Source organism: Ovis canadensis, chromosome 12 (assembly GCF_042477335.2).
Source record: "Ovis canadensis isolate MfBH-ARS-UI-01 breed Bighorn chromosome 12, ARS-UI_OviCan_v2, whole genome shotgun sequence".
NCBI classification, from domain to species: domain Eukaryota; kingdom Metazoa; phylum Chordata; class Mammalia; order Artiodactyla; family Bovidae; genus Ovis; species Ovis canadensis.
The window spans coordinates 14190826-14260918 of record NC_091256.1 but is presented as its reverse complement, the minus strand read 5'-3'; the positions used below and the strand labels follow the sequence as shown (position 1 = coordinate 14260918).

Below are 70093 nucleotides of genomic sequence, written 5' to 3'. Positions count from 1 at the left end.
CCAGGTGTGGCTCGAGGAGTGGGAGGGAGCCAGGCCGACAGCAGGGGTCAGCGGGGGTCAGGAGCCAGAAGCAATCCGGACGGGCCCCGGTGTGGGGCCCCTCCTGGAGGAGTGAGGAGGAAGTGGGGGGGGGGTTATACTCACAATCGCTTTTACTTTGGGGGGAGCCCATGACCAGAATGGTGAAGACTGCCAGAGCCTCCCAGGAACACACCCCGTCTGCGTGAGGGAGCAGATAAGCCTGATCAGCTCAGACATACCTGGGTGATCAGTTAGGTGCAGGCCCCTACATCTGCATGAGCAAGCATGTCTGGTCAAAGCACATCTGGCTGTGTCGGGTCCGAACGGGTGAAAACAGACCTGAGAGGCCAGGCGGTGAAGATAAGTCTATCTGCGTGAACAGGTGTGGCCAGCTACAATACCTGAACACACCAGGCTGCCCCAGAGCAGACCCGAGTGCCAAACCACCTGGCAAGAGAGACCTATCTGGGCAGCCAGCTTCTGCACGTGACAGCCCGGCCTCACAGCTGGGCATCTGGCAGTGCCCACTGTGGCAAGGGGAAGGGGGGCACTGGGACGGTCGGGACCCCAGGCCCGCTGTTGGCCGCGGCGAGCTGGCCCCTGGCTACTCGGGGGTGGTAATACTACACTGCGTTTCTTCCCCAGGATCCCCTCCATTTATGAACTCACGACTCCGCTCTTAGTTAAACAGCTGGTGACTGAACCTGACCCAGTGTTTACTCCTGGAGAGAGGGCAAAAGAGCAGGCATCACCTAGGGCAGCCTGACGCCGCAGCCAGCTGGGTGCGGGGGGAGGGCCAGGGAGGGAGGCCCTGCTGTCTTTTCTTGGGTCGTTGTTGTTCAGCAGCTCAGTTGTGTCCGACTCTTTGCGACCCCATGGGCTGCAGCACGCCAGGCCTCCCTGTCCACCACCAACTACCAGAGTTTACTCAAACTCATGTCCATTGAGTTGGTGATGCCATCCAACCATCTCATCCTCTGTCGTCCCGTTCTCCTCCCGCCTTCCATCTTGCCCAGCATCAGGGTCTTTTCCAGTGAGTCAGTTCTTCGCATCAGGGAGCCCAAGTATTGGAGCTTCAGCATCAGTCCTTCCCATGAATATCTGCTTGGGCACCGGAGGGTCTTTCAGGCCACAGGTGTGCCCCTGGGCAGCCATCTCCCGCCTCCTCCTGGCTCGGGCTGGGAGGGACAGAAAGGGGACTCTGTCCCCAGGGACTGTCCCTAGGAGGGTGAGAGTCGAGTAGATAAGGGACCTCAGCCAGAAGCTGTTAGAAACCCAAACCTCTCCCTCGAGATAAGAAGGCCCCCCGGATCCTGCCCTGGACCCAGTGGGTGGGAGGCTTCCGGGGGAAGGAGCCTCCCTGCGGGAAAGCAGCCAACCTGCTTTTCTCTGGAAGGGGATGGGAAGAGGAAAGGGGGGCTGGCGAGCCTCTCAGAGGAATGAAAGCGGATGGCTCCTCAGCAACAGGGCTGGGCCACCTTCCTGCAAAGGACTCAGACCTGAGACTGAGAATCCAGGAATTTGGTGATTTCCCTGCATTAGGCACTGGAACTCCCCCTGGCACGATTAGCCATAAACCTTGAAACCGAAAACACTCAAAGGGTGAAGAATCTGTCTGCAATGCAGGAGACCCGGGTTCGATCCCTGGGTTGGGAAGATCCCCTGGAGAAGGGAATGGCTACCAACTCCAGCATTCTTGCTTGGAGAATCCCATGAACAGAGGAGCCTGGCGGGCTACAGTCCATGGGGTTGTAAAAGAGTCAGACATGACTGAGCAACTTCACTTTTGCTTTCTTCCACTTTCACTTTCTTTCGAAACCCGATGTAATTGCCAGGTTCTTCCAGAAAGAAGAGCTGAGGGATCTCTCTTACTAGCCGGGCCTGGAGGAGAAGCCCTAGAAACAGCGCTTCAAAGGGCAGGGAGGGGGCCGAGGTGGTGGGGAGGCTTCTGAAGAAAGGAAAAGTAGGGACAGGGTTAGCAGCCAGTGTGTACTCCTGATGGGAACTTGCTTTACAGGCGCCTGTTATGTGTCAGGCACCCTGTGCAGATCAGAATTAATGCTCGTGATGACAGTAAGTGGACATTATTATCCCACTTTACAGATGAGGAAACCGAGGCTTATAAGTGGTCAAGTGACTTTGCTGGTCCCTAGTGAGTGAAAGCGTTAGCCTCTCAGTCATGTCCAGCTCTTCACAATCCCATGAACTGTAGCCCCTCAGGCTCCTCTGTCCACGGAACTCTCCAGGCAAGAATATTGCAGGGGGTAGCCATTCCCTTCTCCAGGGGATCTTCCCAATCCAAGGATGGAACCTGGGTTGCTTGCATTGCAGGCAGATTCTTTACTGTCTGAGCCACCAGGGAAGGTCCCCAGTGAGAGGCAGGGCTGAATACAAATCCAGGTCTGAGTCCAGAGCCCATGTGTCTTCTGCAATGCTACATTGCTCAAACCAGGCTGCAGACGCCCTCCAGACACCAGAGCCCAGCTTAGGGCAGGTCAAGCCAGGGGAGGGAGTCCCAGCCACAACCTCAGGGTGCCCACACTCAGAGGTCATGCTCCCAGCAGCCCCCAGAGACCGCCCATCAGAGGCAGCACCACTCAAGAGAAGAACACAGGCTCTAGCCTTAGAAAAATCTGGATTCACATACCACTCACTGGGCTTCCCTCATAGCTCAGCAGGTAAAGAATCTGCCTGCAACACAGGAGACGCATGTTTGATCCCTGGGTCAGGAAGATCTCCTGGAAAAGGAAATAGCAACCCACTCCAGTATTCTTGCCTAAAAGAGGAGCCTGGTGGGCTACAGTCGAAAGGGTCAGAGAGAATTGGACACAACTGAGTGACTGATCACTGCTCATTAGCTTCTGTGCCCTTGGGCAAAATGTTTAACTTCCCTGAGCCTAAATTTGCTCATCTGTGAAGAGGACATACACACGTCTACCTCATAGAGCTATTTGAGAATTAAATGAAATATTGCATATAAAGAGTCTAGCCCATGGTAGGCGCTTAGTAAATGATGGTTCCAGGCAGCGTGGCCTGCTGGGGCCTGTGATCATGTATCACACAGGGCTCTATGCTCAGAGGGGCCCACACATAGGAGGCTCCATGCTTGGTTTAAAGCTTTATTGTTGCCTTCTTGAAATTTTGAATACTTTTCAAACCAGGGGCCCAGCATTTTTGTGTCTTATTGGGTCCCCCAAGTTATCTATTGAATCCTGCTTATTGGTCTGGGTTCAGTTCTTTTGACTCCCGCTGTCTGGAAGAAGCTGTCCTTTCATCATTTCATGGTTTTCCAGGCTCGGGAAGTGTTTATTGCTGACAAGCAATCAGGGAGAGCAGACAGAGCCTCGTCTCACTTCGGCGGCCAGCACCTCCAGCGGGGCAGGAGAGGATCCCCCTCTTTCTCATCCTGAAGAGACTTGTGAGCCCGGGCTCCTGGTGGTCAACGTGGCTTCCCAGATGCCAGCAGCCCCTTTAGGAATAAAGCTCTGTGAGGTTGGGAGCCTCCAACTCCGCGACCCTCTTCCTCCAGGGCAAGCCTGCATGTCTCCAGAGCGTTGGGGGAGAGGGCTGCTGGCCGGGGCCGAGGTAGAGCTCTGGTCATGGGCAGGGCAGCCTCCAGACACCGCAGGTCCCAGGCCTGGACCCCAAGGCGGGGCCAGAGGCCGCCCTCCCGGAGGCCAGAAGCCGGAGGCTTCTGCCTCTGGCTGTGTCTGCCCCTGAGCTGTTTTTAGACTCTAGTTCCCAGAGGCCCAGCTGTTTGCTAGACTGGCAGTCAGGGCCCACCTCCCGAACTCTGAGAAGCATCAGGGAAAGAGGGGAAAGAGAAACTAACAGGCTGGAAAGCTGTCTGTCTTCCTCCATTCACTCTCGCAGCCTACCTCACTACTAGGTCCAGGAGCCTTTGACAAGGACACTGGAGTCGGGAGAGGGAAGGTGAGGAAGACAGTGGGAGAGGAGGCTGGGGTGCAGCTGTGGAGCCAGGGAGAGGAGTCTTAAGCCCACTCAAAGACTGTGAAACATCAGCCTTAGAAGGCACCTTTGAGAAACTGAGGTCAGAGAGGGAAAGGCACCCAAGGTCACACAGCAAGGACTGGCACCTGGGTCTCCTAAGGCCCAGCTGGGGTTCTTTCCATCACATCATTTGACTTCAGATTCAGAGAAAAATCGGGGTAGTGAGGGAAAAAGAGACAGCCCCCCATCTTCTGTATGTATCGCATGTATCCACACACAAACACCAGTTCCTCCTGGAGACTGGTACAGGGAGCTGCTAGGCCTTCTTCAGGTACACAGGACATCAGGGTAAGGAGGTATGTGCCCTCTGGCCTTACCATTGGCGTGGCCTCTGGAATCTGAGAGTTTGGGGAGATGTGATCTGCTCTGTGTCTCCCAGGACCCTTCTCCAGTGGCTGATCTGACATGGCTGCTGCCTTTCTGAGTCCTCAGGCTGAGATCTTAGGGCCTCTTCATGGGAAGGAGGGACCTGGAAAGTTTCCCCTTCAGTGTGGATTTTAAAGGTAACATTAATTGCTAATATATATGAAACACCTTATATGCCAGCTCCATTCTAAGGGGTTTTCAGGTATCAGTTCATCATCTAATACTTACACAACCCTATGGAGACAGATACCAGCATTGTCCCTATCTTAAAGTTGAACAGGGCTTCCCTGGTGCTCCAGTAGTTAAGGAAATGCCTTCCAATGCAGGAGACACAGGTTGGATCCCTGGTCGGGGAACTAAGATCCCACACGCCACAGGGCAACCAAGCCCCCACACTGTAGCTCCCAGCCCATGTGCTCCAGAGCCTGCACGCCACAGCTAGAGACAAGGCCATGCAAGCAGTGAAAGATCCCACATGCCGCAGTGCAGCCAAGTGAATAAAGCTGAGGAACCTGAAGCACAGAGAGGCTGAGTAACTGGCCCGTGGTCACACAGCCAGGAGACAGTAAAGCAGGGGCTTGGACCTAGGCATCCTGGACGCAGTAGCCAGCGCCCCTCCTCCACTCCCTAAATGACTGCTACCTCTGGGCCCCTGATTCAGAGCTCCTGGCAGTGTGACACCTGCTCAATCCCCATCCAATAGGGTTTTAGTTGGCAAAAGCTATGTGTGTCTCTACTTCCGTACACATGTACCCTGTGATTCAGCGTCTCCTCCCACACCTGAATACCAGACAAGCAGCAGATGGTGTGTGCGCTGAGCTGGGGAAGAGGGCGTGACCTCTTTGAGCGGCCCGCTAGAGGCTGACCTCCTGGTTGGAGGGGGCTGTGTGTCTCTGTGCAGCCACCCTTCCCTGCCCCTCAGGACACCCCTCAGTGGCCTGTGCTGCCACCTCCTGGCCACAAAGGGTTAAGACAGGCCCTGTGGGTGCTTTTCAGGCTTCTTCCCTGCCGAGGCATCTCCCAGGGTCATGAGACTATGCTGCTGGTTCCCAGATAAATATCTTTTTTGTTATTCCAGATTTTTCTGGCATCATTGAGATGTAACTGATATGTAACATTGTATAAATTTTTAAAGAAATATTGGATTATTTTTACTGAATCATTATAATAGCTTGAAACACAATCTAGAAATTCTTATCAACAGCAGCTTATTTCCCGCTCCCCCCCTCCCCGCCGCACTTTTAACTTGAAGTGTAGTTGATTTATAATGTTTCAGGTATACAATACAGTGACTCATATATATATATATATATATGTATATATATATACACATTGTAAGTTTAAAGCATGGATTCATGCTGATTTGATACATACACACACATTTTGGAATGATTACCACAGCCCCTTCAGTTATCACATTCATTGCTTCACATAGTTAACTTTTTTTTGGTGGTGAGAACTCTCTGCCCAAATCTTAATCTCTTCTGAGACCCAGGTCTGTGTATGCTGATGTACCCCAACACCCTGTGACTCCCCTAAATTCAGAGCTGGCACTCCTGACTCAGTCTTCCCGCCACACTGCATCACCTCGCCACCAAAGCAGCAGAGATCAGGGCCAAAACGAGGGCCTGGAGGAGAACAAGACCGCGACCCCGAGCCGCTGGTGACCGCCAGGGTTCAGACCCAGGCCAGGGCGGCGGTGACACCCGGGGGCCCCCTGGAGGGCTCCACGTCAGTGAGGGGGTTTGCAGAAGTCAGACTTCCAAAATAGACAGCTAAGGGACTGTGAGGCCATCTGGGGTGGCTGCACAAAAGCTTCGTAGCTGAGGAGAGGTGGGAAGGTGAGTGGATGCTGCGGGTCCCTGGAGCAGCAAGAACGAGGGTCCCTGGGAGAGGCGGGAGAGGAAGACAGAGCAGGCCCCCGCTTCCAGCCTCCCTGAGGGACGGAAGGAGAAATAGAGCAAGGGACAAAGAAGGCGCGGTCAGACGGAAGAGCTGAAGCCTGAGTGCTTTACAGACAGATTTGCGTCTCAGAACAGGAACCGGGTCGGGAAGGCCCTGCTGCCTGTTTTTGTGCTGCCTGCAAGCTAAGGGTGCTTTGACATTTTCAGATAGTTTAAAAGCTTCAAAACAGAATAATATTTCATGATACCTGAAAATTATGTGACATTCAAATCTCAGTGTCTATAGTTTTTACTGCGACACAACCACGAGCTCATTCTCTCACGTATCACATCACAGCAGAGGGGTCGGGATGGACCACAGGGCCCGCGAAGCTTGAAATATTTACACTGTGGCTCTTCACAGAAAGCCTGTGGACCCCTGCCTTAGAGAAAAGGGGCCGTGGGCCACAGGCTCTGCCCCTCTTGGAGAGAAGCTGCCTGAGGGGAGTGGCCGAGGGGCAGAAGGAGGGGGCGGTCTCTCAGGAGGCCTCTGCAGAGGCAGCTGCCCTGATTCTCCTGCGACGGGGTCTAGACCCCTCCACATACCCTCTGGCCTGGGACCCCTTGCTTCACCATTGTGAACTCGTGGGCTGGTGCAGTTCCACAACCTCTAAGCCTTAGGATCTCCGTCTGTGAGATGCGGATGATAAGGAAGACCTTGAAGGGCTGCTGAGAATTCTCTAAGATGACGGAGTGAACAGCCTAGTGCACGGTGGCTTTCAGAAGACCTTGAGGTACGCAGCTCCGCTTGCAGCGGGGCTACATCAGCGCATGCACCTCCCAGCTGCGTCCACTAGAGGGCAGGAAGGGCTTGCTGGCGGTTTGCAGGCTGTCAGATGGAGTCTGCAGGTTTCCGGCCTGGGGAGCGGTGCCCGCCTTGCTGTTTACAACCCTGGCCTTTGATCAGCTCCTGTTCTCCCTACAGCCTGCTGAGGGCCAGACTGCTGCAGAGCTTTCCACTGAGGGTGGGCCAGGCTTCCTTCTTGCCCTTTCTCTGTCCCTCAGAGGCAGGCCAGACTGACGCCAGATCAGTGGGTAAATGCCCCTTCTCCAGCCTATTGTACATCTCCTCTCATCATCTCCCAGTGACCCTGGATGCAGGCAGAGCCGTGGAATAATACCCCTCATTCCGCTGAGGGAACTGAAGCTCAGAGAGGCTAGGTGACTCGCTCAAAGTCCCATAGCCGATCAGCAGGCTGGCAGACTGTAGCTCTCATATCTTCTGGTGCCAGGTGTGGGTCTTGCCCTGCCAGAGGGCTGGGCTTAACCGCCACACTCTCCACGAGGCTCCACCTTCAGCACTTTCTTCCAGTGTCTCTGTCCCTGCCCCCGCCCCGGCTCGTGGAACACCAAAGCACAGCTCCACCCAACAGGACTCGGGATGTTCCAAGCGCTTCCATACACGTGAGCTCATTTTGCCCCAGAACAGGCTCTCCCAGGGTGTCTGAAGGCAACAGTGACTGTTCTGTCATGGAGGCCTTGATGCAGTTCCGAACACAAGAACGGATGGGCACAGACACCCAGGTGTGTCTCGGCGTGAGCAGCGGCAGGGAAGCTGCTGGGCAAAAGTCTTCAAGGAAGACCGCCAGTAGGATGGCCTTTGGGAAGCTGCAGGAAGGAGAAAGAAGAGGCAGGAACACGTGTGGTCATTCGGGATGAGCCTGAGTCCGTTAAGGGCAGAGCGAGAGTCCATGAAGTTAGAGGAGGCTGCTTCACAAGGAGCCTTGAGTGCCAGGCTCAGGGAGGAGGACGTGGACGTGGCCATGGGGAGAGAGCAGGCCTCTGGGGGAGCGTGTGATAGGGAGCAATGGTGTCCTAGAAAGGTTGGTATGAAAGTGATAAGGAGACTGGGTGCCTTGGGAAGAAAGCAGAAGAGGATGTTTCTGTGGTCCCGCTTAAGGTGACTGTGGATGAATTTGAAGACATCAAGTAGAAATGCTCTGTGGATGCACACAGTGAGACATTAGAAGAGAACCAGAGCTCAAGATGCAGAAAAGGAAGGAATCAGCCACGTGGATGTGCTCTCCAAAGCTATGAGAGGGGGTCCAGTTGCCAGGTGAGCAGCTGGAGAGAGGCTGTGGATAGGGAAGAAGAGACGGTCCAGGGGAAGTGTGCACTGGGCCCCCCATCCCATCCCAGGGTGACAGTGTGCACTGAGCCCCCCATCTCATCCCATCCCAGGGTGAAAGTGTGCACTGGGCCCCCCATCCCATCCCAGGGGGGAGTGTGCACTGGGCCCCCCATCCCATCTCATCCCAGGGGGAAGTGTGCACTGGGGCCCACATCCCATCCCAAGGGGGAGTGTGCACTGGGCCCCCCATCCCATCCCCAAGGCCCCTGCGTGGAGCATAGGGCCCTCCTCTAGCAACCCCGACTGCGTGTTGGAGGGAGGACGTTTGTGCTAAGTCAGGCCCATCAGAGAACCCCAACACTTTTGATGGATCTGATGGACAAAAAAGCTGCCTGCACCAGTGCATGAACAAGGAGGCAGGCTCTGGCCCCGGGGGAGAGAGCCTCAGGCTGAGGCAGGCGAGACAGGGAGGGAGGGAGACCTCGCTGGGCGCAGCCCTGCGGAGCTCCCCCAACCCTGCCTAAGCCACTGGTGAGCAAATAACTGCCCTTTGTTTTGTGGGGTGGGGTTGTCTGTTTCCTGCAAATGGAATATTCCTAAACCATGGCGAGGAAGAAGGAAACCCTGAAGAAAGTCACTTTTTGGTAATTGAGGGAGAAGATGTCAAAGTGGAGATAACCCCTCATCCAAGGTAAGGAGCAGCGGCTGTGCTTTGCTGGAGCAGACGTGAAGAGATACCCCACGCCCAAGGTAAGAGAAACCCAAGTAAGACGGTGGGTATTGCAAGAGGGCATCAGAGGGCAGACACACTGAAACCATACTCACAGAAAACTAGTCAATCTAATCACACTAGGACCACAGCCTTGTCTAACTCAATGAAACTAAGCCATGCCTGTGGGGCAACCCAAGACGGGCGGGTCATGGTGAAGAGGTCTGACAGAATGTGGTCCACTGGAGAAGGGAATGGCAAGCCACTTCAGTATTCTTGCCTTGAGAACCCCATGAACAGTATGAAAAGGCAAAATGATAGGATACTGAAAGAGGAACTCCCCAGGTCAGTAGGTGCCCAATATGCTACTGGAGATTAGTGGAGAAATAACTCCAGAAAGAATGAAGGGATGGAGCCAAAGCAAAACTAATACCCAGTTGTGGATGTGATTGGTGATAGAAGCAAGGTCCGATGCTGTAAAGAGCAATATTGCATAGGAACCTGGAATGTCAGGTCCATGAATCAAGGCAAATTGGAAGTGGTCAAACAAGAGATGGCAAGGGTGAACGTCGACATTCTAGGAATCAGTGAACTAAAATGGACTGGAATGGGTGAATTTAACTCAGATGACCATTATATCTACTACTGCGGGCAGGAATCCCTCAGAAGAAATGGAGTAGCCATCATGGTCAACAAAAGAGTCGGAAATGCAATACTTGGATGCAATCTCAAAAATGACAGAATGATCTCTGTTCGTCTCCAAGGCAAACCATTCAATATCACAGTTATCCAAGGCTATGCCCCAACCAGTGACGCTGAAGAAACTGAAGCTGAATGGTTTTATGAAGACCTACAAGACCTTTTAGAACTAACACCCAAAAAAGATGTCCTTTTCATTATAGGGGACTGGAATGCAAAAGTAGGAAGTCAAGAAACACCTGGAGGAACAGGCAGATTTGGCCTTGGAATGTGGAATGAAGCAGGGAAAAGACTAATAGAGTTTTGCCAAGAAAATGCACTGGCCGTAGCAAACACCCTCTTCCAACAACATAAGAGAAGATTCTACACATGGACATCACCAGATGGTCAATACCGAAATCAGACTGATTATATTCTTTGCAGCCAAAGATGGAGAAGCTCTATACAGTCAACAAAAACAAGACCAGGAGCTGCCTGTGGCTCAGATCATGAACTCTTTATTGCCAAATTCAGACTTAATTGAAGAAAGTAGGGAAAACCACTAGACCATTCAGGTATGACCTAAATCAAATCCCTTATGATTATACAGTGGAAGTGAGAAATAGATTTAAGGGCCTAGATCTGATAGATAGAGTGCTTGATGAACTATGGACAGAGGTTCATGACATTGTACAGGATACAGGGATCAAGACCATCCCCATGGAAAAGAAATGCAAAAAAGCAAAATGGCTGTCTGGGGAGGCCTTACAAATAGCTGTGAAAAGAAGAGAGGCGAAAAGCAAAGGAGAAAAGGAAAGATATAAGCATCTGAATGCAGAATTCCAAAGAATAGCAAGAAGCGATAAGAAAGCCTTCTTCAGCGATCAATGCAAAGAAATAAAGAAAAACAACAGAATGGGAAAGACTAGAGATCTCTTCAAGAAAATTAGAGATACCAAGGGAAACTTTCACGCAAAGATGGGCTCGATAAAGGACAGAAATGGTATGGACCTAACAGAAGCAGAAGATATTAAGAAGAGGTGGCAAGAATACTTGGAAGAACTGTACAAAAAAGATCTTCATGACCCAGATAATCATGATGATGTGATCACTAATCTAGAGCCAGACATCTTGGAATGTGAAGTCAAGTGGGCCTTAGAAAGCATCACTACAAACAAAGCTAGTGGAGGTGATGGAATTCCAATCTTGAAAGATGATGCTGTGAAAGTGCTGCACTCAATATGCCAGCAAATTTGGAAAACTCAGCAGCGGCCACAGGACTGGAAAATGTCCCAGTTTTCATTCCAATCCCAAAGAAAGGCAATGCCAAAGAATGCTCAAACTACCGCACAATTGCACTCATCTCGCATGCTAGTAAAGTAATGCTCAAAATTCTCCAAGCCAGGCTTCAGCAATATGTGAACCGTGAACTCCCTGATGTTCAAGCTGGTTTTAGAAAAGGCAGAGGAACCAGAGATCAAATTGCCAACATCCGCTGAATCATGGAAAAAGCAAGAGAGTTCCAGAAAAATATCTATTTCTGCTTTATTGACTATGCCAAAGCCTTTGACTGTGTGGATCACAATAAACTGTGGAAAATTCTCAAAGAGATGGGAATACCAGACCACCTCACCTGCCTCTTGAGAAATCTGTATGCAGGTCAGGAAGCAACAGTTAGAACTGGACATGGAACAACAGACTGGTTCCAAATAGGAAAAGGAGTCCGTCAAGGCTGTATATTGTCACCCTGCTTATTTAACTTATATGCAGAGTACATCATGAGAAACGCTAGACTGGAAGAAACACAAGCTGGAATCAAGATTGCCGGGAGAAATATCAATCACCTCAGATATGCAGATGACATCACCCTTATGGCAGAAAGTGAAGAGGAGCTAAAAAGCCTCTTGATGAAAGTGAAAGAGGAGAGCAAAAAAGTTGGCTTAAAGCTCAACATTCAGAAAACTAAGATCATGGCATCCGGTCCCATCGCTTCATGGCAAATAGATGGGAAAACAGTGGAAACAGTATCAGACTTTATTTTGGGGGGGCTCCAAAATCACTGCAGAAGGTGACTACAGCCATGAAATTAAAAGACGCTTACTCCTTGGAAGAAAAATTATGACCAACCTAGACAGCGTATTCAAAAGCAGAGACATTACTTTGCCGACTAAGGTCCATCTAGTCAAGGCTATGGTTTTTCCTGTGGTCATGTGTGGATGTGAGAGTTGGACTGTGAAGAAGGCTGAGCGCCGAAGAATTGATGCTTTTGAACTGTGGTGTTGGAGAAGACTCTTGAGAGTCCCTTGGACTGCAAGGAGATCCAACCAGTCCATTCTGAAGGAGATCAGCCCTGGGATTTCTTTGGAAGGAATGATGCTAAAGCTGAAACTCCAGTCCTTTGGCCACCTCATGCGAAGAATTGACTCACTGGAAAAGACTCTGATGCTGGGAGGGGTTGGGGGCAGGAGGAGAAGGGGACGACAGAGGATGAGATGGCTGGATGGCATCACTGACTCGATGGACGTGAGTCTGAGTGAACTCTGGGAGTTGGTGATGGACAGGGAGGCCTGGTGTGCTGCGATTCATGGGGTCGCAAAGAGTAGGACACGACTGAGTGACTGGACTGAACTGAACTGAACTGAACTGATGTCAAAGTGGAAGGGGAAGTGAATAAACAGTGTCACGTGCTGGGAGTGCCGGGTCAAAGGTGTCCTACCAACCGAAGACTGTGCGTGAGGGAAGGAGAGACGCTTCCTGAGTCAAACCCAGACCCGGGCCTCGTGCTTCACAGCTCATCACCTCGAGAGGGGAAGGGCAGCCATCTCTTAGCTGTTCCTGAGGGCTCTTCCCCACCCACAGCTTTGCTGCAGTGCCCCCAGCTCCCAGTCCTTTCCAGAAAGTTCTGGAAACTTTAATCATCATCTCCCTGCCCTCATGCCAAACCTCTACTCATCCAACTTCAACCTCAGACAAGAAAATATCTCATATTTCTTAAACTCCAGACAAAGGAAGGCCACATGGCTCCAAACTCGACCACCCTGGCCCTGGGACAGTTCTTGCTAGCGTCCAGCTCAATTCCTCCCTGTTGAGAAGGACTCATTAGCCGTCCCCCTGAGGAGGGCTGGGTGGGTCTGGAGGTCTGAAGGTGACCCCGGGGCGGGCCGGGGGAGAGGAGGCAGAAGGAGGGTGGCTGCGGAGCATGCCGGCTCCCGCCCGCCCAAAACAGGCCCCTGGCCGCCGTGTCAGGCCAGGCTCTTCCTGAGCGGATTACGACGCGGTCTAAGTGACTGAAGCTGCCAGAACGCTATTGGAATGAGCGGCTTACGAAACGCAGACACCCAGCCCCGGCGTGTCCCAACACAGAGCCGCGAAAGTAAGCAGAGTAATCTCCCGGTGCTAAGCCGCTCCATTGTCCCGCTTCTTGCTAAAACACCTGGCAGTTTCGGCCCCGGAACCCCATCTAGGGCCAGGGGCTTTCTCCCCCTAAGGGTGGCGGAGGCAGCCCTCCGGGAGCCTGAGAGCTGTGCACAGCTGAAAGGTCGGCCTTCGGCCTAGACAGCACAGAGGGGCCTGAGCAAGTGAGCCAGGCTCTCGGGTCAGGCCTGTGGCAGGGCCAGGGTTAGCACTGTGTCTCCTGGCCCCCGGGGAGCGCTCACTCCTCTGCACTCAGGGACTCTCAAGAGTCTTCTCCAGCACCACAGCTCAAAAGCATCAGTTCTTTGGCGCTCAGCCTTCTTTTTAGTCCAACTCTCACATCCGTACAAGACTACCGGAAAAACCACAGCTTTGACTATACAGACTTCTGTCGGCAAAGTGACGTCTCTGCTTTTTTAATACATTGTCTAGGTTTCTTATAGCTATCCTTCCAAGGAGCAAGCATCTTTTAATTTCATGGCTGCAGTCACCATCTGCAGTGATTTTGGAGCCCCAGAAAATAAAAATCTGTCATTGCTTCCACTTTTTCCCCTTCTATTTGCCATGAAGTGATGGGACCAGATGCCATGGTCTCAGGTTTTGAATGCTGACTTTCAAGCCAGCTTCTTCACTCTCCTCTTTCACCTTCATCAAGAGGCTCTTTAGTTCTTCACTTTCTGCCATAAGAGTGATGACATCTGGATATCTGAGACTATTGACATTTCTCCCAGCAATCTTGATTCCAGCTTGTGCTTCTTCCAGCCTGGCATTGCTCATGATATACTCTGCATAGAAGTTAAATAAGCAGGGTGATAATATACAGCCTTGACGTACTCCTTTCCCAATTTTGAACAAGTCCAATGTTCCATGTCCAGTTCTAACTATTGCTTCTTGACCTGCATACAGGTTTCTCAGGAGGCAGGTAAGGTGGTCTGGTATTCTCATCTCTTAAAGAATTTTCCAGTTTATTGTGATCTACACAGTTAAAGGCTTTCACATAGTCAATGAAGCAGAAGTAGATGTTTTTCTGGAATTTCCTTTCCTTTCCCCATGATCCAACAAACATTTAGAATTTGATCTCTGGTTCCTCTGCTTTTTCTAAACCCAGCTTGTACATCTGGACGTTCTTGGTCCACATACTGCTGAAGCCTAATGGAACAGAACGTCACTCAGTCGTGTCCGACTCTTTGTGACCCCATGGACTGTAGCCTACCAGGCTCCTCTGTCCATGGGATTTTCCAGGCAATAGTACTGGAGTGGATTGCCATTTCCTTCTCCAGCGGATCTTCCCGACTCAGGGATTGAACCCGGGTCTCCCGCATTGTAGACAGACGCTTTACCGTCGGAGCCATCAAATCCTTACTTGAAGGATTTTGAGTATAACCTTGCCAGCATGTAAAATGAGTGCAATTGTACGGTGGTTTGAACATTCTTTGGCATCGCCCTTCACCAAGGGCAAGTCACTAAACCTCTCTGTGCTGCGGCCCCCTTATCTATGAAATCAGAATGTTGAGAGTACTTGCCTTGGGACTTCCCTAGTGGTCCAAAGAATCTGCATTGCAGTGCAGGGGAGACGGGTTCAATCCTTGGTTGGAGAACTAAGATCCCACATGCCCACATGCCGCAACCAAGACCCAGCACAGCCAGATAAATAAATAGTTTTTTTCAAAAGAGTCCCTGCCACATAGACTTGTGAGGATTAAATGAGTTTTTCTGTGCTAAGCAGTTAGAACCGGGACTGTTACCACCTCCCCTTCCACCTCGCCTCGCTGCCCCTCTCTGCCTCACACATTTGCTTCAACAGCCAGGCTCTTCTTGGAGAATTGCAAAAACCTCGGGAGCAAATTGTGCTGTTTCTCCTCTTAGTGCCTGGGTCCTTCAAAGAGGCTGTGTCCTCTTCCCGACCTCAGTGTGCCCACCGAGCCTGCTGCTCGTGTTGCTGGCGTGTCTGCCTGATTTCTTGTGTGTCTCCCCAGCTGGACTGAGAGCTCTGCGGGCAGGCCTGGGTCCCTGGTGCCTGGAACTCTGCCCAGCGCATAGCATGCCCTCGAGGGGTATGTGTCGACCAACCGAACGGATGGAGCGCTCGCCCCTAGAGTGCTGGGTGTGGGTCTCCCCTGTAGCGGGGGTGCTTGTGTAGGGGACTTTGTGGTGTCACCATGTCCCAGAGATACCCCTCAACATTTGTCTCACTCCCCTAGGCTGTCTACTATACTGTAATGGGCATCAAAACACAGTGATGGCCCAAGCTAGGGGACGGGCCTGGAACCTTCTGGGGCTACAGACTCACTGCTGGAGAGGACCAGCAGAGAGAGGAGGCCAAGGGGAAGGATAACAGGACCCGAGTGGTGAGACGTCCGCTGTCACCCAGCTCTCCTCGGGTCTTCGGCGATTCGTGGGACCCTGGGACCTGCCCCCGGTGTGCCGCAACAAAGCTCCCTGGTCTGGAGTCAGACCACGGAGACGGTCCCACAGCTCTGCCATGCCGCTGCCCTGAGCCTCATAAAAGGGGGTAATGATACCTATTCCACCTTCCCCGAGGAGTCGTGTGGCTCAGATTCATCCACTCGCCCACTGTTTACCTATCCATCCATCCATCCATTCCATAACTTTGATCAGTATCTTCTATGCCAGGCATGGCCCTGGTCGCAAAGGATAGACCTTTGCTTAAGACATACCTCCGGGGAACTTGGAGAGTTATGAAACAGACAATGAAATCATGAAGTGTGAGTTATGACCGAGAAATAGAGTGCAACAGGCATGAATGAGATGAACAGGGGACAGGCCTCGTTAGGGTCCCCAGGAACCCTGCTCATGTGAGGGTAATAGGTCTGTGGTCCTCACGGGCACAGGCCCCTGACACCCGATGCTGCTTCCTCGCTGCCCTCCCATGCCAAGGACGGGCTCTGCTGCCCTTCAGTGTGGGCATCTTGCACCTTGCACCTCTCAGGACTTAACGTCGTGAAGCTCAAACTCCTGACAGGCCCTTGTGTTTAGACCCAAGTTTAGGGTAGTTCAAGGTGTCTGGGAAGAGAAGGAAAACCATCCGCAATCCCTCACTACCCCTCTGGCAGCTGGGATGGCCTGGCCCCTGAGATTCTCCCTCCTGGACTCATCCAGAAGCAGTCTAGGATTGTTCAAAAGCTCCACCCTGGAGCTGGGTGGCCTGGGTTTGAATCACTCCCCACCTCCTTTACTACTAGCTGGGTGATCTTGGACAAGTTACCTAATCTCTCTGAGCTTCAGCTTTTGCATTTGTAATATCCACACATGTGAGATTACATGATGATACAAAGTGCTTAAAACAGTAATCGCCCAAAACAGGGATCGCACGCAGCGAGCTCTCTGTTTTCTGAGCGCTGCCTCGGCCATCACCATGACGCATTGTGTGCTATTTGTCTACCTGTCCCGAGGTCTTTGAGGGCAGAGACGCTCTGACTTCCCCATTCATCTTGGTATCCCCAGGGCCTGGCACAGGGCCTGACTCAGGGCAGACAGGCCGAAATATCTGTTGAATGATGACCGACTCAGCGGTCAGTGGGAGCGCTGGGACGGGCAGGGTAGAGCCAGGGCTGGGCGGGGGCCCCCGTGCAGGGTTCTGCAGGGAGCTGTCCGAGTCACAGGAGGCGCGTCAGTGGCCCCCTGGTCTGGTGCCATGCTTTTCTCTTCCTGCTCGCAGCTCCCGAGTGCTCTGTGACCGTCTGCTGGGGCGGGAAGGGCAGGTGCTCAGGGAGGTAGAGGGGAGCCAGTCTAGAGTTCACGCTCCCGTCACTAAGCTGCTGGGCCAGGGACAGCTAGAGGGAGTCCACAGGGCCCCGCAGGATGGATGAGGCACCCTGGAGTGGCCATGGCGGGCAGGAAAGAGGGGGCGGTCCTAGTGGCCACCAAGATGAGAAGGGCGCCATCCCCGACAGACAGGACCGTCCGTTAGCAGAGCCTGCCCCGTGCCCTGCCCACGCTGCAGGGGAGCGGGGGCCTGCTCTGCGCCTCTCAGGACTCCCACCCCGGTCCCTCGCGTGCTTCCCGGCCATCACACAGCCTCGCAAACGCTCACAGCCGCGTGGACCTCAGTCTTAAAAGCCCGGCAGAGCCTGGACGGGCAGAGCAGGGGATGCTGACATCACTCAGGAATTCACTCATCTGAGTGGGCTGAGGAGTCCCAGGTGATCAGAAGCGCATTCGAGGGGGGTCCGTGTTCTATCGACGAAAAACTAGTTCTATTACCAGGGGAAGGGCCTGGACTGCTGGATTATGCATGAGGTGGTGCCCTCTCCTCTCTGAACCTGCTCAGAGTTGGGCTGCTTTTCCTTCTCTTAGTCTTTGATCCCTAGAGATGGGACCAGTGAAGATTGAACAGCTGGGGGTGTTGGCTAAGCCCCGCTCGGCTGGAACACCCTGCAGAAATGACGGCGACCTGCTGCAAAGACCCCAGTGGACAGGGACTCTGATAGAGCTTCGTGGGTCGGAAGGAGACAAGAAGGGCGCTGGGAGGGAGCTGGTTGTCCTTCAGGCATCAGGAAGTGGTCTCCCGCGGCTCAGAGACCTCCCTCGAGGTTCTGTTGGCAACTCCTACCTGTTGACTCAGGGATGAAGAACCCTCCTGCAATGCAGGAGGCGCAGGAAACAGGGTTTGTTCCCTGGCTTGGGAAGTTGCCTTAGAGGAGAAAATGGCAGTCCACCCCAGGATCCTTGCTTGGAGAATCTCATGGACAGAGGAGCCCGGCGCAGTGCGGTCCCTAGGGTCGCAAAGAGTCCGCCACAACTGAAACGGCTGAGCATACACGCATGCACATTACGCTGACGACTCCTGCGTCACCTCACACACACACACACACACACACACACATACACACCCCACTCACCATTATGCAAACACATGCACCCTTACACGGTCACAGATGTACACACATACATACAGCCCCACTCGCATACACACCCCCCTTTCCCACCCTTAGCAGATCGTTGACACACATACACACACCACTCTGCCTCCTTCACTGGTCTAGACAATTCCAGACATGCCTGTGAGATTTGAGTTTGCTTCCAGTGGGAAGTAAGGTGATGGCGAATGGCAAGCTTGAGGGGGTGGTGGCTGTGGGTTAGCTGTTTTTTGCTGCTGTTGTTGCTCTGTGCATGGGGAACCTTAGCTCCCTGGCCAGGGGTCGCTGCTGCAGAGGAAGCAGCGCGGAGCCTCAAGCCCTGCACCTCCAGAAGAGTCCCAGCGGCTGTGGTTCTGCCGACGTTGTTTGTGTGACTGTCGTCCAGGCTGTTTGCGCTGGTTTTCCATTCATTTAATCTTGCAAGATGTGTTTCCACATTGGCTGAATGCCTACCATGTGCCAGGCACAATTCGAGGTTCTGGGGATCTCAGTTGGGTTTCCCAAGAGGTTGGTCTCGAGATAAGGGTTTTAAAAGGTAACTTTTAAAAAGCTTTATGGAGGTAACACACATTTAAAGGGAATGTGATTTTTAGTGTATGCAGAGAGCTGTGCAACCGTCACCACAATCAGTTTTAGAACATCTTTGCCATCCCGTAAAGCAACCCTATACCCAGCAGCAGTCACTCCCCTTTTCCTCCTCCCTGCTCCATGGCAGCCTGCGGGGGCGGGGGGGGGGGGGGGGGGCGGTGGGCGGGAGGCGCTCCGCAGAAAGAGACAGGCTGTGGAACTTCCCTCAGCAAAGCCGAGGGGTCCCGAGGAGAGGTGACCTGCTGTCCGCCAACCCAGCCCCTCAGCGAGGGAAAAACAACCACACACGACAGGGCTTCCCTCCAAGCAGCTCCGCTCTATTGCCACCAACTCTTGGTTTATATAGGCAAGCAAGGGTGGGGGGGGTTGCGAGGGGCTTTCTACAGGTGCACCAATCACGTTAAAGGTCAAATCATAATATGCCATAGTTGCACCAATCGTGTTAAAGGTCAAATCGTAATATGCCACAGTTGCACCAATCACGTTAAAGGTCAAATCATAATATGCCATAGTTGCACCAATCATGTTAAAGGTCAAATCGTCATGTGCCTTCATTGTAACAGGCGTCTACGGTGATCACGCACTGTCCACGTGCACGGAAATCAAGAGAGCCAATCAAAAGTTTTGACAAACAACTTAGGCCACGCCCTCATCTCGTCAGCCAGGCGCCATCTTAGTTCTAAACCGCAAAGCCAGCCCTTCTTTTTTAAGGTTTCCCATTTAGGGCCCCACAGCAGCCGGGAATCTACTTTCTGTCTATAGATTTACCTACCCTGGGTATTCAAATGAATGGAATCATGCAGTGTGTGACCCTCTGAAACTGGCTTCCTTCACCTGACATAACGTTTCGAAAGCTCACCCATGTTGCAGCATATGTGGCTTTTTCATCCTTTTTATGGGGAAATATTATTCCATTTTATACACTGGCTGTACAACATTTGCTTGTTTGTTCATCAGTTGACAGACAATTGTTCCTTTTTTTTTGGCTATTGCAAATTATGCTGCTATGGACATTTGTGTACAAATTTTTGTGTAGTCATATGTTTTCAGTTCTATTGAGTACATACCTAGAAGTAGAATTGCTGGGTCAAATGGTAAGTCTATGTTTAACATTTTGAGAAACTGCCAAACTGTTTTCTAAAGCAGCTGTACCATTTTACATCCCCACCAGCAATGCGTGAGCATTCCAACCTGAGATAAGATTTTATTTGGAAAGTGATCCCAGGAAACACCAGTAGGAAACTCGGACGGGAGAAAAAGAAGGGAAAGCGGCCAAGAGAAGACCATTATCAAGCAAACCAAAACTGAAAGTAACCGAAGCGGAAGGCCACTGCAAGTCCGTCTGGGCGTCAGTATAGAATCAGAACCAGCCGTCCCACCTGAGGAGCACGTTGGGGGGTTGCTGATCCCTAACAGCCTTGGCTGAGTACTGCTATGTGTGAATCTCCTGCCAATTCTCTTATGCTTGATGCAGAAGCACGCAAAGCAAGTGCAGCAAGAAGAATCTGTCAGGCAAAGAAATGCAGATGCTGGCAGCTGAAGCCAAGCCACGGTGGTAGGGAAGAGGAAGTGAGCCAGCGCATCAGCAGCAGCTGCTACCCGGGGTGCACCACGGATCCTGCCCTCGTGGGGTTGCCCTCCAGTGAGAGGCGCAGACAGGGCAAGTAGTGTGCAGTCAGGTAGCTCCGTAAGGGCAATAGAGCAGGGAAGGGGACGAAGGGAGGTTAGGAGAGCTGCGTCAGCTCAGGGGGCAGGGCGGCTTCTTGGAGGACTTGAGCTTTCAGCAGACGCCTGAACGAAGCAAGGGACAGGCCATCTGAAGGCCAGTTAGGTGTCTGATGGACGCAGCACTGGGATCTGGGCTCTGGGGTCAGCACGTGCTCAAAGCCCGAGCAGGGAATACTGCTGGTGTCCTGGAGGAACTGGAGAGCTCCGGAGGGAAAAGGGCAAAGAGCAGTGGGAACCCCCAGAAATGCAGCCAGGAGCCAGGCTGGGAAACAACGTTGGAAAGAGGTAAAACAGAGGCCACAAAATGGGTGAGAGCAGGGAAATTTCCTATCAGGTTATACTTCGGTTTCTTGCTATCAAAGCCATTGGATTCTAGAAGTACTGAAAATCCCTAACCCAACATTTAATGAGCCCGTTAGGCTGCCAGACGTGCTAACAGCTCGCCACTGGGCATCCAACCACCCCCTAAACACTCACTCATTCCATTTATTATTGCCAGGCACTGGTCTAGGTGCTGAGCGTGCAGCAGTGAGCATCTGACCTAAGCTCTGCTCTCACCAAGCATACATTCTAACAGGCAAGTAACATATGCAAGTAAAGTATGTCAAATACGTTCTAAACATATGACTCATTAGAAAATGATCACGGCTTTAGACTACAGAAAAAGGAAGGGGACACAGGAGTACAGAGTGTGGGCTGGGGGGTCGGGGCTTAGGTGTTTCAAATAGAAGTGTCTGGATGACTCCTGAAGGGGCTGATAACGCCAGGACAGCGCTCTCAGCCTGGCTGATTCCCCAAGGCTTTGTCCCCACCTCCAGGGAACACATCCAGAAAACCTGCTGCTGGACAGAGAGCACAGCTGGACGTCCCAGGCGGCAAAAGGGCCCCCAGGGTGGAGGACAGAGGTGTGCCCGTCAGCGGGTCGGCACACAGCCTGGTGGGGGGGAGGGGCCAGCCTGGGGGCAGGGCAGGGGGGCGGTGAGTCTGCCTGGGCACAGGGGAATATTGATGAGCTTTCTGGCAAGAAGTGACGGAGCTGGTGGGGATGGTGTAATGAAGACAGATGATCCCAGGCCAGCCCTGCTCATCCTCCTGCTGGAGGAGGGAGGGGGCAGATGTGGGAGAGCTCCCTGCTGTGGTTGGCAGCTGCCCGCCCTCCCTCCTCCTAGCCCCCTGCCCCCACCTTAGTCCTCCTTCCTGCCCCTCCTTGGGATGAGTCCCTTTCCCCTTCTCCACTTCGTTTCTCCCTTGGCCCAGCTCTCTGCAGCTCTCCCACCTCCCTTCTCTCCCTCTTTGCCCCCGTCCACACCCAGGGGTGTCCCCAGCACCCTGGGAACAGCGTGCACTCTCCTCTCTGGGATTTCCTGTCCCTGGGTAGCTCTCTGAGGGGCAGCCTCGCCCCTCCCCATTCCGTCAGCACTCTCCTGAGAGCCCACTGGATGTCAAGCCCTAGCCAAGCTGGCCCGTAGGCCGTGGCTACAGCAGTTCCAGGGAAGAAAGGAGCAGCTTTATTTGTGTGTGTGTCTCTGGTTCTCTCTCTCTTCCTTTCTTTCTCCCTTCCTTCCTCTCTCTCTTTTTCTTTCTTTCTTAAAGTGGAAAAATATGCATAAGATAAAATTTATCATTACAGATCTCTAGGGCACAAACTTGTGCGCCATCACCAGTATTTAGCTACGGGACATTTCATCACCCCGAAAGGACCCCATGCTCATCACCGGTCTCTCAGCCCTCCCCTCAGCCCCTGGCAGCAAGCAATGATTAACCTGCTTTCTGTGTCTATAGATTTGCTATTCTGGCATTCAGACCCTTTTTCTGTCTGAATTCTTTTACTCAGCATGTTTCCAAGGTTCCTCCGTGTTTTAGCGTGTACCAGTACATCATCGTCTCTGGTGGCATAATATTCCACGATATGGTTAGACCACTTGTCTATCTGCTCGCCCATCAGCCGATGGACACTTGGGTTGTCAGGCACTGAATTTTGAAACAAACACCCCCACCCTGAGCCCCACACCACTCTTACCTGTGTGGCATTAAGCAGCCATGTAATGTCTTTGAGTCTTGACGATCTGACCTGTAAAATGGAACTGTAAAAATTTAAACCTCTCATCCCCTTTCAGAGAATAAGAAAAATGAGCTGCTCCTCGAGGTTGAACAACTGGAAACCTGCCTCTCACCTCTATTCTCCTGTACCCACTATCCATTTGGTTTTGAACTGGGGATAAATGTTTAATAAAAAGATCTATTGCCAAGGCCGAGTGGACTGATGTATACTCTCGGGATCTCTGTCATTCATCCATTTCTCTGGTTTTACCGTGCACTATCGTTTCAGATTTTAGCATCTTTGGGGTCAACACACATCCTATAACCAGTGGCTCTATGGCAACTGACTAAAGTGATTGTGTTTATTACAATCAATGGTCCAAGGTTTGTGTAGAATGCAAGGCAGAGGTTGGAGAATATCACTATGAACAATGAGAGAAATTAAAAACTCACACCCTAATGACTTATTTTTGATGTTGGGCTCATGTGAGTTAACCCGTATCCTGGTGTGTGAACGCCCGGCTAAATGTGTTCATTGAGATGGAAATACTGATTTCCTTCAGGTGACATAACGTAGACATCATTGTAAAAGCCATGTGGGCACACCCTGGTGGCACAGACGGCTCTGAAATGCGCGGCCGCCGCGACGCGGTGGCAGAGTGGATGAGAAGATTTATGTGAATGGGCCTTGAGAGCTGAGACACTGCATGGAAGTGTGAAGTGGGGTTATATCACGCTCTCATTTCCCCAAAGGACTGCCTGCCCCCACCCCTGCCCCCCGAACCATCTCCAACATGGGAGAAGCCACATACAGAGACTGTACACGTCTGCCTTCATTGAAATAGGCCAGACATCGTAATTAATGTCCCCGAGCACAGAAGCCTCCCTCTGAAAGAAGGACAGGGAGTGGATGGAAGTCAGTTAGACTAGACATGCGGAATTCCTAGGTGGCTAGCTGAGCACCTCCATCGGGGAACCCGTCTTAGCTCCCCGGGGAAGGAAACTGTGCCTGGTCATCCTCACCCCACTCAAGCTCTGCCTCCTCTAAGCTCTCAGAGCATGAACCAGCAGTCAGGACCTTAGCACTGATGCCCCCGGGACTCTCCCTTACACAGCGGGACTGTGAACCATTTGAGGATGGTGCCTTTTGTAGCTGCTATGGTTTCCCCATGGGTCCAGGGATACAGTAGGAATATAGAGAGGGGTCATGAATCAGAGCAGTGGTTCTCAAAGTGTCCCCCCCGGCCACCTGCATGAACTATCTCCTGCTAGAGCTGGTTACAAATGACATTGCCAGGAAGGCACCCAAGAGATTGTATTTCAGTAGGGAAGGTGGTTGGGGGCCATTAATCTGCATCTTAACAGCGTTCCCAAGTAATCCTATGCTTAGTAAAGTCACTAACACCTTGAATATTCATTGGAAGGACTGATGCTGAAGCTGCAGCTCCAATACTTTGGCCACCTGATGAGAAGGGCTGACTCAGAAAAGACCCTGATGCTGGGAAAGATTGAAGGCAGGAGGAGAAGGGGACAACAGAGGATAAGGTGGTTGAATGGCATCACCAGCTCAATGGACAGGAGTTTGAGCAAGCTCTGGGAGATGGTGATGGACAGGGAAGCCTGGCGTGCTGCAGTTCATGGGGTCGCAAAGAGTCGGACACGACCGAGCGATTGAACACCACCACCAACAATCCTATGCTTAGTAAAGTCAGGAAACCACCCAGACCAAGGATCAAGCTAGGTGATCTGGTAGGCGCTTTCCAGTCTGACAGCCTGTGACATACTTCTCCATCATCCAAGCATTCCGTCTCCACCCACTTGTCATTATGAGCTTCCTGTGTGCCTCGCTCTTGCCTGTGTAGGAGACTGACGCTCAGTCAGGGCTTAGGGGAATAGCCAAAGAGCAGACGAGCATCACTGTCCCTGCTCCCAGCAGAATAGTAGGGAAGGCGAGGTGAGGGTGAGAGGGGGCAGTGGGCTGGGGATGGGGAGACAGCAGGGCGGGAAGGGCTGAGTGAGCAAACAGGAGGGGCACTCAGGCCCTGGCAGCCACTGGGTCACTGCGGTGCCCTGCCCACCCAACCAGCCTGCTGGGAAGGAGGGACGATTGTTGCTTTGATCACCAAGAGGGCTCACCAGGCCACGAGAACAGGCTGTTGAGGTCTAATGTTGATGTCGTAGGATGAGAAGCCAGCCCCCAGGCCTTTGGATGCCCTCATCTGCTCCCCAAAGCTAGTGTCTCTGGGCACACGGATGGCAGGGAGACCCCTGTCCTTGGCCCTCCAGCATGTCTCTGACAGTTCCCCTTTCCTGAGAGGCGCATACCCAGTGTTTAATAACCGTTCCTGTATTATGTATATTACCTCATTGATTCTTTATGCCATCCCTACCATTAATATTAAACCCCTTTCACAGATGAGAAAACTGAGTCAGTCACATATTGCAGAGCTTGCACCAGGTCACTTACTTCTTTCAGCTGGTGAGTGTTTCACTGCTCCCCTAGCACCCGTCTGGGTCCCAGGTGTCCTCTTCTGCGTCCTGCCCACCTTTCTCAGAACAGAGGGCCTGGGACTCAGCCCCTGCAAGGGTGCCTTCAGGGCCCTCACCTCTGGTTCAAGACACTGCCCTTCTGTCGATGCAGCCCCATGGTGGAAACCTCGCCACACTGGTGGCTCAGTTTGAGCTTGCTGTCAGATGAAACCAGGAACTTGATGTTTTTTGCTCCTAACGCCCCCACCCTATTCTTGCAGAATAGGAATGCTGTGCCCAGGGACAGGAGTTTACATTCACTCCTTTGAATGTTTTCACCTACGCTATTTGTGGTTCTGTCTGCCATACCCCCTGTAGACAGACGGACATGCCCGCACACACTCATCTCCTCCAGACAACAAGCACACATTCTGGATAGTCCACTCCTCAATGACCTCTGTTTTCCACTTCTCTTTTGCAGAGTGGAGAAGCAGGGTTAGGCCGTGCTTCTTCCAGCATTCTCTGAGTCACACTGCATACTCAGACAAGACAGCCCCATGCCCAAGACGGGAGGCTCTGCGTCAGAATCCCAGCCTGAGCACTCGGCAGTGTGACCCTAGAAAATTAATCTAGCCTCTGTGCCTCAGCATTTTCCCTGTAAAATGGGGATAGTTAGTATTAGTTGGGGGATTAAATGCAATGTGCGTACATGTGTGCTAAGACGCTTCAGTTGGGTCTCACTCCCTGTGACCCTATGGACTGTAGCCCTCCAGGCTCCTCTGTCCATGGGATTCTCCAGGCAAGAACACTGGAGTGGCCAGCGTTGCCATGCCCTCCTCCAGGAGGTCTTTCTCGACCCAGGGATCAAACCCACATCGCTTATGTCTTCTGCATTGGCGGGCAGGCTCTTTATTATCGCCACCTAGTAATTGGTTAATAAAGGTCTCCTCTCCCTCCTCGCTTCCTCTGGTCTCTCTGGGTCCCCTAATCTGCTTTCTTGCTTCCTCCCATGTCTGCGGGATCACGCTTGCTCTTGGTTACGAAGTGGAACCCAGAATGTCTGTGATGAAAGGGCCTCAGATGCAGTCCAATCCAGCCCCTTTGTTGTCCAGATGAAAAAAACCACAGTCCCTCCTCCCATTTCTCTGTTGCTTCATTTTGTTCCAAAGTGGTTGTGTTTCCAGCACTCCAGTCACCAGCTTCTCTCCAGCACACGTAGCACTCAGAGAGTGCAGTGCAATCAGTGAGCGCCCAGCCTCCTGCTTGCTGAATTTATGGCTCTCCGCTGCCTTGCGGGGTCCTCAGGGGTCTGTGCGGCTCAGGAGTTATGGACGCACAGAGACTGGTTCCGTGCACTTGGCCCAACTTGTCAGTCACCTCCCGGGGTGGGTTGCTTGGAATAAAGATAATAAAATACCAGGGCCAATATGCTGACTACATTTTTATGCTCCCCATTCAAATCCAAAATTTTCCCCATGGGGCCTGCTGGAAAATTTTCAGAGGAAAAAGGCAGAGATCGGTCTAGGATCAGCCAGGGAAGAAGGCCTCCCAGGAGGGTGCGGCGTGTCCAGCGGCTGGATGTTCCTTCTCGGACGGGTCTGCGCCTGTGTAAGCAGGAGGCTGCAGTCACAGAGGGTGGCCGGGGAGAGACTCCAATTTCTTTGAAATCTCCATTAATCTTTCCAAACCAAAGTTAATAGCAACCAGCTTCAACTCAACTCCTACACCCCCTCCCTCCAACCCCAAAATCCCTCTCAGCCCGGTCAAGTGCCTCTGCCGGAGGGAGTGAGTGGCAGCTTGCATGCATATCTGGGGCAGTTTTGTAATAGTGGGATTGGATGGTGTGGGAGCTAGCTTTCTTCCCAAGTGATGAGAAAAATACAATAATTTCTTAAAATAAAGGACATTCTAACACTGAAGGAGAGAAAGAGAAAGGACAAAACGTCAGACTGAAGGACTATCCTTTAGACTGAATCAATTCGGCTTTATTAAAAGATACCCGATTGTCTTTATGTCTGCTCCTTGCAGTAGAGCGAGAATGTCTGGGTCCGGATTCAGAGATTCCGGATTGCATTCGGGGCCGGCCACTGAGACGAGTGTGACTTTAGGTAAATTAACGGGCATGCGTGAACACCAGTGGACTTGCTTTCCCAGGTGGCGCTGGTGGTAAAGAACCCGCCTGCCCATGCAGGAGACATAAGGGGCTCAGGGTCGATCTCTGGGTGGGGAAGGTCCCCTGGAGGTGGGCATGGCAGCCCCCTCCAGTGCTCTTGCTGGAGAACCCCATGGACAGAGGAGCCTGGCGGCTGCAGCCCATGGCATCACGCAGAATCGGACACGACCGAGCTGGTTCAGCACAAGCACACACGGTCTCGCCTTCAGTCTCCTCGCTGTCAAACGACAACATTTACCTCACAGCGGGAGCAGGGAGAGGAGTCGGGAAAGGAAGGCGACGTCTACTGAGCATCAGTGAATAGGCATGGGACACAGGGTGTCATTTGATTCTCTGGGGAAGCTAACGAGGCTGGGGCCATCACGGCCACTTTACAGATGGGCAAACTGAGACTCCTGCATTAGACAATCTGTCTCCAGCCCTCACAGACCCAGGGCTGGCACCCACAGCTGCCTGATTGCAAAGCCACATTCCTTCCAGAGGGCAGGCAGGCAAGGGTAGGTAGAAGCTGGAGTTCCTGCTCTCGGCCTCATCCTCCACTGAGATGAGGAGGCAGTGGAGCTTTGGCAAAGCTTCTTTGGCTAGAGGGTGTGTACCCAGCGTCACAGATCATGCTGCTAAGACGTTGGTCACGAGCTCCTTGTCTCTGCAATATGCTCCTTGGGGGGACAGTCACTGTCCAATTCATGGAAAAGGAATAGATTTTGTTTTCCATTCCTCACCGAATACCTAGGTCTTAGTACAGTGCCTGGCATACAGAGGTACATTTATTTAATAATGCAGAGCATGTCCCCTGCACTGGCTCTGTTGTAGCTTCTGGGGCTTCAGCAGTGACGAAAGCAGGTTAGACACCTGCCCTTCTGACAATTGCATCTAACAGGAGAATCAGCTGGCAAACACAGAAACCAGCAAAGAAAACAGTCTCAGATGGAAATAAATTTCTGAATTTAAAGGAACAGAGTAAAGGGAGAGAGAGTGTCTGTTGCAGTGGGGGATTTTTCTCAAGAGGTAACGTCTGAAAATCTGACTAGAACAAGAGGAAAAGCTCTTCATTGACAAGATAGGGGAGAGGTGTTTCAGACAAAGGGAACAGCAAGTGCAAAACCATGAGGCAGGAGCAAGCTCGGAATGTTGGAGGGAGACAGAAGGAGGCAAGTGTGGGGAGAGCTGTAGGAAGCGAAAGAAGAGGGGTCAGATCGTATAAACCCCCATAAGCCAAGCTAAGAAGCTTGGGTTTTATTCTAATTCCAGTAAGAAGTCTTTGCAAGGTTTTAAGCAGTGGGAGGGATGTGATCTGATTTACGCATTAAAACAATCACTCTGGTGTTTAGACAGAAAGTAGACTCGGGTGGCAAGGAGGGCTGGAAGCAGGCAGAAGGTGCAGCGGTCCAGGGAAAGGGGTGAACCCAGCCCCCACCAGCCTCACGGGACTCAAGCGAACTCAAGCGAACAAGGAGACGGGAGAGGGAACTGGGTTTGGGCGCTGGGTCTTGCCGATGGATTAGATGCACAGGCTGAGGAAAAGAGGAATCAGAGGTATTTTCTAGGCTTTTGGACAGAGTTGATGGTGCTGTTAACTGAGATGGGAAAAATGGAGCAGGAACAGGTTGAGGGCAAGAGGTATAGAAATCAAGAATTCCACTGTGGACTGTTAAATTTGAGATATCTGATAGACATCTGTTATGATTTGAACTGTGTTTCTTCCCCAAAGATAAGCTGAAATCCTAATCCCTTATGCCCATAATCTTATTTGAAAAAAGCATCTTTGCAGATATAAGGTAAGAGGAAGCCACTGGGGTAGCCCTAATATAACTAGTGTTCTTTTAAGAAGAGAAATTTGGGGGACAAACAAGCACAGAGGGAAACACCATGTAAAGACACAGATCTGGAGGGAACATAGCCATGTGACGATGAGCCAGAGACCGGAGTGATGGTGTTACCAGCGGGGCTACTAGAAATCAGAAATGGCAAGGAAGGATCCTCCCCTTAGAGGAAGGAAGGACGCAGGGCCCTGCGACACCTTGATCTTGGACTTCCAGACTCTAGGGCTCTGAGAAAATAGAATTTGGTTATTTAAGCCAACCCGTGTGTGGTGCTTTCTTACAGCAGCCCTAGGAAGTCAACACAGCATCTAAGCGGAGAGGTCGAGTGGGCATCCGGGTATGCACACCCGGAGCTCAGGGGAGAGGCTATGTTCTCAGTCATAGGTCTAGCTGAGTCTGCCTTGAGCGCGAATGAGAGGGAATTGACAGAAAGGAGGCTTCCGAGAGATGAGAGAGTGGCCAGTGGGGTGGGGTGGGGGGTGCGGGGAGGTGTTTCAAGGAGGAAGAGAGCGTTTCAAGGAGGAGAGCCTGGTCAGTTGTGTCAAAGACTGATGATAGAGCAAGTCAGACAGCTTTGTTTGCTCCGGACTCGGGAAGAGAGAGGCTGAAAAAGAAAATGAACGAGGGAGGCTGCATATGACCTTGACAAGAGAGATGTCAGCAGGTGGTGGAGACAGAAGCCAAGCTGGAAAGAGCTGAGGAGAGGATGTACGTTTAAAAGTCTAGAGTGATTACAGAGAACTGCTTTGAATTTTGCTATGAAATAACAAATAAATGGGCCTTTCCTGAAAAAAGGTATAGGGCTCAAGGCACGGTTTTCTTTTAAGGCAGGCATTATTAAGGCATATTCTTGTGTTAGTGAGTGATGAATGGTTCAGAAGAGAGACAGGACAGCCGCTAGGAGCAGAGTCCTGGCAGGAGTGGAGGGGCCAGTGCAATCAGGAGGGAACTGGCCCTGGATGCAAACAGAGCCTTCCCCTCTATTCTAACTGCAGGGACAGCAGAAAACGGGGTCGAGATCATGCCGGCGGGTTGGCAGATTTGGTGGTGGGCAGATGAAGTACTTCTTATTTGTTTGCATTTCTTTGTATTTATTATATTAGTGAATATATTATATATAGGATATATATATCGGAGAAGGCAATGGCACCCCACTCCAGCACTCTTGCCTGGAAAATCCCATGGATGGAGGAGCCTGGTAGGCTGCAGTCCATGGGGTCGCTAGGAGTCGGACACGACTGAGCGACTTCATTTTCACTTTTCACTTTCATGCATTGGAGAAGGAAATGGCAACCCACTCCAGTGTTCTTGCCTGGAGAATCCCAGGGACGGGGAGCCTGGTGGGCTGCCGTCTCTGGGGTCGCACAGAGTCGGACACGACTGAAGCGACTCAACAGCAGCAGGATATATATATAGGAGAGAGGAGAAAGAGGAAGTATGAAACAGTCCTTTGAGAGGAAGAGGAAACGGACACACCTTGGAAATGTACAAGGTTGCTAGACAGAGTGCTCTTTTGAGACTTAAAGTCCTAAGTTTCAGGGCGTCACTGGTGGCCCAGTGGTTAAGACTTCACCTTCCAAGGCAGGAGATGTGGGCTTGACCCCTGGTCAGGCAGCTAAGATCCCTCATGACCTGTGGCCAAAAAACCATAAAACACAAGTAGTATAGTATGAAATTTAATAAGAACTAAAAAAAAAAATAAGTGCTAAGTTTCCACTGAGACCAGTCAATAGGCCAGGTTGTGTGATTTTCTTCAGTAATATTCAACTGCTTGGGTACAGAAGGGTGGGTGGCTAGCTGGATTTAACCAGAGTTTTGGAGTTTGGCGAGTTCCCGAATGGAGAGAGGCAAGGAAAATGAGTGTTTGTAAGAGACAGATCACGTAATGAACCTTGGAATTCAAGCTAGATAAGGAAGAAGCGCTCACATGTAGAGCATGGTGTACAATAGAAAACTTATTTCATGGATTAGGTCGCTATGAGATCAAAGAATAGTTGGAATGGGGGTTCCAAAAAAAAGTTAATTAGAAAGATAGGAGGCATCAGAGACTGAGATGCCTGAAATGAGATTATTGGAGGTGCAGATATCGGTGAGAGCAACCTTTAGTTATGAGAATACAAGTGGATGGAGAAGATAGCAAAAAGGTAGCAAGGGGTGGGGTCTAACCTCTTCATCACCAAAGATGCTGGAGTTTTTGCAGGAGGAAGAAGTAGCTTGGAAGCACCTCCCTGGACCCCGAGATGTGTGAGGTGCAAGAGAAAAAAACACCCTTCACTGTTGCCTTTTCCCTTCATCCTTGCCTGTAGGCGGGGCTGTGGAGGAGGCAGTATCTTCAGAGACATCCAGGTGCCAGTAAAGCAAGACAGGAAGGGACCGCTCAGGGATGGGTTTCAGGATAGAGGGGCTTGGGCTGGTGACAGATTGCACTCCAGGGCATACAGGGAAAAGGCTAGGAAGGCTGGGAAGAGGTGGGAGATGGGATTCAATTCGTAGTTATACAGAGTGGTTTGGGGATTCTGGTCTGGGATTATGGATAACGTGGGAAGCAAGGACTTGTGATAGGAGGCGTGACGGGTGTGTTCTGGCCGTAGCATCATCAGTTAAAGCCACATCCAGTCCAGAGTATTTAGCTGCCAAGTATGAGAAGGAAGGATGAATGAAATGAGCCCTTGTATCCTTGAGATGTCCAGTGCCCTGCCAGGCACATGGCATATTCATTGATTAAACTCCGTGTATTTGATGCGCTGGTGACTGTAACAGGAGAGGGTCATAACCCAGAGCATCGCATACAATAGGTGCTCAGAATCCTGCAGATAGTGATGACCTCTCACTACCTTTGATGCTTAATATGGAACTAGTTTGCATTTTGGCCCTTCTGATAAAAGTCTGTTTCTGCATTCGAGACTCACCAGGGGATAGAGTGTGGTTGTGTTCTGCCTTAATTGGCAAGATGTGGACAGCTGAGGCAAAGGTTGGGATAGGAAGGTGACCCGTCCAAGGGTGGAGTTGCAAGACACCCTGTCCCCCAACCTCTGCCGACTAAAACCCACCACCCTCCTTGCAGGCCCTGCTCTGGAGACACAGAGAAGTTGCAGTCCTTGGTCAGACTGAGGAAGCCACCCCTGCCCTGGGCCTTTGGCATCCCTTCCTTTTCCCTGTAGCTGCTTTTCCCCCAGAATAAATGATTTCTAACTTTTTAACTCTTATTTTTTCTAGCCTTTCAGATTTCGTTTGCCTCCTCTTTGCTTCATTGAAGCCGGGGCTCAATCTCTGTCTTTTCTTCCCCAGAATAATGCTTCCCTCCTGTCCCCACCCCTCCCCCACACCATTAGCTGTGAGTCCAGATCTTTCTCTAAGAGGCCTCTAAGGTTCCCGCTGATGTTATGCCCCAGTGTCTGAGGTGACCTGGCCTAGTCCCCATGTGGCTGAGAGAGCGCCCCTTTGTGCTGGCTGATGAAAGGCTGCCCTGTCCTGTCTAGGACCTCAATACCGGGAAGGTAACAGGAGAAAGCCCACTCCCCTCCTTAGGCTCTGCACCTGCTGCTCTCAACTTTCCTCGGGGGCCACAGGGGGCCCAGGCAGGCAGCTCGCTCACTAAGCCTTAGAAGAGCAACCCTAGGAAGCAGGTGCAGGAGCCCTTCCTGCCCTGTCCTCTCCAGACAGAACGGGGCCTGCAGCAAGGCTGCCCAGACCCCACAGCCTTTCCTCCCCATCACCCCCACTCCATCCCCATCCAGCTCATGCTTCTTGCAGGGATTTGGATTCTTTCAGAACAGTGAGCCTGCTGGGAGGTTGTTCCCCTCTGTGACAGAGAGTTGAACTGCAGAGTTTCTGGGCTGGAAAACAGCTGATCCTGTTAGACATCCTTGCCTTTGGCTGAGGACAGAACAGCGTGCAAACCTTCAGACCACAGTCACTTTCTGAAAGAGACTCTGTGATTTTCCTTGGTAACACATCCTGGTGCTTCAAACTGCAAAAGTCAATTCAGTTCAACCAATGTATACAGAGTGACTTTTAAAACTGTCATTGTTACATTGCTTCACCTATTATCTCATTAAGCTATTTCATTACTCATTTTGGACAGGTAATACCCATACAGGGTACAATATCAGAACTACTAGAGGGTAAACCATGAAAACTGAATTTCCCTACTTACTCCTGTGCCCCACCCACTCAGATCCCCTTCCCAGAACCGACTGTTACCTTGTCTCGTGTATTTTCCTGCAGCTGTTCCACACACATCTAGTCTCACTTCATGTTCACGACAGCCTTCTCAGGTGGCTTCTGTGAATCCCCTTTGGTTCAGAAAGGCTAGGTAAAGTGCACAAAGTGTGTTAGTAGCAGTGACCATTCCACTTGAGTTACGTGTAATTCCAAAGCCCACACAGCTTCTGCTCTAACAGGTTCACATTCAGACAGCTCACTCTTCCCTTCCCTTCCACAGTCATTCACTCAGCAGGGTTGGCTCGAGAGCCTGGGTGTGCAGGGCCCTGTCCTAGGTGCTGAAGACTCTCCCAGACAGCAGGGATCACTTTGGCCTCTCCACTCACCAGGCTCATGGAGGAGCTGGGGAGGTCGAAATTTCACAAACATGGCTTGGCCACAGGATTTGTATATGGCACTTAAGCAGGCCACTCTCTTTCTGAGTCTCAGTTTCCCTATCTGTCTGATGAAGAAAGCTTAACCATCTGATGAACTTGACTCAAGGGTCTGTTGTCAGAATCTAGGGATAATAAATGCAGAAGTTCTTGGGAAGCATACAATCCCAGCACATGGGAAGGAGTCCAGGGTGTTCCTATGGACGGCTTCCCTGTGTGAGGGCCAAGGGTCACTGACAGATGAAGTCAACCGCACAGAACAAGGAGCTGGGATGTGATGAACTGAAACAGGGTTGCCATCATGATGCTCTTCATTTCAGGGTTGTCTTTAGCATGCAAGGTAGGTTGCAACAGACTGTGACTAGAAGTAAAATGTGGGCAGCGGGTGGGGTTGGCCTAGAATAAGAAAAACAACACACAACTGAGTCTCTTCCAAAACATTAGCCTGCAGGCTCTGAGGCTTCCCAGGCCCACGCCGCTCTCTGCATAATGGATATTCACCTGCCTTCGAGGGCATGATACCAGCAGATCAAGTGCCTTCCTACAAGTTCTTTCTGCCAGGATTCTTGGGGTGTCCCTCCCAGCCCATCTTCACCTGGCTATCCCTTTTTCAGCCTGCAGGCCTCCGCTTAGATCCCATTTCCTCAGAGAAGCTTTTTTCCCTGGACTCCCGAGGGTAGATTAAGAGCCCCTGCTATTCACCACCCCCACCCCACCCCCATCTCTCCTGATTAGCTCATATCACCAGTCGTACCCATCTTGTGCACCAGACTGTCAGCTCCAGGGGAGTGGGCACCAAGCCCATCATTTGCCTGTGTATCCCCAACGCCCAGCACAGAGCTTAAGACATGCTAAAGTATCTGTTGAATGAACATCTGAAGTTAGTCCCTCCTACCTCTGGGTTCAAACTTTGTTTCTACCTTGTTAAAGCACTTCTCACACAGTCGGAGTTCTATTTTTTTTTAACACGACTGTCTCATCTGAATCTTGTCCCTTGATATTCCTGGTGCCCAGCTGGCATCATGGCACAGGGGTGTTCCTGCACACCGACTCCTCGCTGAAGGAATGAAGGAGGTAATTCCTGGCAAGGAGCTGCTCTGAACCGCAGGGCATTTCCTTTGCAGACAGTTAAGGAGCAGTCTTCTCAGGTGGGCCCAGGAAATGGGGAACAGGATTAGGGGGGAGCTGATTGGGCTGGAGAGAGGAGAAAGCAGAGAGCCTGAGTGCCATCTCCCCGCTATTACTGCTGCCTTGTGGAGGGTAGGAGATGGCCCCGAGGGAGGAGCCCTGGTCCCCGGAGGGATCCTATCCGAGGGCTCTCGAAGCCCCGTCTCTCATTGGGGTGGGCCTGGCTCGGGGTACCGACCCCGGCTGCCCTCGCCGGTCTCCTTCTGGCGGGGGAGGTGGAAAGAGCTGGGGCGGGGTGCGGGGTGGGGGTGATTGAGACCGCCGCCCTCTGGGCTTCCTCCTCGGTCCCTCAGTCCTTGAAGCACCAGCCAGAGCTGGGATGAGAGGTGGGTGGCTCGGCCCGGGCGGCGGGGGAAGGGCGGCGCGCCAAGCCGCCAGTGTCCTCCGGCGGCTGGAGCCAAGGCCCAGGCTCTCGGCCCCCACGACGCGAGGCGAGCCGGGGCTGTGCGGTGAATGCAAAGAGCCAGGCGAGCGCCCAGCGCCGCGCAGCCGACGGCGTCCTCGGCCGCAGCCCAATGAAAAGAGAGCAGATAATTTATTCTCTAATCCCGGTCCGGGTGCCGGGCGCTGGCGAGTGGCGGGGGCCGGGAGGGAGTTCCCCTCCTCCCCGCCCGCCCCCGCCGGCCGCCCCCTCCCCGCCCCCGCCGGCGCCCGGCGCGCACACACACATTTCCTGACAATTAGCGAGCACACCTTGGCCGCGCGGCCTCCGGCGGCGCCGCAGCTTTTGTCTCCCGCCCGCCGGGCTGCGAGGCGCGGGCGCCCGTGCGCGAAGTTGCGGACCCGCCGCCCCGGAATGCCGGCCGCCGGCTGCGGTCGTAGGGCCCGGAGGGCAGGGTGGGGGGCCCGGCGCGCCGGCCCCGGGGCTGGGGGGCTGCCCCAAAGAGGAGAAAAGACAGGAAAAAGTAAGGCAGCGCTGCCCCCTCTTCCTTTGTTATAACCCTGAGTGTGAGCGCGCGCGGGAGTGCCTGTGCGCGAGTGTGTGCGTGCCGATATGCGCGCGCGTGTGAAAACGCATGCCTGCCTGTGCGGGTCAGGGCCGGCCGGGGGCGGCGGGGCCCGAGGGCGCTGGGCGGCCTGGCGGGGCGGGGGATTGCACCGCGTGCCCGGGTCTTTCTCACTCTGCGCCGAACTCGGGCGAGCGAGCAGGTAGCCGTCCCGCTCTCGCCGGCTTCTCGAAGGACTGAGCTCGGAGTTTGTTCACAGACGAGCGCTGCGCGGGGGAGAAGGGGCGCGCCGGCCTGGGCCCGGCCTGCGGGCATTGGGGGAGTGGAACCTCCTGCAGAACATCTGCCCTGACCGCAGGGGGCGCACCTGGGGGTGTCTCTGGGCTTCGAGCGCGCCGCCGCCGCCGCCACTGGGCCTCCCCGCCCGGGGGTGGGAGATCACGACGGCCCCTGCGAGCCCGGGGAAGGGGCGCGGCTGCGGGGGCGGCTGGTGGGGTTGCGGAGGGCATGGGAGGCGGCGAGACTCAGTCTGTCTAAATGCCAATTCCCCGAAGTTCAGCGCATCGGTTGTCATTTCATACGTTAATGCATATTTATGCTGCGCCGGAATAGGCTTCATAATTAACTCCCGGAGCATCCGCAGAGGTTAAAGGGACCCTGAAGATTTGTGCATTGATTGGGTTCCTCGGCGGTGTGAGTGTGTGTGTGTGTGCGCGCGCTCGTGTGTGCGTGAGCCCCGTGCGAACCCATTGAGAAGAATAATTATTTTTCTCCACTGGAAGCTACAGCAGAGAATAAGACAAGGAGTGAAGAGAGAGAGAGAGAGAGATAGGAGGGGGAGAGAGAGAGAGAAAGACACAAAGGAAGTGAGTGCGAGAGAGGACACGGCTTAGCATCCGAACTGTGAGTACTGAGCGAAAACAAATAGGCAGAAAGTGCTGCAAACCCCTGGGCCGGGTGAGGGCCAAGAGGCTGAGGAGGACCCTCTTCTTGGCCAGGGGTGGGGGTGGGGGTGCGGCGGGGGGGGTTGGCTGAGCGATGAGGGCTTCTTGAGCTTTGGGCGGACCCCAGGTTGCGGGCTCAGGCACTCACCTGAAAGCCGGCGCTGACCAGCCGCGGGCTGCGTCAACCTGCCGCCCCGGGTCCGCAGAAGGGAAGCCCCCCGCTCCGCCCGCATTGTCTTTGTTCCTTTTAAAGGATTTTGCTGCCGGTGGGATTCAGTGGGGAGTGTGAGAGGGAGCTGGAGCCCCGGTTCTGGAGGGAGCCGAGTCTCCCTCTCCCGGCTGGGAGAGACCCGGGTGCCTCCGCGCTTTGCTTTCCCCTCGCTGTAGGGTAGGATGGGGGAAGGGGCTTGTGAACAAGGCCAGGATCAGGACTTTGTGACCCCGGTGCATTTGTTTGGCGCTAAGACATGAAAAGCAGAGGTGTCCGGAACTCTGGGGCAGAAGTCCTCAAGAGCCAGCTCGGTAGGCTGGAGAGGCCATTTCCTTGGGCAGAACCACCAACTCTTGGCCCTGGATCCTTCTCCTGCCTGGGTCCTCAACCTCGCATCCCGAGAGGAGCAGGAACGCCGGGCTGGGTGGGGCCGGGGGAGGCCGCGACGCAAGGGAGAGCGGCTCTCTTTCCTGAGAGAGGGTCCGCGACGGGGTGCTTCTGGGAACCCTGCTGGCCCCCAGCCCCGGCCTCTGCCGAACTGGTCAGGAGAGGGCGCCTGGGGGCTGGAGGGAGAACCCTCCCTTCCTGACGGACATTCCATAGCCGCCTTTCGGAAGCTCTATAGAATCCTGCTCTTCTTTCAGCCCTCGTTAACAGATTCTTCTTCAGGTTTCAATTTACTTTTTGCTGGTGGTTTTTCAATGTATCTTCATCTGCCAGTGAACAACTTAGCCTAACATAAGCAAGCCTGTAAGAAGCTGACTTTAGAGAGAAATTTGGCCCTTTTGAGTCTGATACTGGAGCCCCAGGACCAGAGAACTCGGAAATGATTGTCCTTTAAGAAGCCCCCTTGGGGAGCAGTTTTGGTGGCCTGCAAACCCTGTTTCCAGCTTCCAGGAGGACACAGCTGGGGCTTGGGGCTGGGAACAGCTTCTGTCACTCATTTCCACCTTCCCATCACCCCATGGGGCCTGTCAAAGGAGAGAGAGGAGGAGCTCCCTTACACACACACACACACACACACACACACAGACACAGAGACACACACACACACACACACACACACACACACGGCAGAACTTCCTCCAGGTGGTGCTGGGCACCCTCTGAGACCCAGAACAGCTCACTGGGCCCATACACCTGAAAACACACACACACACAGAATATCCAGCTGAGGCCACTCTCCTAAAGGTATGAAGAGGCAGGACCGACCCTCAAATGGGGGGAAGGCTTAAGTTCAGTTTAACCCCCAAAAGGGAGCGTGAGGACTCTGAGTGGTGAGGAGGAGCAGGGTGGGGCTGCAGGACTGAACGCAGTCGTGTGCGTACACGCCTGGGCCTGTCTCGCCCCTGCACTGCCTGCTCGGGGTCGTGCTCCCTGGACCCAGCGCAGTGCCTGTCCCCTCTTCTGTGCTTGGTGCGAGTGTGCTAAACGTGCACCACAGACCTCCTCCCATCCTTTCTCTCTGCCTGCCTCCTTCTCTGAGAGGTGGTCCACTGCGGTTTGGAAGCGCCTAGCCATGTTCTTTAGGTTGAACCACCGTTGCCTTATGTGAGTTGAGGAAGGCGTGGGAAGAAAGGAGTCAGGGGGGAATAGGGCCTGGGCAAGGCCCTGGACCCTTTCGATGTTCACCAGCTGCTTAGGTCGAAGCGCCTGTGTTTGCCAATGACCTGTTATTGTATTTTTCTTTAACAGCGTTCTGTCTCTCACAAGCCCAGCCTTGGAGCTTATTAGAGATCAGATGCAGGGGCCAGAGGTGTCAAGCCTGTAGGGACCACCCACTGCCCCTCAGCCTCTGCCTGTGTTCTCTACTTCCCTGATTGCACTGTGCTTTTGTTGCCTGAGGCTGTCACCAGCTCTGGCTTCTCCTTGCCCGGGGACCCTGCCACCAGGTGGGGAGCTTCCTGTCTTTGCCCAAGAAGGCTCAGAACTGGGGCTCCTGAGACAACTAGAGGAAGCCTTTGGGAACAAGTTCGTGCCTGACCTCTCTGCTTTCTTGCTCAGTGGAGCAGCACCCGCCTCCCCCCAACCCTTGGGCAGGGGCTCCCAAGTCAGTGACTGAGTGGGAACCGAGCTGGTCACACTTTGAAGTAGAGGCGGAGCTGGGAAACAGGAAATTTGAGCCATGGGGAAAGCTGGGGTAATAACAGGATAGCCATGCTGCTCTAGTAGCAAGCTTGCCGCTGGGCTGGCTCAGGTCTGGAGGGCAAGGCATAGGAGACTGCCAGGTCCATGTGGGCCAGTTCTGGTTCGGGACTGCAGCAGTCCGCTGGCAGCTCCAAACCTGGAGGCCTGTTTGGGACAGAGGCAGAATCAAATCCCTACGCATTCTCTGAAGTACTTTGACCCTCCCAGCCCTGTGGTGGGTGGAGTTCCCCACCCACAACCTGCTCCAGCACAGGGACCCTCCCCCCAGAGAACACAGGCATGAGGGAGCGCCACACACACACCACGCCTGAACCGTGGGACAACCTAGATCTCTTGCCTTTGCTTCCAAACTTCTTCCTTCATTCAACAAATCCGTACTGACATCATTCAGCCAACATCCTTATGGTGAATGAGCTTCCAGTGAACTCTTCTCCACATGGGAGTGACCGCCTCCTGTTCAGTACCTCCATCAGAATTCCTAATGTCCCGATTTGTTGCTACCATGGGGCGAAGAGGCAAGGCTGCTTGGATCCAAACTGCTCCCCCCAAAGTACAACAGTCTATGAACAGTTAGGAGAAGTCAGCTCTGGTGTGGGTTCACTGTCCCGGAATTGATGGGAAGTAAGTTTTGCTCTAACTTACTTCCAGGTGCAAATATTCCTTCCCCACCAGTGTGCTGGTCCTGAGCGCCTGCCTTGCACCTGGTTTGAGAAGTGGTTCTGCACCTTGTGTCTGGCTTCCGCTGGGGGCAGGCAGCACACTGGCCCCGCTGGAGTTCTAGTTTCCTACTCGTTTCTCGGGCGGAGCCCAGTCTGCATCCCATGCCCCTTGCTTTCAGTTCAGCTGGAACCGTCTCCAGCCCCAGGGCCCCAGTGTAGGCTGAGGCTAAGTGTTGCTGTGTGCTCTTGAAGGGAATGGTGGGACTGCTGTGGCCTGTTCCCCCGTGAGACAGGCTTCAGTCTCCAGGCTGGACATCAGCCACATGTGTGGGCATCAGGGGACTCATTACTGGCGAGGGGATGGCACACCTGCAGGGGGGTGTCTGCGCTTGGTCGGTCAGACGGCCCTGAGGGGAAGGGCAAGAGGTCAGGAATACCTCGGGTCCGCTCCCACGAGCCGGGCGTCAGCCAGCAGCCAGTTCCCCCATCGCTCTCTGCTTCCTCCTGTTCTGCCTGTTTCCCACTGCAGCCCTCCACTTTGCTCGTGGTCAGCATTTTTCCTTTTCCTGCCTGCTCCTTTTTTCTCTCTCAGCCTTCTCCTGCCCTCTTTTCTAAGAGCAGAATGCCCACCCAGCTTCTGCAAGCCTCAGTTTCCTTATCTACCAAATGGGAAGAAGAATGATAGCGCTTGCATGAACCAAATGGTTATAATTAACAGGGGCCGAGCGCTTGCATGACACATAGCTTTCACTCAGTATAACACGAGTTCCTTTTCTTTTTTCTCCTACGTTGTTCCTTTTCTTTCACGGTTTCTCTCAGTGTCTCGGTTCTGTCTCTCCCGTTGCTGTCTCCTCCCCTCCTCTGCTCTGTCTCCGACCTCCACTCACTCCCGCTTATTTCCGGCCCCTGCCCTCCTCCTGTCCCAGGCTGTGCTGACAGGAGCAAGGCTGGGGGGCCGGGCGGCAGGCTTGGCTTCTCACTGCAGGCCCAAGAGTGTGTGGAGTCCTGAGGGGCAATGGGAGCCAGCAACAGGAAGGATGGAGCGTCTGTTGGGCCAGAGAAGGTTCCCACATCCTCAGCTCAGCTGAATGGGCATTCTGGGGGCCAGGGTGGGGGGAAGCCCCCACGGGTGTAGGCATGGGGGACCCACAGGGCTCCCCGGTGTTGCTAGTGTCTGTTGACGTTTCTGGGGAGAGCTCAGACTGCAAAGGTGACTGTCTTTTTCCCTGGAGTGGCCTGTCCTGGGGAACAGGACCAAGGAGGCTAGTGGCCTGTGGGGTGGTTTCTGTGTATTTCTCCTTGAGTTTCCTGGGCCCTACCCAGTCTTCACCCTCCCACACAGAGCTTCAGATGGTTCAGAGGCAGCCACAAAGGAGACAGGAATAGAGGGGGGTGTGGTCCTAGCTTGAGAGGGTGAATCCCTGGGGCTCTCAGCAAGTGGTGGTCTTTCAGTGGAAAGCAGGTTCTCAAGCCTGGAGGAAGCAGAAAAGCAGGTGAGGCCTGGTGACCTCTTTCCCTTCCTGCACATTCCAAGGAGCTCTGGACAGGCCAGTACCTGAGACTTGATACCTGTTCTTTCCCCTCCCCCTCCCTCCAATCTTTCTGGCCCCAGAAACACCAGTGGAGAGGGGCTGCCCGCTTCCAGAGCTTACCAGGGGCTTGCCAGGTGGGCTGGGGCTGGCAGGCCCGGGACTCAGCCTGTCCCGTGCCCAAAGTGGGCAAGCCAGCCCTGGGTCCCAGCTGAGGCCCAGGAACCCAAGGGCAGGACCCACCCTGAGTGGGTGTGAGGCTCTCTGAGACAGAAGGCTGCCAGGCAGTGCCAGGGCAGAGGATGTTGGGGGCCCCAGGGAGGAGGGGTGAGCGTAGAGAGGAGCTCGGCTGCAGAGACGGGGAGGGGCAGGCAGGCGGGAGAGGGGCCCCCCAGGGAGCCGCCTCAGGTCTCCTGCCAAAAATTAAACCATAAAAAAGCTGAAGGGGAGCAACAGGGGGAGGACCGAGAGAAAAGAGGTGGGGAGGGAGGGAGGAGACCAAACAGCCCCTCCACACCAATAGCCCGGCGGGGGGGACGTGAGTAATACATGGCTGGTTCAGAGGCAGTGAGATCAAAAGCGAGCAGATACAAGAGGTTTGTGCTTCACCGACCAGACAGCCAGAGGCTCAATGAGACCTTTGTTACCCAGGCCCGAGTCAGGGTTGAAGGAATACCTGACCTCCCGGTCCTGCCCCCATCCTGGCCCCAGCGGGGGCGGCGGCCGGGTCTTCACTCACAAGTCAAGTTGAGCTGGGCACTGCTCAGCGGCCGCGGTGGGCGGGCAGAGGGAGCAGGCCTGCCCCCGGGGGCTGGGCCTGGAGCTTCTGGGGGCAAGTGGAGAGTCAGTGGCTGCTGGAAGCCAGGAAGTGGCTCTGCAGGTATGTGAGGGAGACCTCATCGGACAAGGGGCCCCGGTGGGCCCGCCAGGTGAGCAGCCCCTTGGACCCCAGCCCAGGGCCCAGAGTCTCTTGGGAGGGAGCTGCGGGCACGCCACTTGGCACCCACAGGTGTTTACAGGTCCCAAGTCTGGGGTTTGGGGCCCCGTGGGAGAGGAAGGGCAGGGAAACCAAAGGCTTCTGGGGTTGGGGCCGATGACCCAAGTTCAGGTGAGAGGTTGGCCCCAAGTTTGGGCAAGGCTGGGGTGCACTGTGTGGGGTTGCTGGGGCATGCAGGTGGCCCAGCTGGAGGAGGCCTGCCCTGGCCAGGGTCCTGCAGGAGACAGCCAATGAGTCGGCCCCAAGGCTGGGTGGGAGGCTGCCGTGGGGGTGCCGCCGCTCCCTGCAGACACAGGGCCCGATCTGGTCCTGAGGCCTCTTCCTGTCCTGTTGGGTGTCCCTGAGCGAGGTCAAGGCCAGCTCAAGGATCTGAACCCCTTGGGGCTTCCCTGCAGTCGTGCCCTCCAAGGCTGATGCATGCCTGCAACTGACCCATCACGGGGAAGGGAGTGAAGACACAGTCCTTGGGCTTCGAGAGCATCTTTTCTGGGGTCCTGAGACCTTGGTTCATCTCAGCTGAGCTCTTCACCCTAGTTCTAGAGGTGCCTGGCCAACCACACATCCTTCCAGTGAGAGAGGCAGAGCACCAGGAGCCCTCTCCCCCACCGTTGCCCAGGGACGGCTCTCTCCAAAGCTAGCTGCCCTCGGCTGCAGTTTCGAGGTCAGGCCTTCCCCTGCCTCCACTGAGCTCTGAAGACAGATCCCTTTCCCCAGCTCTGGGGCCACCCAAGAATGGATGCAGTTGCTAGCCACCCGCACTAGTCTAGGAAGTGTGGGCTGACCCCAGCCTTGGGGTTGCTTAAGAAACTTGCTCACTCCTGTAAACCCAGGCCCTCCTCTGCCCTCTCTGCTTCCCATGGCTGGACTAGAAAGGGTTAAGCTTTGTAAGGAGAGAGCCCAGTATGGGACTGGTCCGCAGGCTGCAGTGGCCCGATGAAAGATCCGGCCTTATTCTCTAGAGGAGGAGGTAGTTAAGGACGCTGGGCAGGGGGCTGGAGGCTCATTAAGAACATTTGAGGAGGTCCTTTATGGCCAGGAAGCCACCCCTCCTCACACCCCAGAGTGAGACCCATTGTGTGGGGCCTTTGTAGGGCAAGAACTGGAAACTCATTACTGGGATGGCTTTAAAGCTGCTGAGGCCCCGGCAGGTGGTGGGGGATGGTAAGAGAATGTAACTTGGGGGGCCCTTGTACATCCTGTCCCAGAGGCGGTGTGGGTGGGTCGGTGGGAAGATGAGTGCGTGCTCCCCAGAAACCCCCAGCTCCCTTTTGAGATTACTGCCGCTGGAACGCCCCCTCCCCGCCAGCTCTGCTGTGGCCTATGGCTTTTCATTCCTATGTGATTACTGTTCCAAACTCATGTAGGGCTAAAAGCCATGGGTTACAGTGAGGGGCGCGCGCCTACTCCTGCACCACCTGCGTCTCCCCCCAGGACCAGGCTGGGGCAGCCACAAAGCAGGTACCGAGGGAGCTGTGCATGTGGGGGCTCTGGTAACCTGGGATCGGGAGGCTGTGTGACCTTAGCCAAGTCACTTCCCCTCTCTGGACTTGGTCTCTCACTCTGATAAGAAGAGGCTAGGCGAGGGATTCCCCAGGGAGGCTCCCTCAGCACAGAGGGAAACGTCCAGGGGTTGCGGGGGTCTCTGGGCCGGTGCCTCTCGCTTTGCCAAGTTCCTGAAGCCTGTTGTGCTCTCAGAGATCGGGGCGCTGGAATTGGGGCACTGGGCCACATAGCCCTCTGGCCTCTGCTTCTTGGCCTTGCTGACGCCTCCTGTCAGCTCGGGATCCTCAGCCTTTTTCTGTGTGAGAGAGACCTCAGGACTTCTCAGGGGCTGAACTGAGACAGCTTAGGCAGCAGAATGAAGCTGGGAAGGCTGCGAGTTGGTGCCCAGCCCCGGGCTCCTGCCCAGTCCGGGCGCTTACCGCCCTCCTTCTGGGTCTCTGGAGGGTGTCTCCTCTCCCTCTGCCCTCCTGCCTGAATCCCTCTTGCCGGGCTTCCCAGGGCTCTTTCTGCTTTTGTGTTTAACCTGCCTGACTCCGTCCTGAAAGACACCAACAGACAGAAATACGGCAGCCTGGCTAGAGAGCAGAGGAGCCACTTTCTCCTCGGTCCCCCTTCCAGCCTCCGGTCTGTCTAAGACCACTGAAGGATCAGAGGGTCCTCTGTTTGGTATTGAAAATCAGAAGGCAAGCTACTTATAATGTCTCAGAGCCCTTAATTTCCTCGGCCAGCATTTACCTGCCATGTACCGTGCAGGATTCTAACTTACCTGGACTAACTCATTTAATCCTGGAAACAACCCAGGAAAAGGATACTGTTATTACCCCATTTTGCTTCCGGGAAATCCAAGGCACAAGGGTGCTGAGGAACTGGCCCAAGCTCGCGTGGTTGGAAAGGGGCAGGGCTGGGATTCAAATGGATGTTCTTGCCACGCCCTGCTGGGTGCCGGGAGAGCCCAAGGCGAGGGCACGGGAAAGCTCTGCCTCACACCCGGGCCTCTCTTCACCAGGCCTCTGTAGGAGGTGCGTTCACAAGTGGCCCCGAGGAGCAGCTCTAATCACCCTTTGTCTCTCCTGGGTTTTCCTTTTCCATCAGAAGTGAGGGGGGAAATCAAAACAATGGGAGAAGCGAGAGAAAGCCCGAGGCAGCTGGGTTTTTGCTGGGGCTCATCCAAGCCACTTCCCCTCTTGCCCCAGCTTAGATGGTGCAAGAACAGGGATGAGAATTTGCCAGGGTTTCCCACTTTCCCCCTGAGTTCCTTTGGCCAGAGATCAGAGGGGGCTGGCATCTCCTTCCCCCGCCTCCCTCCCGTGAGCCTGTGCTGTTCCTCTAGGACACCCAGGCACCCGATTTGCTCCCTCTAGCTTCCCGTCTCATAAATTAACAGGGGTTGGAGCAGTGTCCCCTTCCGGCCTACACTGAGTCTCTCCCAGGAATCCTGTTGCACAATTTGCCGGGAAGGCCCCGGACACTGGGCTGGGTCTGGGAAGAAGGGGACAGATGACCCCTTCAGGGATTATTATCTCTCTGTGATGCTCCAGCAAGGCAGACTCTCAGCAGGGGTTGCTGGGTAAATGTTTGCTGAATAAATCCTGAACCAGGAGAGCAGGAGGGAGGGGTCAAAGCCACTAACAGGGGGACAGGAGCAAGCCCACCACTCACCAGAGAGTCCCCCCTTGCAGAGGCTGGGCCTGGGTGCTTCTGGGGTTACAAAACTGCAGCTCCTTTCTCTTCTTTGTCTCTTGGCCCCTGCCAGTGGGGCAGGCCTGGAAGAGACAGGCAGTTAAATATTTCACATAATCGTTGAACTGTACTGAATAGGCGAGCTGGCCTCCTGCCCTCTCCTGGACGACGTGCAGGTCAGAAGGCTGCGTCTATCCTGTCCTCTGCCTGCAGACTGCTGAGACCTAAAATATTCTGAGCAATCTAAGTCTTTTTCGCAGTCTTCAGAGCTACCGAGCATAAGGCCTCCCTTGGGACACTGGGCCTGTGCTTAATGCTGCAAATGAATCTCTCTGGCCCATTTTTAGTGGAAATGGAGTTGGACTTCTAAAACTCTGTTTTCTGAATGCAAAGACTGTCGAAAAAAGTCTCTGTCCCATCTTTAGAAGGGGGTGGCATTAAAGTTTGACATTTGGGGGCCCATGTCATCATGTCAAGCTGATGACCCCAGTCACTCTTGTGATGACCCTGGGGGTGGGCCAGCCTCAGACAAGCAGGCCTGGAAGACCCTGGAAGCCAGGGAATAAAGACATTTCAAGACTGTTAGTGTTCGATCACTTGAGCTCCTAAGGCCCCCAAGTTCCCCAGAACTACTGGTAAATGAGGGGTTGCCCTTGTAGTTTCGAAAGCTGATGGAGTTTCTCCTCTTTCTCCATAAGCAGGCGAGCGAGATACAAGGGGTGGGAGCTGGCCTGGGCAAGCCAGCAAAGGCAGAGGGGACCTTGGCTTCAGATTCCAGGCGCTCAGTGAGCCAGAGGCTGGAACACGGTCTCAAGCAGGCCAAGAAGGAATGAATCTCCAAGGAGGCCTGGACTTCTCCGAGACAGGAGGCCGGTGCCCAGCTCTGCTGCTGCCAACTCTGGGAAGAAGGCCTGGGATCTGTAGTTTGTGCCACCACCCACCCTTGGCTTGCCTTGTTTATCAGCACAGGCTGGAGACTACAGTTCCCAGAAACCTACAGAGGCCAGACTGGGGGGGAGGGGGGTGGAGGCGGAAGGGGTGGGGTGTGAGGCTCTGGGGTGGCAGGGGAGGAGGTGGAGAGAAATCCCAGTTCACTCCCCTTTAATTCCCTCTCCTGGTGTGTCTGCTCCTCGCCCGATCTAATCCCCCAAATCCGGTCTGCTAAGCCGCAGCTGCTTCCCCGTGATGAATGGCTCGGGGAGGGAAGGTGAATCCGTATTTTAATTACAAAGGCGCGGAGCTGAGGGGAGCTGGGGAGGGGCGGAGGGTTCCGCAGTGCTCTGGAGGCTGAGGGCACCCCTCCTCTCTGGGTCATTCCCCTTCTGCCCTTTACCTGGGGTGGGGCTGGGGCAGAGTGCAGATGGGAGTGCCTTGCTGGAAGCTACCCTGCTTCAGGAGGTGGGGGCTGTGAGGGGTGGGGAGTTGGGGGGAGGGATATATCCCTTTTTAGCCTGTAAGAGAATTCCAGGCTTGTCTCAACACTTGTAAATATGTTCCTGTCCTTCCAACCCCTACTCTGGCCCACCTTGGTGAAGGGCATTACCAAAATTTGAGACACCTAGGAATTTGTGGTCTGCAAGCTGGAACCCTGGCTTTCTCCTCATCTTAGTCTCTGGGCAGCTCTGGCTCCTGTCTCCCTCTTCGTTCTTCCACCATTCAAGCCGTCTCTGACCCACGGCCCCGTTTCTGCTGAAGATGCTGGAATTGGAAGACCCTGTAGGGTGTCTGCAGGGTCCTCTTGGAGTGAAGGGGAGTGAAGGCTTGGGAAGGGGTCAGCAGGGAGGCAGGGACACTCCTGGCTGGAGCTGATGCTCTGGGGGTGGGAAGGGCTTCTGCTTAGCTCCCACAAAGCTGACTGGGGTCCGGCCAGGGAGGAGGATGGGAAGGAAACCAAGGCCAACAGCTTGCAGTCAGATGCAGCCTAGCATGGGAGAGCAGGCGTCTGTCCAGTGTTCACGTCCCTTTCCTTCCTGTTCTGGGTTTGGGGAGCTGTTTTTCAGCTCCGTGCCCTTCCTGGGCAGGGGAATTGAGGCTGGAGGGGAAGGCTGCAGAGTGGGAAGGGAAGTTTCCATCACACACGTGAGCAGGGAGCGCCCCCTACCCCTTGTCATCCGCTGGCTTCATTGCGACTCTCAGACTCCATTCGTTTCAAATGTTCAGACCCTTTCCCCCTAGAAATGGTAAGAGGAGGTTCTTCAAGGTCTGGCTTCTCTGGGGAGCCCTCCAGCTACTGTGAAGAGAAGAAGAAAGGGGCACAGAGCAGAGACCACAGCCTGGGCACAGAGGGCACCCAGGTTCCTACTGGCGGGGCAGAGGGACTCGGGGAGGAGGAAAGGGGCTCTCAGGCCAGACACTGAGTGGGCACCGGGGCTGCCCAGGGACTTGCTGCCAAAAGGGCCTGGAGTGAAGACCCTGCACGCCCTAGGAGAGAATGGCAGGCCAGCCAGGCACTTCCAGTCAAAGCCCTGAGCAGAATAACCAGGCTCCCCCAATACATCTTCTGCCCTTAGAAACAAGGACCCGGCTCTCCAGGGAGGCAGTCCCCAGATCCACACCAGAGGAGCCAGGTTGCAGCCCTTCGTCCAGCTCTGAGTGGCTTTTTCAACCCCCCTTTCCTCTAACGTGTAGCTCCTGGCTCCTTCCTCCATCCCCCACCTTGCTTACAGTGGGCAGAAGGTTCAGCTTGTTCTCATCTTCCCCAGAGTACCCCTGGGAAGCACAGCCACAGGCCTTGCTAGGAGGGCGTGTGGGGGCTGGGGTGGCTGTGTGCCTTTTGCTGTTTCTAAGAAAGCAGGCACTGGAAGGGAAGTAGGGTGGGATGGAGGAGGATCTCTGAGCCCTGGGATCAGAGACTGAGCGTGGAGGTGAGGGAGCCAGGGTCAAAGGAACTTCCAACTTGTTTCTGCTGTGAATTCCTTCCCCAGGTCAAGTCTGCTGCGCCTGCTGATTCCTCCCCCGATACTTTCTCCTGAGCTTTGTCGATAGTACCCTTGATACACTCCACCTCCTGCAGCAAAGAAAGTGTGTGCCTTCACAATGACTGGCTACGAGGACTCTGGCCCTCTTCCTAATCAGGCTAGGATTCCCAGTGCCCTTTCAGCCCCTTAGCTCTGGGGTCTAATCTGTTAAACCTTGATTAATCTCCTGGAACACTGCAATGAGGAAATGAAGGCCCAGAGAGGTACACTTCCTTGCTTAGGGTGATACACGTGCCAGCGTCATAGCCAAGAATAGAACCCAGGCCACCGAAGCCCCCATTAAGATCCCTGTCTCTCTCTAGGTTTGTCACGGGAGGAATCCGGAGATAGATATAGTAGTTGCGTCTCGGCTCTGTCTATATATATCCTGGAGATTGTGCTCTGCTCTCTATATATACTCCAGAAGAGTGGGTGTGTGGCTGGTTTTGGAAAGCGGGTGATTAAATAACCAGTCTACCTACCCATGCTGACTCAAGCTGGGCTTCCTGCCCACCCAGCTGGCCATTGGAAATGCGCTGCACCTATTAATTACAGCCATTATCCGTATTACCGGGATCCTGAGCGCGGGAGGGAGGAGAGGATCCTGACGGGACCCAGCCCACTGTGGGTGCTGCGCTTAGGGAGGACCTGCCAGCCAACTGGGCACTCTGCTCTGCCCGGAGAAGCGTGAAGGAAGTTTGTTCAGAGGAGCAAGGGTGGCAGGACCTGTGGAACTCTCCGGAGAGCCACCACCCGGGCCCTGCCAGGTTCCTCAAAGACAGTGGAGACAGTCCTCGCACCCAGCACTCAGGGCTGGCATCCCGGGCACTGTCTACAGCTGGAGGGGCCGGGGCAGGGACGCGGGCCTGCGTGCTTGTTCTCAGCCGCTTCCTCGCAGTGTCTGGGCTGTCCTTGGCGTTCCTCCCAGAAAGAAGTGACCGCAGCAGGCCCAGGGTGTGGGCCTGACCTCCATGCAGGGGGCTTTCCTTTGTCCCTTCTGCTCCCTCCAGGGGCAGAGGAAGGCCAGAGAAGCGAGCTGCAGGCGTCTGTGGGTGGCCGCGGCCAGGGAGGCCTCGGTGAAAGGGGCCCCTTGGAGAAAGGGGTACTTTCACAGACTGACGACCCCTCCCGTGGCCCAGCCCGAGTTCCGCAGACCCCAGAGAGGCCCCTGCCTCCTGTTAGGAGGGTCGTGTCACCTGGAACGGGTACAGCGGGGTAGATCCAGCCTCAGCCTGTACTTGGGGCTGAGACTTTTACACCAGGGAAGAAGCCATGTTCTTACCCCCCACCCCTCTGCCCTGCCTAGTGCTCAATAAAATAGCCCAGGGCGCTGAAATAACTCTGTCTGCTCTCTGCTGAGGAGGGTGAGGACTTGGGCTGGTCAGGGGAAGTGCCTCTTGTTCCCTGTAGGTTTCCCAAAGGGCCTCTGACAAATCAGGGCTATGAGGAGGCGCGAGGAATCCGAGACTCTGCCAGGTGTCGGGTGGTGCTGGCTGAGGGGCTGCCCTCAAGGCCCCCGAAGTCCACCCTTGGTTCGCGGGACTGCGTGGTCCTGAGGACCCAGTGGACGCCTGATGCCCACAGTGGCGCAGCGCAGAGCTCGCTTTGAGCTGGCATGCTGCCTGCCCCCAGCCGCAGCTGTGCAGGGACGAGGCAGCCGCAGGTGTGCGGGGACGGGGAGGCCGAGGGCAGGGCAGGGACGAGGCAGCTGCAGCCAGGGCCCCCTCTCCCTGGGCTCGCCCGGCTCCAGTCCAAGGCCCGGACTCAGCTCCACAGAGACCAGGATGCAAGGAGCTGTCCGAGACCGCCGTCAGCGACGCGGCCCCACCCTCAGGGCCGGGAGAGGCCTCGCGGGGCCTCTGCAGCCTCGGGGGACCCCGGAGTGAGCCCCAGCTTGCTTCTCTCTCCTGCCTCTCTCCCACCCCCTTCCTCCTCTGCCTTCCCCTGCAGATCTCTGGTGAGCAGCCCCCGGCCTGGCCCCGGGCATGCCCCAGTTCACTTTCGCTTGCTTCTGTGGCCTCCACGGTTTCTGCAAGATGAAGAGGAAGAAGGAGGAAGCTCACAGGCAGCGGGAAACAGCGGTGTGAGCGGAACCGGGGGCCCTTCTTCAGCCCCCGCCCCTGGCTGAGGCTTGGAGCAGGAAGCCTCCCTCTGACCGGGGCTCTTCTCAGGTGACCCCTGACCCCATCTCACCTGTAGACAGCAGCCTCCTCCGTGTGGCCTGGCCTCCTGCCCCTGAGTTTCCAGTCCCAAGAGCTCCCTGAAGAGAGACACTGGTCACACCAGGGGAAGCCCAGGATGTGCTGTGGGCCTTCCAGAGTCAGAGAAGCCCCAGGAAGGCCCCAAGAATGAAGCATCTTCCTGCCCTGGAGGCTTCTGCCCAGAGCAACCACTCCCATGAGGAACATGCTGCCTGGGGCCAGGAGAGCTGCTGCAAAATAGGAAACCTGCCAGAGAAGCTCCAGCAGCCTTGACCCCGGGGAAGCCTCAAGCAGGAGGAAATGTGAGGCAGACCCCTCCAAGCCCAGGATGGAGTCTGCCCTGGGATCCCAGGACGTGAGCCGGGAGCCACGGCTGCAGGCGTGTGGCCAGGAGCTGAGTCCCCTGCCCTTCATCCCCTCCCGAGGTCCCGCTGGGCCCGGCCGCCGGGAGGCCCCCTGAGCGCGGTGGAGGGACGGGCCGCGGAGCAGACTTCTGTCCTCAGCTCAGCGGGCCGCCTATCCTCTGCCCCACTCTCCTCCACCACGGAGAGCAGCCTTCCCTCCAGCCCAGGTCACCTGCGCCCAGCCTGGCCTCACTCGCCTCCACTGGGGCCCCTCAACGGCAGCTCAGATGTGGCGGGGCCTCCTCAGGGACTGCCCTCTGGGCCCAGACCGAGGGACCCCTTCCTGTACTAAACCGAGCCCCTCCTTTGCTCTCCCATCTTCTTGCCTCACTCGCCTGCCCCTTCCTTCTCTTCTCAGAAGCCATAGTGGGGAATGCTTGCATGTGGTGCCTTTAGGGGACACTGATACCCTCCTGGACGTGCCCTCTAATCCTGTCTTCAGGGTCAGAATCTATCCCCACTCCCAGCCTGTTTCCAGGAGGTGGGAAGCAAACGAAAAACCGTTTCCTTCCTTCTCTGCCTCCATTCCTCTGTCCTCTCATTTTGATGAAACCTGGCCTTCTGTCACTGTGTCTGGACCTCTCAGGTGCTAGAGGGTCACACACAGCAAAGCCAACAGCTGAGGCAGATTCTGCGTCTTGAGTGAGTCTGCCGTCTACTTCGTCACTGGAACAACTCAGCCCAGGAACACAGTCTGCATCCAGGGACAAAATAACCTTGCTGACACATAACAAGTGACCTGGGTAGAGGAGGTCAGGGTCAGCACAGAAGGGGCTGTACACCCTCTGCTTGGAATGTGCCCATCTCTGGGTAGTGGGGGAGGGCAGGAGACCTCTGCTGTCTCTTCTGGAAGCAAGGGCACGTGCCATCCTGGCAGCTTTTGTCTGTCCCGCCACCCCCACGCTCAGGGGCATTTCCTAAACTTTGAGCAGATTTGGTGGATTCCAGGTCCTCTTTGCAAGGCCAGAGCACAGCTTAAGATCTCTTTCCTCCCAGCCTCCAGCACCCTCCTTTGCCCTCACCACCGAGCCCCAGCCCTCTACAGTCTGTTATTTCCTTTTATATCCAAAGAATTATAAACAAATCCTTCCCTCGAGGAAGGAGCAATAATGGCCACTGAGGTCACAAGGGACAGAAGAAAACCTCCCTGGTTCTCCAGCCTCCTGAACAGTAGCGGCCTCAGATGAGGCAAAGAGATGGTCAGGAAAGACTCCCAGGGCCCTGTATGAGGCCACAGAGCCCTGGTGGCCGGGGACAGCTCTGGCAGTCGCCTGCGAGGCTGCAGCCCCAGCGAAGTCACTTCTGTGGTGGAGGATGAAATTGTATCCCTAGAGACTGAGGTGTTGGGTGTCCTGTCCTGACCACACGGGTTGACCTGGAGGAAAGGTCAGGAGCGTGGGGAACGCGCAGGAGGGGTGGTGAACGAGAGCTTCTCTGCTGTCAGGCCGGCAGGGATTTCAGCTGCAGGGGTTTGGCCGTGTGCCTGTTCGGGGAGAGCTGCTTCCCCCAGGGGACCTCCCTTGGCTCTGGAGGGATACTGGATACCTTGAGCCCCCGCTCTGGAAACATGGAGAGGTCCCAAGGTCACGGCCCAGCTGTGCCTGCAGACAGCTGCCCTTGGCCTCGCCTCCAAGCCATGGCCCCTTTTTCATCCCACGCTGAGGTGGAGGGCAACACGGCAGCTTCCTGGCAGCTCACCCCAATCTATTGTCCCTTAGTTTCTGCCTCAGGGAAACCGGGCCTTCGCTCCTCTCAGAGTCTCAAAGGTGAGCCCAGGGCATAGGCTTCACCCCAAAAGGCAGGAGCAGCGCCGGCATCCACAGACCATGCTCCCCAGGCAGTGGACTTGGAGTCCAGACTCTACTTCCTCCTGTTCCTTGTGTGTTTGTGTGTGGGGGCGGTCTGGCCGCCTTGCTTCTGGCCCTAAGTCTCCTTCCCAGAGATCAGGTGGTACCGTTGTGTCCTCCCTGTTTCTAATTCCCTCCAGCCCCAGTGTTCTCTCCCAGACCCCACCTGAGGAGGTGATGGTTCTGAGGAGGGGTCAGGCCTCCCGGTCTTGCCACGTGGCATGAGTCCTTGGAGACACGCAGGAGACCTTAGTTTTCCGTCTGTAAGAGGGAGACCTCCCCAGGCGCACTTCCCCTGCGTGTGGGCTGTTTGGTGGCAGGGTAAAGGGCCGTGAAGGGTGCCCGAGGCTCCCACGACCTGACTGGCCGGAGGCCCCCAGGGGTCATTTTTCTTCTCTCAGGTCTTTTTTTCCTTAGAGTATCATCTCCTTCTCCGGAGCGTATGAGTCAACGGGACAATACGGGAAGATTATTATTTTTTGAGGAAAAGAGCAGTAATTTAACTAAGTGCGGTATGTACAAGGTAGCACGGTGGGATGCGAAGAACATTGAGCTGGGAGCCAGGACTCCTGGGTCCCAGCCCTGCTCGGTCACGGACAGTGGTGTGGCCTTAGGCTAATTATGTTGTGTTTCTGGGATTCCGTTTCCTCAGCTGTAAAGAGAGAACTGCACTAATGGCCTCCTAGTCCCCTCCAGAGTCCAGGGTTCTGTGGGTCTGGGAGGTCAGTGGGGCCCGGGGCTGTGGAACCAGAGGGCTTGCAGGTTTCCTGTGCTCCGCTGCTGTGCTGTCTGTGTAGCAAATATGGGGAAGGCAGATGGGAGTGATACGGTGGATCTAAGAGCAGGTGGGAGGACTGAGGAAAAGCCAAGGCACCCAGAGCCTCTGCTAGAATCCCGCCCGCCCCGGCCCCCCCCACCCCCTGCTCAGAGCCAGGACGCCCTGCAGCTCTGTTTCCTTCCGGTAGCCAGGACCCCAATTCCAGGCCCAGGCGGGGCTATCCCAAGTGCCACTGTTGTGCATGTTCTGTCACACACACACACACCTTGCACATGGGTCTCAAGGGTCTGCTCCCTGCCGCACTTTATGTAACCCCTGCACGGCTGCTGGTGAGCCCATCTCCAAGCTGACTGACCCGCTACACGTTATTACCTTGCCTTCTGCAAGGGGAAGTGCCTCAGGCTGCAATCTGCTGTCCACAGACTTGAACGTGCATTTTGCCCAGCGCTCTGGGATGGGCCGTTGACTGTCCTTGGATGGAGAGCTGTGGCCCGCATCTCCCCACGCTCCGCACGGCTGACTCCTGGCCTCGGCAGCCTGCTTCTGCTCTCCCGGCCTCCGAGAAAGGTAGTGACAAGACCCATTTCCTCCCTACCTCATAGGAAGGCGTACATTGTACCAGATGTGCCCAAGGGTGGCTTGAACTTTTGCAGACAGACATTTGGTTCACAGCCATGAAGATGGGCTTTCACCAGAGAAGGAAATCTCAGGCTGCTGGGTCTGGTGGACTCCTTGGCATGCTGGTCCAGAAAGCGTGGTGTTCACTGTGAAGGTGGCCGCTGTATCCAGCAGGTGATGAAGCTGACACCATCGCCAGAACCAAGAACCGGAATCTGTTCCAAAGAGCAAACTCAATCCCTCAGACAAAGAAGCAAGAGCAAGAGGGAGTGGTCCTGCCCTCACCCTTCTCCGGACACACAGCTCCCTAAGGCCAAGGCACTGAGCAACGAAGGAACAGGGTAGTTAACCCTCTGCCCCCAGGTCGGTGCACACCGTGCTGGCTGTTGTGGCCAGTCCTGCCTGGGATCAGAACCACAGGCCGTGAAGTCTTAACAGTAACCTTGGCTATTCAAAGGGGAGCCCAGAAGGTCAGGACCGTCCACCAGGAGAGTGGAGTGTGGGGACTACCCTGGACTTATTATGGTGAGGAAGAAATAAAAAAATCCAAGAACCCCCAAACGGGGCAGTCCAGGCTCTGGCGGAAACCTCAGGCTCTGGAGCTCAGGGGTTTCCTAGCATGTGACCCCCCTGTCTCCCTCCCCTTGGGCAGCCTTCCCTTTCCCCTCTGCCCATCCCTGAGTTCCACGCGAGAGGTGGGAGGCAGGCTGGAGGGGGAGATGGCAGGACCCAGAGATCCTCAGGACTCTCCCAGCCTTCGTTGCCATGGCAACGCTGCTATTTTTATCCCATTGTTCATGCCGCTCAAAGCTCTGACTCTCTGTTGCAGAGAGAGGCCAGGCTGGCTTCTGCCCTCATCCTTCACGGCAGCACCTTCTCCCAGAGGCCTGGCAGGGGAAAGCGGAGTGGAGGGAACGAAACCCGCTGGGCCACCCCTCAGCCAGGGGGACTGCCTGACAGCAGTTTGCCTCTGCACCTGCGAGCCTTTGTTTTCTAGCTGGCTTAGGCACTCAGTTTTATGTTTTCAGTGAGATCAAAACTCCCCATGGTCTCCCTGAGAGGCTGCTCCAGAGAAAAAAGGAAGAGCTGCTGCTTGCAATGAGTTTTCCCCACAAAGCGATGACACTGGGGTTGCTGCCCTTCTTGGGAAAACCAGAGCTGGTTCTGAAGAATGTCCAGTTGGCACAAGCCAACCCCTGCCCCCCCTGAAAGGGGCTGGAGAGCTAAGTTTGGTTAGTTAGCAATCAGCCCCTCCACCGAAGAACTGGGCCAGCTGGGCATCGTGCCTTTGTCCAGTTTTCATGCCCAAAGCCTGTTCGCATATATTCTCCAGTCTGGGTTTGTCGCCTTCTCTCCCCCTAACCCCTCAATAGCTGTCTCTCTCCAAAGGCTTGAAGTCTTAAACTTTGATGATGCTCTTGAAGGCTGGGTTTAATGAAAAGCTTTTTTAGCCTCTCTTCCCTGGCCCAGCCTCTGGTCCTCTCCCTACACCCCACCCACTCCCGTGGCAAGGTACCCTTGAGAGCCAATGGTGCTAACCTTCCCCACCGATACGCTTTGGAGGCCAGTGAGATTTGAGCCCTCCAGCTGGGGTAGTTGGGTTCAGAGCGAGCATTTCTTGCATGTCCTTAAGATCATGATCCTGGAGACAGGTCCCAGGTCTTAACCCAGTAAAATGCAATCATATTGTGTCAGACTCCTGCCCTGAGGTGAGCTGACTCCTGGATGGCTAATTTTTCTAGGGTGGCTGGGACCCACTCACTTAGCCTCTAATGGGTTTCATTTTGGCTCAAGACGCATGGTTTCCACCGTCTATGCACCTGGAGTAAGCACTTTTCTGGTTGCCTCTGAAAAGCATGCTGGCAAATGCTGCTCTGTTAATTGCTGTAATAAACAGACTTTTATTATATCCCTTTGCAGTAAATGAATTATGTTGTCAGGGTAAATGGGGCACCCGTGTTTATTTCACACTGTAATACACTGCAGCAGCAAACGCTAAGCATTTATTTCCCCCAGCTCTGTTGGGGAGAAGGGAGACTGGGAACAAGAGGAGTATGAACACAAAGTGAAGTGATGGGGTCCCGGAGGAGGCTTTGGGAGACACGCAGACCCCTGGGCCGTGGACCTCACTTGTGCTATCTAGAAACTGGAGGAAGGCAGGCCTTCTCCCTCCGAGCATCTCAGAGAAACAGTGGGATAAAGCTGGCTGGAGGAGATGATGTGGGGAACAGGAAGAGTGCTTTGGGACTAACAGTGTGAGCACACGGCTATGAAGGTGCTTTTATTTTTTACAAAAGAAATAAAGACCTTTAGGCGTACTTCTCAGGACTATTGACAGGACAAATGGGAATTTTCAGACTTACAAGGAGAGAAAGATGCCATAATATTAAGAACAAGAATGATTATATCATATGGTATGTGAATTATATATCAATAAAACTGTCTTTTAAAAGGATTATTATATCATAACTCCACTTTGATTAGAAGGCCAGCGATTTCAAATCATCACTGAAGAGGCTCTGAGGGGACCAGAGAGCTAGAGCCATCAGGTTTCACCCAGAGCCAGCCTCATGTGAGGCCCAGGGTAGCTGGGGCAGGGGGGTGCTGAAGAGTCTCAGGCTGCTGCAGCGTGGAGAGCGACTGAGTGCCCTGGGGTGGCCGGCCCCTTCTCCTGGGGCAGCCACCGCAGAGCTAGTAACAGGCTCGCAGAGCTAGTAACAGGCTAGCAAAGGTGTTTGCTGACGGTCTGGGATAAATAAATGCCTCACGCCTCTCAGCCTTCAGGAGTCAGCTGGCGTGTCAGCTTCTGCTGCCAGAATCCCAGTCCTCGCCCCTCGTGTGGGGAAATGTGTGCAGCGTCCTGCTGTCTGTTAATCTGTCCCATCAGACTTGAGTCCTGACTGTGCGAGGCCCTCGGGGAAGAGCCGTAGGAGAAACACGGGGAAATCACACACTGTCCGGGCCCTTGAGGAACTCACAATTTAATAAAACGAAAAGACTTGAAGGATTCAAGATGCAGGGCACAAGCAGAGTGCTCTGAGGCTTCAGGGGCCTGAGAGGGGCCTCCAAACACGCAACTGTTCGGAGAGTGGGGAGGGATCAGGCAAGGCTTCACTGTGCAAGTGGACTTCCAGCTGAGATTTGAAAGATGGAGACGAAGGCATGCTCAAAGCACAGATCCCAGGACCCCTCTCTCTTTGCCAGCATCTAGGACATTTGCCCATGGTTATATACACATGCGGTGACCTTGCAAACAAGCACCATACAGAGCCTCTCCTGTCGCAGGTGGGCCCAGTTGCTCCCAAATTCCTTTCCTTTCCAGGAGTCTGACATTTCTTCCTCTTCAGGCTTTGACTCCCTGAGGCTTGTCCTCCAGGAGGAAGGGGAACCCTGAGCAGTTATCAGGCGTTTGCCCCACAGCATCAGAGAATACATTGGGCTCTCTTCCAGAGCAGGTTTCACTCGGATAGGAGAAAAGCATGGGAGCGTCGGTGCACATCTGATCCCAAGGTGGCATGGGTTGGTGGTCGTGGTGGGGCACCTGGTGGGGAAGACGGACAAAGCAAAGGGTGGCTGGGAGCTCTGACAACGAGCTCCCCCCGCGGCACGGCTCTGCGCCGAGGTGTGCAGCCCATTTAAGCGCCCTCACTCTGTAGACAGCCTCCCTCCTTTCCCCTCCCTCTTGTTTTCTCTCTCCAAGTACTCTCCCCCCAGCTTCCTTCCAAAAGATGTCCCATCATAGACACTGGGGAGAGAGGCGTGGGTTGCCTGTCCTAAAGCTGCTGTGTTTTTGTCCTGCCCTGCCCCAGCTAAGATGCTTGTTGGTAGCCAGGAAGACGCATGACTTCATCTGTCTGAATTCCAGTTTCCCTCCTTATGGAACGGGTGGATCTCTGCCTCCACTTCCCTTCCTCTCAGCTGGCTATGGGGGCAAGAACGGAAGACTTGGGATCTGATGTCAGTTCTCTTCACTAGCTGTGGCAGCCCAGGGAACTCAGTCACCCCCCCACTCTGTTTTCCATATGTAAAATGCGGATAATAATGCCCACCACATGTTTTTTTTTTGAGGATCAAACAAACGATAGCATGTGCTAAAATGCTTCCTTAGCTCACTGCCTGGCATAAAGCACGAGTTCAGTGAGTTAACTGAGAGGCTTAGCTAAGAATGGCAGGAGATTTTGCCCTTATCTCACACATGTACTGCCCCCTCCCCTCCCTGACTCTCCCCTCCCCGACTCTCCCCTCCCCGACTCTCCCCTCCCCGACTCTCCCCTCCCCGACTCTCCCCTCCCCGACTCTCCCCTCCCCGACTCTCCCCTCCCCGACTCTCCCCTCCCCGACTCTCCCCTCCCCGACTCTCCCCTCCCCGACTCTCCCCTCCCCGACTCTCCCCTCCCCGACTCTCCCCTCCCCGACTCTCCCCTCCCCGACTCTCCCCTCCCCTCCCCGACACTCCCCTCCCCTCCCCGACTCTCCCCTCCCCTCCCCGACTCTCCCCTCCCCTCCCCGACTCTCCCCTCCCCTCCCCGACTCTCCCCTCCCCTCCCCGACTCTCCCCTCCCCTCCCCGACTCTCCCCTCCCCTCCCCCCCCCCAGGCTGGAGACCGAGGACCGGCGCTCCCTCCGCCTCACTTCGGGGAGCGTCCCGCAGGCGGCGCTCTCCGGTCGCTGGCGCGCCGGTCGAGTTGGGGCTGGGGTAGGGAGCGAAGGGTGAGGGGGAGTGTGCAGGGAAAACAGCCCCACGCGCAGCTCACATATTTACATCCGAACTGTCAAAATAGTTATTTTTAAGTCGAGCTCCGTCTGCTGCGGTTTAAAATCGAGCAGGGCGGGGGCGGGGCGCCCTGCTGGGTAGCGCGGGCGGCGGGGCGCGGAGCAGCTCCGGTGCGGGGGCTCGGGGCGGCTGTGTGTGTCTGGGCCTGGCGCGTGTGGCCGCAGCCTCATCCTCCAGCCACTTTGCCCCGAGCTTCGACCTTCGGGAGGCGCGGACACCCAAACCGGCCACGCCTGCCTTCCCAGAGCAGACAGGGGTGACCGTGCATTCCACCCCGCCTCCCCTCCCCCCCAGCCAGGATGGAGGTCTGTCCTGTGCCCCTGGGAAGGAGAGTCCCCTTGCCCCAGCCCCTGATAACCTCAGCCCCCAATTCAGCAACCATCATCCCTCCTAGCTGCATCTTGGATCCACCGAGCTCTAAAGCAGGACCTCTGGGCCTCCAGATCCAGGTGTCATTTTGAGGACCACCCCCCCCCCAACACACACACACACACACACACACACACACACACACACACACACGGGCATCCACAGCACAGCCACTCCCGGGAAGGAAGGTGCTGGTCAGCGTTTGGACGGGTTGAAGCTAAGGCCCCTTGGATCTGCAAGCAGTGGAGAGAGTGACTTCGCCTTAAATGTCAGCAATGGCAAGAATAAATTTTTTCTGGGCAAAGTGAGGGGCCTGCGGTTTTGACGCTCGTGACGCTTTTTTCCTTGCTCGCTGTCTCAGGGGCAGTGGGATTTGAGACAGACGCTGGCTGGCTCCGCTGCCATCAATACGTGTCCCAGCCCCGTCCAACGTCTGCTCTGTAATGAGTGCTGTTTGGGAATGTCACCTCTGCTGATGGGAAGGCGGCCCTGTGCACAGCCGGAGCCGCCTCTCCGTCTTCATTAGGCAGCCCGCAGCCTGGCTGCCCGCCGCCCTCGCTGGGTGACGGATGAGGGCGACGAGGAGTCAGGGCAGCAGCCTCCTGCTGTCCAGGATTCATTCCCAGACGATGACCCCACCGCCGTCCCTGCCGACCCCCCTCCCCTGATAGACAGCTGGAAAGAAAGGCCCTTCTAGGACAAGGTGCTGCAAGGACAGAGGATAGCCAGAAATCGGCGCAAGAGAGTGGAGTCATTTCCAAGAACAGACACATGCCCTAACCACTGCGGTCTCCTGTCTAGATTGCTCTTTCGGGTCTTCCCCTCCCCTGCCCAGCTGTCTTCAGAGGCTGCCTTTTATGTCCTTTCTAATCTGTTCGTCATGCTCAAGTCACTGGATAAGGGTATGCTGCTGCTGCTGCTGCTGCTGCTGCTGCTGCTGCTGCTGCTGCTGCTAAGTCGCTTCAGTCGTGTCCGACTCTGTGCAACCCCAGAGACGGCAGCCCGCCAGGCTCCCCCGTCCCTGGGATTCTCCAGGCAAGAACACTGGAGTGGGTTGCCATTGCCTTCTCCAGTGCATGAAAGTGAAAGGTGAAAGTAAAGTCTCTCAGTCCTGTCTGACTCTTAGCAACCCCATGGACTGCAGCCCACCAGGCCCCTCCGTCCATGGGATTTTCCAGGCAAGAGTACTGGAGTGGGGTGCCATTGCCTTCTCCGGGTTAAGGGTATAGATGTGTTCTAATTCCAGACTCTTCTCCAGCCAGACCTGTATATTGCCTCCCAGCAAAATCTTGCTCCCTTTAAATCTCAGCCCTCATCCCTGCCTGAGACAAGGAAGGGACGCTGAGATGAGTGAAGCCTCAAGGGGCATGAGACAGTGACATGGCTTCAGAGGACCACAGCTACTGCGATTAAGTCTCGCCCGGCTGCCGCCGCCCCGCGCCTGGGGGTCTCGGTGCCCGCCCCTCCCCCAGGCCGCGGCATCGCCTTGGCCTTCTCCACAGGCCGAGCCAGCTAAGCTGGACCCAGAGGTGTCCTTCCGCACTTGTCAGTGGTTGGGGGTGAAGGCAGGTTGGTCCTACTTTGGAGGGTTAGGAGTGCAGGTTATGAGCACTCAGAATTGCGTGAGGAGCTGTCCCATCCAAAAGCTACACGGACAGTTGATTCCTTGACTGGGTCTAGTGGTGGGAGGGGCTTCATCTTACCAGGCCCTCATTTTGAGAGGCTGCGAAGGGGCCACCTGGACTTTTTCCATCACTCCTCCATGACCCCGTGATGGGCACCCTTGTTCAAGCCAGAACTGCTCCTTCAACTCAAGCCAGAGTGTCGTCTTGACGTTCCCCCATTCTCCACCCCGCCCCCACATTGGATCCATCACCATGCCTGTGGGCTCTTCTTCCTAAATCTCCCTCGAAACTACCGGCTTCCATCTCTACAGCCAGCAACTTGGTGCAAGCTGTCATCTCTTCTCACCTTGCCCTCGGATCTTGTCTCTACCGCCCTTCCACTGGCGCTTCTGCAGCCGCCCTGACCTTCGTGGTGCCCCAGGTGCACGCGACCGTCCCTGGCCGCCCGTTCTAGCTGTTAGGCCCTCCCCTCCCAAGTCCTTCTCTGTCCAGTCAGTCTCATCATCACACTCTTGAATCCCCTCCTTCACTCCATTTGCTTGTTTTTCTGCTTTCCCCTCTACGGGCATACGCTCTAGCAGGACAGAAACCCCACCTGCTTTATTTACCCTTAAATCCTCAGCTCCAAGAACAGTGCAGGCATGTGGAGGAACTCAGGAGATGTTTGTGGAAGGAATGAATGAATCCGTGAGTGACCGGTTTGCCGCCACCTCACGGCAGCCCAGCCCTGCCCCGCTCTTCTCTTTCCGTCACGTTTAGAGGCATCTTCCCCCAACACCGGTGTCACCGTGTCATTGCTCTGCTCAGAGCCCTTTGGTGACAGGCAAAACACTGGCAACTGTTGAAGCAGTGTGAAGGGTATGTGTGGATTTTATCATACGTTCACTTTACTTCCTTGTAATTTACTACTCTTTGAGACCCTTTAAAGTAAACTGAATTTGAAAACTGTGGAAGCAAAAAAAAAAAAATTATAAAACCTCCAGTGGCTCCCACTGTCCTCAGGGTAAAGCCTTGGTGCTCCTCTTTCTCACGCCCTTCACTCTCCAGCCCCTGCCAGGCTTCCGGCCTCACCCTCAGCAGTCACCTCATTGCTTTGCACATTGAGAGGATCCCCGTGAAACAGCCACACTTGTCAACATCAGGAAAACTCAGAATGCGCTGGAGCAGTTTTCTGTTTTCATTTTACCAGTGTAGAATTGTAGATGTGTGTGTGTGTGTGTGTGCGTGTGTGTGTCTGTGTGTGTGGCTGCTGAAAAGTAGGGTCAGCTTAGAGCTTCTCCTGCAAGGCCTGTAAGAGTATATTTAGGCCGTTAGGGTTTCCATCTCTCTTAGCCTCATTCTTGGTTCCATTTTATGCTCCTGCTTGTTCTTTTTCTCCTTTGCTTCTTCCTTGATTATCTTTCTATGCCTGTCTTCAAACCCTTGCTAATACAGAGTCTCCTTTAAGCTGTGGGAATTCACCTGTCCTTGGTTTTAGGGGCAGGAATGGCTGTCCCACCATGCCCTCTTTATCTTGGTTTGTCTCATCTTTTATTAAATTTGGTCTCTCTTTTGCAAGTTGGTCCGCTGAACAACACTCTCTCCCTGTGATGTGAGCCCGTTCCCCTCCAGTGCATTCTTTCTCTCTCAAATGTCTCTTAGAGTAAAAGCAGATCCCTGACTGGCCTTTTTATTTAAATTCATTATCATCCATAAGCGTACAAATCCCGTCCCTCTTGACCCTCCCTCCCACCTCCCACCCCATCCCACTCTTCTAAGCTGTCACAGAGCACAGACTTGAGCGCCCTGGTCACAGAGCAGATCCCCGCTGGCCATCTGTCTCACGCACAGTAACGCCTGTGCTTCTGCGCTGCCCGCTCAGTTCGTCCCATCCTCCCCTTCCCCCACTGTGTCCACAAGCCTGCTGTCTATGCTGACATTTCCATTGCTGCCCTGCCAACAGGTACATCAGTACCATCTTTCTAGATTCCATATACATGCTTTAGTATAGGATATTTTTTCTCTGACTTACTTCACTGTGTATAATAGGCTCTAGGTTCATCTACCACATTAGAACTGAATCAAATGTGTTCCTGTTTATGATTGAGTGATATTCTGTAGTATATATATATACCACAGCTTCTTTATCCAGTCATCTGTCGATGGACATCTAGGTTGCTTCCATGTCCAAGCTATTGCAAATAGTGCTGCAATGAACACTGGGGTCCATGTGTCTTTTTCAGTTATGGTTTTCTCAGGGTACATGCCCAGCAGTGGGATTGTTGGGTCAAACAGTAGTTTTACTCCTTGTTTCTTAAGGAATCTCCATATTGTTCTCCATAGTGGCTGTATCAATTTACACTCCCACCAACAGTGCAAGAGGGTTAAGACTATACTACAAAGCTACAGTCATCAAGACAGTATGGTACTGGCACAAAAACAGAAATATAGACCAATGGAACCAAACAGGAAGCCCAGAGATACACCCATGCACCTAAGTGTACCTTGTCTTTGACAAAGGAGGCGAGAATATATAAGGGAGAAAAGACAGATGCTTCAATAAGTGGTGCCGGGAAAACTGGACAGCTACGTGTGAAAGAATGAAATTAGAACACTTCCTGACACCATACACACAGATAAACTCAAAATGGATTAGAGACATAAATGTAAGACCAGAAAATATAAAACTTTTAGAGGAGAACATAGGCAGAATACTCGATGACATAAATCACAGCGAGTTCCTCTATGACCCACCCTCTAGAGGAGGGGAAGCTAAAACAAAAATAAACGAGTGGGACCTAATTCGAAGCTTCTGCACAGCAAAGGAAACTGGAAACAAGGTGAAAAGACAACCCTCAGAATGGGAGAAGATAAGGAGTGAAACAACAGATAAAGGATTAATCTCCAAAATATACAGGCAGGTCTTTAAAGGAGGACAAGCTACCTTCGGTTTCCCCTAACTCACAGGGAGAGGTGGGCTGTGACACTCGTGAGGTCGGCAGATGCGCTATCTCACCATGTCCTCGCCCCACCAAGCGCCCTGCGACAGGGCCCAGCTGCCCCCGCAGAGTAACGGGGCTTCACTCACAGCTCCCATTTTTGAGTCCTTACCACGGGCACTACTGAAAACAGTGCATGAAGCACTTGAAGTTCATTACCTCGGTCCTGCGGCACTCTGTGGAGAAGGTAATTTTACTGCGTTTCCATTTCCCAGATGTGGAAGCCAGGGCACAGAATCGCAGAGCTTAGAGTGGTGGTGGGTCCAGGGTAGAAGCAGAGGCAGCCTGCCCAAGCCCGCTCCTGATTGCTCTGCATTTGCCTCTAAGTTCCTCCGGTCGAGACTCTGGCAGTCTGCAGCCTCCCTCCGTTGCCTTCGCTACTGCTTATTATCATTTCATGGGGAGACTAGGGTGAAGGACCCCACGTCTCCCTCCCTACAGCCGCTCTTCCCCTGCAGTGCATCTTGTCCTACACTGTCAGATTAGTCTTTCTGACAGTCAGGGACCTCCAGGGACAGCCCATCATTGTCATCAGAGAGCCCCAGAGTGGGAGGATCCTGGAGGCAGAAGGGACGGAATCCTAGGGCTCTCTTGTTCAACCGTGTCCATCCCCATGTGAAGCAAATCCTTGGCTGAAGCTGGTCTGCTCTAATCCCCACTCCTACTCTAAGTCTCTGTTCGTAATGTGTCTGTCCTTGCCTGGGATGTCCAACCTTGTCTTCTGCCTATCCACACCTTACTTGTTTGGTAAGTTCCAGCAACCCACTCCAGTACTCTTGCCTTGAGAATCTCTTGGACAGAGGAGTCTGGTGGGCTACCAGACTCATGGGGTCGCAGAGTTAGACACGACTGAGCGACTCACACACACACAGACACACACACAGAGTCAGAGTTTCACCTTCCCCAGGAAGCTCTCCCTGAACACCTCCCACCCCTAACCAGGGGTGATTCTTTTCCCCTCTGCTTCTGAACTTCTGCAACATTTTTGGGTACTGTGTTGGGATCCAGTTATGAACTTTGACTTCTTACTTTTAATCTCGTGTGTTTAGAGTTTGTTTCTTCACGTAGATATAATCTCTTTGAAGACAAAAATCACATTTTAGATCTCTTTCTATTGTCCACAGATTATCCAGCATTTTTTGTACATTAGTTATGCACAATAGGAGAAGGCAATGGCACCCCACTCCAGTACTCCTGCCTGGAAAATCCCATGGATGGAGCAGCCTGGTAGGTGGTAGTCCATGGGGTTGCTGAGGGTCGGACACGACTGAGCGACTTCACTTTCACTTTTCACTTTCATGCATTGGAGAAGGAAATGGCAACCCACTCCAGTGTTCTTGCCTGCAGAATCCCAGGGACGGGGGAGCCTGGTGGGCTGCCGTCTCTGGGGTCGCACAGAGTCGGACACGACTGAAGTGACTTAGCAGTATGCACAATAAATCTTGTATACAAGACCTACAGGATACCAGAAAGGGAGTGCTTAAGATAATAATTTGTCAGCATCTAAGGGCTGCTTTGTCGTCATAAGGGAACTAGAGGATAGATTCATTTCGGTTTTAAGAAGCAGCATAGAGAACAGGGCAGATGGGTAGCTTCCTAACTTCACACAGCAGTGAAATTCTGCCTTTAAAAGCAATCTTTATAGGAGCCCAACACGTGAAGCTGGCAGAGACAGACTCTTCCGACTGCCCTGGAGTGTGGCTGCTCTGTGCTCAGCACCCGCCTCCACAGCAGCTTGGAGGGAACCTTGGGGATGGAGTATGATATCTTGAAAACCCCTGGGAACGATCCATCTTGTCTTACTTCACGTAAGCAGCATTTACTAACTTGGCTGCTGAAAGAAGAGACTGTGAGCACTCGATCTTATTGAAAACGTATTTGCTTTGTGTTTATAAAATGGCAATTAAGCAACTTTCTTCTCTTTGTTTCGCACAAATTTGGTTTTGTTTTTTTCCGTTAGCCTTGTTCATGCCTTATTCTCCTGAGGAGAAGATGCTTCTGCCAGAGCCCTCACTGCATTTGGTTAAACAATTGTTCACTCCTCTGTTGTCCCCATTAAAGAGGCAGCTCTTTGAAAGCAGACAGTCTGCCTTACCCACCTTCTCATCTTCGGTCTTAGCAGGGTGTCTGGTGTGCAGTAGGTGTTCAGGAACTGATGTCCCAAGGGACCTGAGTCTCTAGCTACTCAGCCCTCTCTCCGTGAGCAGGCCCAGCTCGTGGCCTCTGTGGCTGATCCACGTGGACTGTGGGTGTGGCGTGTCTTTCTCCTGCTTCACAGCCTAAGGTGGAGCACCTACCCTGCCCTCCCCTCCCCTGCTCCCCTCTTCCCCTGCCTGACTGTCACGGGCTCCAGGAATATTAGTTAATTTTAATATTAGCCTAAGAAAGATTCATTAGGAAGGCAAATTTGCTCTTAAAAGTGTAATTAATTCCAAAGCCAAATAGAGGAGAGTTGTGGATTATCTGCTTTGCTGCTGCGTTCAAGCGATGTGGAGAATCAAGAGCTGACTAGATGAGCAAAGAATAATCATTTAAGTGTCAGTGCCGTGTAGACCAAACTCCAGATGGCTCCTTGTGAAGTAGGCTCATGGCTGAGACCAAAGATTTGGGCTGAAGTAGTCCCCGTGCAAGGGAGGCAAAGAGGAACCCTCCAATCAGACATCCTGTCCAGTCTGTTCCAGCTTCTAAACCATTCGCAGACCACGTGCCTTTCTCTCTAGTCCTCTCGCAAACTGGCCTGGTCCCGTCTGAGTCAACTCTTTTCTGGACTGTTTCAATAACTTCCCTAAGAGGCCTCCGGACTCTGCTCTACGAACTCATTCTCTACTCAGGCTCAAAGTGAAATTGCATCAAATGCGTAAATGCATTGTCCTCAACCCAGTGTCAAACACAGTCATGCCATGCACTGCTCGTGAACTTCCAAATGCGCATAGAAGTGAAGGGTTAACTCCTTGGCATGGGCCACAGAACTCTTCACAAGTCGGCCCAACCTGTCCACCAGGCTCATTTCCTTCTTGCTCACCATATCCCAGAATGACGGTCCCCAGCTCTCTTTTTACAGGGCAAACTATGGCTTGTTCTAGAAGCCTCAACCCAAATGAAACTTTCAGCCCTTAGAAACTTCCAATTCTGGGTTCCTGGAGCACTCTGTTAACAGTTTCTCTTAGTTTCTTGATATTATTTGCTTTCTTTTCTCTTTAAGGGAATGAGCTCCTTAAAAGGACTGTGGGTTTTGCATCTTTGTATTTTCTCTTCCCTGTCTCCCTAATTTAGGCCAAGCATAAAGTCTATCCCTCAGGAGATGACCAATACATATTTGTTGAAAGACATTGGTCAGTTCATAATTTCAATAGTGATGCCAAGCGGATTAGCTCATTGAAACAAACTTCCTCCGTCGTCCCTCAGTCAATAGTAAGTGCAGCTTGAAATATCTGAGAAAATGCCTCAGTTCTCCACTTCCTTGTACCTGCCTAGCTGAGGCTCAGAGGCAGGTGGCTTTGGGAGGAAAGTTGGGAGAGAATGGCAAGTGATGCATACTTCAGCCTGACAGCTGCTGATCCTTGCTTTAGTTGATTTCCCCCTTTGCAAATGGTTATTGGCAATTGAAACTGCATATCTACTCTCTGCTCCCCTATGTAAATTACATTTACATTTAAATTGTGCATTCTTCCAAAGGATGGGGTTAGTAAATAACATCAGATTAAGCTTGAGGAGAGGAAATTGTGCCCCATGTCAAACCTGAGACTGAAGTGACATCTGGCTTTTAGTATTTCCGTTATTTCAGTTTAATAACAGCATGTGGCATTAAGGGAAAAGAAATTGGATCTACATTTTAATGAAAGGAGGAAGCTCTCAGGGTTTAGATACCTTATCATGTTGAATACCTAGTCGATTGGCAATTAAAACTTGTTTCCCTGGAGAAATGGAATAAAACATCTTTGCAGCCATGGAGAGAATAACACAAAAAACAAGCTAATGACCAGGACTTCACAGATAAAACCAAGGGAAATGGGTGATGTAAACATAAACATCAAATATTTCAGGATATCGCAGAGTACAGAAATTTTTAAACAGAATCACACTGAGAATAGAATCATGCATATGCTTCAGACAGAATGGTTTGCGAATAATAGGGGGATCAACACAATCACATCATCTGATTAAATTCTTTGTCACCCTAGCTTGTTTTAAGTTCCAGGAGTCTGACCAAGAAAATATTTTAGAAATGCTTGTGTCATCCCAAGAGTCTGTTTAAATGGAAGCAGTTCCACCTGCTGGCTGCTTTCTTTGTTCAAAGCAATTCTGGGAAATGTAAATAAAATGCTTGTGCATCCTAATAACCCAAGCCTATCATTTATTTGCTTTGATTTGAAACAAATGTGTCAATTTTCAAAGTCTTTGTTTGGTAAACCCAGTGTTCAGATGTTGGCAAATGTTTGCATTGTATGTTTGTTTGGAAACTGAAGCTTTATTCAGACTAGGGAGCCAGAGCCCTTGGAACCACATGCACACAGAGATGTTCAGTCCTCTCCCAGAACCTGCACCGTGTCGACATGACAGAGTCCCACAGGCAAGTGTAAGTGGGGTGGAGACTTCTAAGAAAGACACTGGTTGTAGCAACTTTCTGCGATAGAGCTCATGAAAAATCAAAACAACAGAAAACACTTATATACTACTCACCATGTGCCAAGCACTTCATGTGCCAAACACTTCATATGCCAAACACTCAGTGAATCCACGCAACAGCCCTGTGAGGTAGGTACCACTGTCATCCGCGTTACAGGTGAAGAAAAGGAGACGCAGTAAGGTTAGTAACTTCCCCCACCCAGGGGCACTCAGCTGGTAGGACACAGAACTGGAATTTGACTCTAGCCAGGCTGGCTCCACCGTCCTCTTAAGCCCTCCCAGTGATTTCCTCCTACCCCTGGTATTTAATGAAAGCATTGTGTTTTCACAAAGCTATATTTTGTCTTGCATAATTGTTTTTAAAGTCTCAGCAGTATTTTTTGAAATGCCCAAGCTGATAGTCTGAGGGTTCTTTCTTAAACAAAATTAAGCAACAACAACAAAAACTAGCCGCTGCCACATGGATAATAAATAATATCTGTGCCAGAGGTCTTTCAGGAGTGTGCAGAGGATGAAATGAGATGATATGAGAGTGCTTTGAATAGGCCAAAACCATCAAAGTTCTGAAACACTGTTTACCAAAATACTCATTTCCCTACGTGAGCAGTTCCTTAACAAGTTAATATGAGTACCTTCCCATTTTCCCTAGAGCATATGGCCAAATCACCCATCTGCTACTGGGAGTCTTTTGATGATGGCCTGGACACTTGAGTCAGTCTGACTTCTCCTTTATCGTCCCAATTTCTTAGCACCATTTGGTTTGGTAACAGACCCTTCTCACTTCCTAGGCATGACAGTCTCTCAGTTGGCCTCTGAAGTTGACCAGTGCCTCCTTCTGTTTGAAGTCAGGTTAAATTCATCATCTGACTTTCACATCAGTTTGTTGCCAGGGGGATTTCTGATGTCACATATCAGTATTATGATTACCATAATACTTAACAGGCAAAAAGGGATTGGTTACTAGTGGAAATCCTTGGGTGAAACTCACCCAGCTTTAAGTAACCACCCCAACTGCAGAGACTTTAGACAACCATGTAAACGGGTAAGTGAATTAATCATTCAACTGGATTCCATTTGAATTTTTCTTCCATATGTGTGTTCCCTTTAAGCAGTTGTCTCCTGTCACTTGAAATTGATGAGGGCTCTTTTGGAGGTTATTTTTGGGAAGGTGGTGAAACAACAGACAGCTGTTCTTGGGAACAAGTGTCATAGGATCTGCCTAAGCTGGCTTCCAGTTTAAAAACTATCTGAGGTGCATCCTCCTTTTCCTTCACACCATTAGGTCATTTACTAAGTGTCAACTCAGCTTTCCAAACACATAGGAAAGAAGGAAACTCACATCTACGAAGTACCTACTATGTGCCAGAATGTGACTCTGGTCAAAGTATAGCTTTATTGAACCAATAAAGTTCAAAGTCCTTACTTAAAATTGGTCCAAACCCTGATATGCTGAGTGATTGTCTTGAAGTCATTTTCGCTGCAATATTAAGAAGACTGGAAACATGATAGAGACGAGGTATAATAAATAAAGATTTGACAAAGGCGTCTGTCTTTTCAGAGTTTTATTAAGTAGGTAGAAGGTCCGTTTTAGGGGATAC

At 53.6% G+C, this 70093-nt stretch overlaps 1 protein-coding gene and 1 long non-coding RNA gene across 2 annotated transcripts; one reads left to right on the top strand and one right to left on the bottom strand.

Moving 5' to 3' along the window:
• Positions 1 to 26881: 26881 nt before the first annotated feature.
• LOC138415965 (uncharacterized) lies at positions 26882 to 45394 on the bottom strand. Its single transcript, XR_011247467.1, has 3 exons — positions 45298 to 45394; positions 33118 to 33225; positions 26882 to 27308 (listed from the first exon to the last, which is right to left on the bottom strand). It is a non-coding gene; the product is annotated as an uncharacterized lncRNA (long non-coding RNA).
• Positions 45395 to 50228: 4834 nt separating this feature from the next.
• On the top strand, positions 50229 to 50439 carry BLACAT1 (BLACAT1 overlapping LEMD1 locus). Its single transcript, XM_069544519.1, has one exon. It carries the CDS (start codon positions 50261 to 50263, stop codon positions 50360 to 50362), a length of 102 nt encoding a protein of 33 aa, XP_069400620.1. The 5' UTR covers positions 50229 to 50260; the 3' UTR covers positions 50363 to 50439.
• The last annotated feature ends 19654 nt before the right edge of the window (positions 50440 to 70093 follow it).

Bases quoted from the DNA above. Each gene is read 5' to 3' on its own strand.
- BLACAT1 (XM_069544519.1), top strand. From the start codon at position 50,261: ATGCCCCAGTTCACTTTCGCTTGCTTCTGTGGCCTCCACGGTTTCTGC.